The sequence below is a fragment of the Heterocephalus glaber genome, unplaced genomic scaffold (genome assembly GCF_053883595.1).
Source record: "Heterocephalus glaber isolate CG9 unplaced genomic scaffold, H.glaber_assembly_v1.0 deba00000122, whole genome shotgun sequence".
Classification (NCBI taxonomy): domain Eukaryota; kingdom Metazoa; phylum Chordata; class Mammalia; order Rodentia; family Bathyergidae; genus Heterocephalus; species Heterocephalus glaber.
The window spans coordinates 49,325,284-49,397,372 of record NW_028258138.1 but is presented as its reverse complement, the minus strand read 5'-3'; the positions used below and the strand labels follow the sequence as shown (position 1 = coordinate 49,397,372).

The window sequence follows — 72,089 nt, the reverse complement described above, 5'->3', positions numbered from 1 at the left end:
TAGAGAGGAACTGCTGCCACTACTGTTTAAACTCTTCAATGAAATTGAAAAGAAGGCAATACTCCCAAATTCATTCCTGGAAGCAAGCATCACCTTGATCCCCAAAGCAGAGAAAGACCCAACTGAAAAAGAGAACTCTAGGTCAATCTCACTAATGAACATAGATACAAAAATCCTTAATAAGATACTGGAAAACAGAATGCAGAAGATCATCAAGAGCATCATACACCTGGATCAAGTGGGATTCATCCCAGGGATGCAGGGATGGTTCAATAAATGAAAATCAATTAATGTAATACACTGTATCAATAGAGCCAAGGACAAAAACCATATGATTATCTCCATAGACGCAGAAAAAGCATTTGACAAAATCCAACATGCATTTATGATAAAAACCCTACAAAAAATTGGAATAGATGGTCTCTACCTCAAACTGATAAAACTAATCTGTGAAAAACCAACAGCCAACATTATACTAAATGGTCAAAAACTGAAATCCTTCACACTCAAATCAGGAACAAGACAAGGATGTCCACTATCACCACTCTTGTTCAATATAGTTCTGCAAATATTAGCCACGGGAATTAAACAACAGAAAAAAATAAAAGGAATAAAGATAGGTAATGGAGAAGTCAAATTGTCATTATTTGCAGATGACATGATACTCTATATAGAAGACCCCAAGAACTCCACCAAAAGTCTTCTAGACTTAATAACCAAATTCAGTCAAGTAGCTGGTTACAAGGTCAACACACAAAAATCAATAGCTTTCCTCTACACCAATGACAGACTCACTGAGAGAGAAATAGGGCAAATAATTCCTTTCACAATAGCATCCAAAAAACTGAAATACCTAGGAATCATCGTAATGAAAGAAATCAAAGACCTCTTCTCTGAAAACTATGGCATTCTAAAAAGAGAGATTGAAGATGATATCAGAAAATGGACAGACATCCTCTGCTCCTGGGTAGGAAGGATTAATATAGTGAAAATGGCCATACTTCCAAAACTGCTATATAGCTTTAATGCAATTCCAATTGAGATCCTGTCCCGGCCCGCGGGTAAGTCAACGGAGACCCTAGAGGGGGGGTGAGAATGACAAAGGACAGGGGACACGAGAGATGGAGACAAGACAGGTTTCTGATCAAGTCGCGTTTATTGCGGAAGCTGCTACAACATATATACCGTAGGGCTAGAGGGGAGGAGCAAGAGGAGGGTACTGGGGCTACTTCCTTGTTGCCGGGTAGATTTGCAGCAGGCCTGGATATGTCCGTAAAAGGCACTCAAGAGTTCTAGCGGGGGGGCAAGGCCCCCCACAAGATCCCAGCAGCATACTTCATGGACCTTGAGAAAACAATCCAAAAATTCATTTGGAACAAGAAGAGACCCAGAATAGCAAAAGCAATTCTAGGTAACAGAGACATGGCAGGGGGTATCACAATCCCCAACCTGCAACTCTACTACAAAGCTACTGTGATAAAAACAGCATGGTACTGGCAAAGAAACAGGCTTGAGGACCAGTGGAACAGATTAGAAGATGCAGAAACAATTCCAGACACACTCAGTCATCTCATCTTTGACAAAGGAGCCAAACACCCTCACTGGAGGAAAGATAGCCTCTTTAATAAATGGTGCTGGAAAAATTGGGTTTCAACTTGCCAAAGATTAAAACTAGACCTGTATCTCTCACCATGCACTAATCTAAAATCAAAATGTATTAAAGATCTAAACATTAAAATAGAAACTCTGAACCAGTTGGAACAGAGGTTAGGTAGAACCCTTGAAGACATCAGTGTAGGAAAAGATTTTATGAACAAAACCTCAGTTGCCCATGAACTAGCACAAACAATCAACAAGTGGGATCTCTTCTTATTAAAAGGCTTCTGCACATCAAGAGAAACCACCAGCAGTGTGAAGAGACAATCCACAATGTGGGAAAAAATCTTCACCTGCTCTTCCTCAGACAAAGGTCTACTATCTCGAATCTATAAAGAACTGAAAAAAATCAGACCTCCCAAATTTAAAGACCCAATCCAAAAATGGGCATCTGAAATGAACAGACTTTCTTGGACAAAGAAGGAGAAATAGCAAATAAATACATGAAAAAATGTTCAACATCACTGGTCATTCGAGAGATGCAAATGAAAACAACGCTGAAATTCCACATCACTCCAGAAAGAATGGCTGCTATCATGAAATCAACCAATAACAAATCCTGGCAGGGCTGTGAGGAAAGAGGTACCCTGCTCTACTGCTGGTGGGAGTGTAGACGGGTGCAAGCACTGTGGAAATCAGTATGGAGATACCTCAAAGAACTAGGACTGCAAGTCCCATTTGACCCTGCTATTCCACTGCTGGGGATCTTCCCCAAATAATTTAAAGAATCGTACCACAGTGGTATATGTGTGCCCATGTTCATAGCAGTACAGTTTGTGCTAGCTAAAACTTGGAAACAGCCCAAATGCCCTTCAACTGGAGACTGGATAAAAAAAATGTGGTTTTTTTATAAAATGGAGTACTACTCAGCCATAAAAATGAGAAATTAGAGACATTTATAGCTAAGTGGATGCACATTGAGGCCATACTTTTAAGTGAAATAAATAGGACACACATGAATAAATACCGAATAGTTTCTCTGGTGTGAGAAACTGAAAGCGTAAATAAGGACTAAATGTATAATATAGGTAATGTGAAATAGGAAGAAAAGGGGCAAAGTGGAAGGAAGTGGGAGGGCTAGGGGAAAGGATAGAAGGGAATGGGATTAATATAAGAAAATGGAAAAATAGGAACAAAATCTTTGTAAATAGGGAGGACTGGAGGGGTTGAAGGGAGGGCTGGGCAAGGGTGAAAAATAAGAACCAAGAGAGACTATGTAAAGGTGCAAATTTCCAATGATGAATGTCATTATATTGTATACCTAAAATGTACCAATGATTAGAATGAATAATTGATAATGTAAAATAGGAAGAAAAAGTCCAAAGGGGTAGGGGTTGTGGGAGAGGCAGGGGAAAGGAAAGAAGGGAAAGGAAAAGGGATGAGAAATGGAAATAAAGTCTTTGTAAATAGGGAAGGGTTGATGGGGTGAAGGGAGGGCTAGGAATGGGGAAAAAATAAGAACCAAGATGCATTATGTAAAGGTACAATTCCCAATGAGAAATGTAATAGTGTTGTATACCTAAAATGTACCAATAAAAGAATTTAATAAAGTGAAAGAAAGAAAAGAATGAGAAATGAGAGACATTTATAGCTAAATGGATGCATATTTAGGCCATACTCTTAAGTGAAATAAATAGGACACATATGTGTAAATACCGAATAGTTTCTGTAGTGTGAGAAATTGAAAGTGTAAATAAGGATGAAAATGATTAAAATGAATAATTGATAATTTGAAATAAGAAAAGGTCCAAGGGTTTGGGGATGGTGAAAGGGAAATGGGAAAGGGAAGAAGGAAAAGAAAAAATTATGAGAAAATAAATGGAATCAAACTCTGTGTAAATAGGGAAGGGTGGAGGGGGTGAAGGGTGCCCAGATAATGGGAGAAAAATAAAAACTAAGATACATCATGTTCTGGTACAAACACCCAATGATAAATGTAAATGTATTTTATACCTAAAATGTACCAATAAATATATATATATTAAAACAAAAGACTTCATGAACAAAACCTCAGTTCCACATGAACTACCACAAGGAATCAACAACTGGGATCTGATCTTATTAAAAGGCTTCTGCAAAGCAAGAGAAACCACCAAGTGTGAAGAGACCACTTACAATGTGGGAAAAAATTTTTACCAGCTATTTTTCAGACAAAGGCCTAGTATCTAGATTATATAAAGAACTTTAAAAAATAAAACCTCCTAAATTTAAAGACCCAATAAAAATGGGCATCTGAAATGAACAGACGTTTCTCAGACAAAGAAGTAGAAATAGCAAATAAACATATGAAAAATGTTCAACATCACTGGTCGTTTGAGAGATGCAATGAAAACAATGCTGAGATTTTACCTCACTCCAGAAAGAATGGCTGCTATCAAGAATCAAGGAATAACAAATGCTGAAGGGATTGTGGGGGAAAAGGAACCCTTCTCCACTGTTAGTGACAGTGTAGACTGGTGCAACCACTGTGGAAATCAGTATGGAGATACCTCAAAGAATGAGGATTAGAGGTTCCATTTGATCCAACTATTCCCCTGCTTGGTATCTTCACAAAAGAATTAAAAGACATGCCACAGGGATATATGTGCACCCATGTTCATAGCAGCACAATTTGTAATAGCTAAAACTTGGAAACAGCCCAATTGCCCATCAACTGGAGACTACATAAAGGAAATGTGGTTTTTTCTATGAAATGGAGTACTACTAAGTACCATAATGAATGAGAAACTAGAAACATTTATGGCTAAATGAATGTACATTGAGGCCATACTCTTAAGTGAAATAAATAGGACCCACATGTGTAAATACTAAATAGTTTCTCTGGTGTGAGAAACTGAAAGTGTAAATAAGGATCAAAATGTATAATAGATAATGTGAAATAGGAAGAAAAGGGACAAAGGCAAAGGGGAAGTTGAAAGGACAGGGGAAAGGAAAGAAGGGAAAATAAATATGAGAAAAGAAAAAAATGCAAACAAAGTCTTTGTAAATGTGGAGGGGTGGAGAGGTTAAAGGGAGGGGTGGAAAATGGGAAAAAAATAAGAACCAAGAGAGATTATGTAAAGGTACAAATTCCTAATGATGAATGTCATCATATTGTATACCTAAAATGTACTAATAAAATTAATGAATTTTAAAAAAGAAAAATGAATTATCTAGGAATTAACATAACCAAGTTGAAAGACCTCTTCAATGAAAGCTACAGTACTCTGAAAAAGGAGATGGAAGAAGACATCCAAATATGGAAAGAAGTCCCTTGCTTCTTAATAGGTAGAACTAATACTGTCAAAATGGCCATACTTCCAAACTTTTATACAGATTCAATGCAGCCTGATCAAAATACCAGCAGCATACTTTATAGATCTAGAGAAAACAATTCTAAAATTCATGTGGAACCAGAAGAGACCTCATATGGTAAACATATTTTGGGGTATAAGAGCAAAGCAGGTGCCATAGCAATACCAGACTTCAAGCTACACTATAAAGCAATTGTGATAAAAGACTATGGTACCGGGACAAAAAAAGACACAATGATCAGTGGAACAGAACAGAGAATACAGAAACCTCCCCAGACATATTCAACTATTTGACCTTTGACAAAGGATTCAAAAGCATATGTTGGACGAATGATAGCCTATTCAACAAATGGTGTTGGGAAAGCCAGTCAAGAAATGAGAAAGAGAAATGAACAGACACTTCACAGAGAAAGAAATACAAATGGTTAACAAACATATGAAAAAATGCTAAATATCTCTGGCCATTAGAGAAATGCAAATTAAAGCAATGCTAAGATTCCACCTTCTCCTGAAAGAATGGCAATCTTTAGGAAATCAAACAATAACAAATGCAGGCATGGCTGTGCCAAAAAAAAGGAACCCTCCTGCACTGTTGGGGGGAATACAGACTAGTACAACCATTGTAGAAATCAGGAGGGAGATTTCTCAAAGAACTGAAATTAGAAATTCCATACAATCCAGGTATTCCTCTCCTAGGTATGTTCCCCAAAAAGCATAAGTCATCATACTACAGTGAGACATGCATACCAATGTTTAGAGCAGCACAATTCATAATACCTAAATCCTGGAAGCAGCCTGCATACCCATCAACAAATGATTGGATAAACAAAATGTGGCATCTATGTATAATGGAATACTCTTCGGCTATAAAGAATGGCAAATTTGAGCTATTTGTAGGACAATGGGTGCACCTGGAAAATATAATACTGAGTGAAATATTAATCACACACAATCTTAAATACTGTATGGCATCTCTTATTTGAATGAGGTAAAGTACCAAGAAAATGACAAAAATAAACAAGGGGACAGAAGTGGTCCAAGGAAATGAGGACAAGTGGTGAGGAAGAGGGGAAGGGGAAATGAGAGGAACGAAGATTTGCCATGTACAATATCTAATTAACTCCAATCAATGTAAACATTATCTGCCATAATATGAGCTAAGACAAATAATATCAACAAGTATGTAAAGATATTAGGGGAACCAGAGGAGGAGGGAAGGAAAGGGGATTAGGAGAAAAAAAAAGCTGTAATATATACATATAACCACTCCCCAAGATGATTATAAACTGCATAAATTGCAAATATGTACTAGTAAAACAAAGCAAAAGTTTAAAAGATTTTAAAAAGAAAACAATAGACCAATATCCTTAATAAATATAATGCAAAAATCCTGAGTAAAATACAACATGAATTTGACATTACAATAAAAAGATATTATACCTTGATCAAGTTTGTTTCTTTCCAGAGATACAAAAATGGTCCAACATACACAAATCTATAAATATAATATACCTAAAGTGGATACACCTTTATACCTACAAACATAGCTATAATCCAGAATAAAAATGGCATATTTTGTTTGACATAATTTTCTTTAACAAAACTCAACATCCATTTTGATAAAAATGCTAAAGAAACTAGATGTTGAAGTACCATTCTTCAATATAACAAGAACCATATATGAAAAAACCCCAGCTAACAACTGAAATCATCTCCTCTCAAATCAAGAATAAAGGAAAGAGGTTATTCTTGCCATTGTTATACAATATCATTCTTGAAATTACAGCTAGAGCAATTAGGCAAGAGGAAAAAAAACAAACAGAATACAAATCCAGAAGAAATATTCCTTCTCACCCTGCATCCCTAAAAATCACTTCATTTGTTCAACTCTATTGTTTCTTACTTTTCTGAATCAAAAACAGTTTCCAACTTAGAATCTTGGCACCAAATTCCTACTCTGTTAAGCAGCTTTCCATCATGGTGAAAAGAATCACTATGAGGAATAATCAGCACAGATACTAACAATCCAAGTTATTGGAAAGTTTCATGGTTTTTTCAGTCATTCAATTTAAATTGATTAGAATTCTGAAGTCTACACAATAATCTGACTTTAAAAAATGAATTTACTTCATCTCAGCAAATCACCAGAGTGCTATAGCTGGGAACTCTCTGAAGAGGGAAACTATTGTCTGAATTTGAACTTGTGTAGAGATCAGAAATTCTGGCATATTCCTATCTCTAGGAACACACAGAATTGTACTGCAATGGCTCAGTGAATAGGCTGCCTCCAAAGTTGGACTTGGCTCAGTGGAGTGACTCTGACACAAGCCTGCTAAGTGCCACATAGAACAGAATAAATGTTGTAATGCTGCAAATAATGGAGGGTACCATCCAAAGAAAACCACATATTTAGGGAACCTGTGGAGAGGAGAGCTCTGTTTGGTTTCAGTATGTGGTCAACTGGCCAATTTACTTCCAGGCTTATTCTGGTTTATGGTTTCAGAGATTTTACCCTGTGGTAGGTAACACAGTTTTTAAGGCCTGTGATGAGACAGTATATCATGGCAGTGAGTATGTAGTAACCAAAGGTGCTCATCTATTGGCAGCTGGAAGCATACAGGAAAAAAAGGGGCTCTGGATCCCAACATACCCTCAAAGAGCACACCCAGATGCCCTACTTCCTCCAACTATACATATACATGCACGCACACACACACCCACACACACACACACATAACTCCAACAAAACCTACACTCATCTGGACACAGTGCCACACATCTGTCAATCCCAGTACTGAGGAAGGCTGAGGTAGGAAGATTGCAAATTCCAGTGCCATCTGAACACCTTAGTGAGATCCTGTCTCAAAAATAAAAAAGAAGGGGTGGAAATGTTGCTCAGTAGTACAGTCTGGGTCATGGACCAGGAAAAGGGCATCCTGTAAACACAAAAACTTTTACACTGTAAAATATCTACCCTGCCCAAATACCACAGAACAAACAGTGGCCCCATTCACATCCACACCCACACCTACATCAACAGACAGCAACTAGGAATCCTATCTCCCACCCTTTATTAGCTATAAGGTAAAGTGCAAAATGTCCCTTAAACAATAACAAGTAGAATACTACAATGTATAAAAATAATTATACACTATGATCAAGAGCTTATTCAATATTCAAAAAGCAATCAATACAAGCATATTACTTTATAGAATATCTCTCAATTGAGATTTGCATGATGTTTGCTTGTAACTTATGCATTTTTTGAAGCACTACTACAAAAGTGATACAGTGCTTTTCTCAGTGCATCGTGTCAGGAAGAACATAACATTAAATTGTCCCATTAATAGTGGTGGTAACTTTTATCTCTTGAAAGAAGATGTATCTGTATAATTATACAGATTAACTGATAACATTTTACTTCTTATTTACATAACTGCTTTGTTGGAAACTACTTTGAAATTATGTCTACATTTGTAAATTGGTATTCTACTATGACAAGATTTTCTACACCCCCCCTTTTAATTACTTATATTTATTTAATCTTTATAAATCCCTGGATTCCTATTTTATAATGAGCAGTATTGTAAAATTATATTTTTGATTGTAAAATTGTCCACACTTGGCAAGTAGGAGTTCCTTCAATTTGGTTCATGTGTCCTTTTAACATGTACCCATCATACTCTGTGTAGTACCTTCCTTTCTGCCACAAGAAGATACTCCAAGCTCAACTGGAAATTCCCTGCCCTATATACAAACATTTCTATATATATCCTTATTTCTTGTTAGTGTACATGCTGTTTAGACATCAAGATCAGGGAGCTAGATACCCTAATTGCTTTTAAAATACCATTGATTCTAATCCTTTGAAATAAACTGTGTGTGTGTGTGTGTGTGTAAAATATTTTAATCTTATTTATTACCTAGCTTTAATAGTTATACAATGGTTATGTATAAAAAGAATCACAATTTTTATTACATAATGAAATATTAATTATTGGGCATCTTGTCTCCAATTTAGTATAAAATGACTAAAAATATCATTAAGTAGATTACATAGAAATAAGAGGGTCATATTATAAATGTATGCACACAGATACATTTAGGTATATATATATTTATATATACATTAAAATTTCTACTTTCCATCCAACAATGAAGTATATATCGAACATACTTTTACACAAACACCCTTGCCCACTTTTCTTATATATAATTTTTTGTCAATCACCAGTAACCTTGCTCAAATTAACCTCAGTATATTTAATTATATAAATATATTATTAGATTATAAATGGATTATACCAGGAAGATGATGGAGTGGTAAGCAACAGCAAGACAGTCTCTCCAAGATTTTGAATCCAAAGACTGGAAAATAACAACTTGGGGAAGAAATGAAGGAGAGAGGTGGATCCCTAGGACCCAGGAAGGATCTGATGAGATAATTACAGGCTACAGAGAAGTTGAAGACCCAGACCACAACACAGAAAAAGGAAGGAGCAATCTGCACTTTGCCCCTGGTTCCTGGTTTGTGGCTTTTGAGAAAAGAGGATTGGATCTACAGAGATACAGTGAAAGCAGGTAATTCCAAAGGCCTTCAGGGAGAAATATGCCAGTCGAACAGACCAGTGGAGCCTGTGTGCTACAACAGCTGGTGAGTAACTTCCATCCAAGTGTCTGCCATATCCCTGGAGAGAGTGCTTGGTTGAACATCACTGAAGGGAGGGGCCAATTGAACATGGAATTCAGAGCAATAACAAGTTGGCTTCATTTCAGAACTTCCAGTGTTATACCCCCACAGTGACTGGGTGAGGGAAAACTGTGGGAAATGTTGAGGGTCAGGGACCATTGTCAGACCAGCAAGATAGGCAGACTGTTAAAAGTTAAATGACTCGGGCCCCACCCCTACAACCAGAGGCCAGGTTCAGCCTGAATTTCTGTGGATTTGAAAGTCCCAGAACCAAAAACCTGATCTAATCTTATTGACAACTTCCTGGTGATTATCTAGCATGGGTCTGGGCTCTGACTGTTTCCTTTGTCTACCAGTGAGACCAGAGTCACGCCTTGAACTGGACACTGCCAAAACACTGTAGACTCGAATCTACAGGCTTAAAATCACAGAGAAATTTCTTTTCCTTTTTCTTTCTGTCCCTTTTTTTTTCTGCTTTTAAAAAACTTTGTTCATTTGGTTTTTATTGTTTTCATTTTTTCTGAGTATGAACATTGTTTTTTAGGATTGTTTTGTTTTCTTGTTTCCTTTCCTCCTATTTTCTTCACCAGTTTTATGGGGCTTGGGTAATCTCTCTTTGTTTTTCAGCCTTTCTTTTAATCTCTTTTTCTTCTTTTATTTCTCTGGGTTTTTTTTTATTTTCCCTTTTAAATTTTCTTCCTTTAATTACTTCTCTCTTATTTTTATTCTTTATATAATTTCTTTCTTTATGAAAAGAAGCATTTGTGAACCAAGCTATTACTGTATAAACCACACAGCTGAATTACTCAAAAACATAGAGAGGAGGTTAGAAAACACCTCAAGGAGATACTCACTGGAATTAAAAGAGATATAACTACACATATTATGAAAGTAATAACCAAAAAGATACAGGAGCTCAAAGAAGATGCTAATAGAAAGCTAGATGACCTAAACAAAACAATACCAAACATGAATGACCAGTTTACAAAAGAATTAGTGTCCATGAAAAGGTTTTAATCAGAAATCCAAAAGATTAAAAATCATATTGAAAGCAGTGTGAGGCAGAGTTTCAGAACTAGAAAACAGTGATGCCTTCAAAGACCAACTACTTAAAGACACCTTAAAAACAAAAGAAAATGAAAAACTGATCCAACAACTGCTAAATGATGAAAAGAAGACTAATCTTAGAATAATTGGAATAACTAAAAAATCAGAAGACAACACAAATGGCCCAAAAACCTGTTCACAGAAATAATGGCAAAAACTTCCCAAATGTAAGGAAGCAAATAAACATACAGATAAGTGAGGCATATAGAACCCCAAATAGCTATGATCAAAAAAGAACCTCTAGATGCCACATTATACTCAAAGTGACAGAAATGCATCACAGGGACAGAATCCTAAAAGCTGTTAGAGAAAAGCAATGAAGCATATACAAAGGCAAACCCATGAAAATCACAGCAGACTTCTCTACACAAATCTTAGAGGCCAGGAAGGATTGGAGTGAAATCTTTCTAGCCCTAAAAGATAACAATTTTCATCTCCAACTTACGTATCCTGCAAAGCTTTCCTTTAAAATTGATGGAGAAATAGGTATTTCCATGACAATCTCTTTAATGAACATAGAGGTAAAAATCCTCAAAAAGATACTGAAGAACAGAATGCAGCAAATCATGAAAAAATAATACCAAGTAGGCTTCATTCCAAGGGGGCAAGGATTTTTCAACATAAGCAAATCAGTAAATGTAATACACCACATGAACAGAAGCAAGGACAAAAATCACATGTTGTCTCAATAGATGCGTAAAAAGCATTTGACAAAATTCAACACCCACTTATGACAAAAACGCTGAAGACAATACCAATAGAAAGTCTTTATCTCAGCCTGATAAAAGCCAACTATGATAAATAAACAGCCAATGCCAAACGAAATGCAGAGAAGCTGAAAGATTTCCCTCTAAAATCCAGAACCAAACAGGAATGCTCACTATCACCACTTCTGTTCATTATAGTTCGTGAAACATCAGCTAGAGTAATAAATAAGAGAAAGAGCTAAAAGAAATATGGATAGGGAAGGAAGAAGTTAGATTATAATTATTCACTGTTGATATGATCCTTTACATAAAAAACTCCACCAAAGACTCCTGGAACTAATATTCAAATTCAGCAGCATAACAGGATACAAAGTCAACACTCAAAAACCAATAAGGTTCCTATACACCAATAACAAAATCAATGAGAGGAAAATTAGGACAACAATACCCTTCACAATAGTATCAAGAAAAATGAAATACTTAGGAATTAACCCAACCAACAAAGTGAAAGACTTCTACAATGAAAAATATAGTACTCTACTCTGAAAAAAGAGATTGAAGAGGAGATCAGAAAATTAAAGATATTTCCTGTTCCTGGATAGACAGAAGAAATACAGTCAAAATGACCATACTTCCAAAACTGTTATATAGATTTAATGCAATCCCAATTAAAATACCAATAGCATTCCTTATAGAACTGGGGAAAGCTATCCTAAAATTCATATGGAAACAGAAGAGCTCTAGAATAATAAAAGTGATTGTGGGCAACAAGGACAAGGCAGGGAATATCACAATCCTGGACTTCAAGTAATACTGCAAAGCTAAAATGATAAAAATAGCATGGTATTGGCAAAAAACACAGACTCATGGATCACTGGAACAGAATCAAAGATACAGAAACAACTCCAGGCATACTCATCTATGTTATCTTTGACAAAGGAGACAAATTCCTTTCCTAGAGGAAAGATAGCCTTTTTAACAAACCGTGCTTGAAAAACTGGCTGTCCACATGCCAAAGGTTGAAACTAGACCCATGTCTCTCACCATGCCCTAAAGTAAAAATGAATCAAAGGTTTAAACATTAGAACAGAAACACTTAATCTGCTGGAAGACAAAATAGGTAAAACTCTTGAAGACATACGTGTAGGCAAAGACTTTCTGAACAAAAATCCCAGTTGCTCAAGAAATAATATCAAGAATCAACAAATGGGATCACAAGAAAGTAAAACTGTTCTGCACAGCAAAGGAAACCCCAAATAGCCTGAAAAGACAACTGAAAATGGGGGGAAATTTGCCAAGTACTCCTCAGACAAAGGATTAATATTTAGAATATGTAAAGAATTTTAAAAATTACATCCCCAAATTTAAAGACCCAATTTAAAAATGGACATCTAAAATGAATAGATACTTTTCAGATAAAGAAATACAACCAATAAATATATGAAAAAAATTTTCAACATCACTGACCATTAACAAGTGCAAATTAAAACAAAACTGGTATTTCATCTCACCCCAAAAAGAATGGCTACCATCAAAAAAATCAACCAATGACAAATGCTGGTAGGGCCGGGGATTTAGCTTAGTGGCACCATGCCTGCCTCACAAGTGCAAGGTTGTGAGTTTGATCCCCGGTACAAAAAGCAAAAAGCAAATGCTGGTGAGGCTGTTGGGAGAAAGAAATTCTTCCCCTTGTTGGGGGCAATGTAAACTGATACAATTACTATGAAAATCAGTAAAGAGATTACTCCAAAAACTAAAAATAGAAATTCTACTTGACCTAGCTATTCCTCTTCAAGCTATCTTCCCAAAAGAGTTAAAGACATCATACCATAGTGAGGTATGCATACCCATGCATCACAATTCATAATAGCTAAATCTGGGAAACAGCCTTATCTATATGTCCATCAACAGATGAATGGATATTGAAAGGTAGTGTTCATACACAATAGAGTACTACTGTGGAATAAAGAAGGATAAACTTGAGTCATTTGTGGGAAATTGGATGCACCTTGAAACCATGTTACATGAAGTAACTCAAACACAAAAGCTTAAATATCACATAGTTTCTCTTATATGACAAATTAAATATATAAAAGTACAAAATAAAAGACAAATAGGAAAAAAAGATATTGTAATCCAATGGGGACAATGAATCTAAATGTGTACCTGGACTTAGTAAATTTGTTTTATATATTCTTTGGCCTATTAGTCTGATTTTCAATCTGTATATTTAATAATTAACTTTATATAGCTTTATAGGAAAAATAAATGAATCTGATGCTGGAAAAATAAAAAGGGTGGAAGAAAGGGGGAGAAAAAAAGAATTGAAATGTGTTATATCATGTACCAGTTCCCTACAGTAAATATAATCATTATGTCCTGCAAACATGTACTAACAAAAGTTATATGCATATACATATATATATATATTCAATATCCCTGAATGTACCCATTCTTCCAACTTCACCCAGCTAAATCCTTACCTTGAGACATGCAGGCCTGTACACACACTCACACACACACACACCACTTATGCATATAAACCACCTCTGTTTGGTCTGACACAGCCCTGAAAATGGAAGGAAAAAGAAAGAGAAAAAGAAAGGAAAGAAGGAAAAAGGAGGGGAGAGGAGAGAAAAAGATTACCTAATGAGGTTTTTTATGTAATTATTAACCTGTCAGGGAGGGATAGAAGGAAAGGAAATGTGATAGATTATTTACAATTTTTGTTTTTTTGGAATTTAAGTCTACTTCCAAAACAAGATTTAAAAAAATGACTGGAAAATATTGCTAAAATATTTTTTATTAATTATATTGGTACATTTAAGGTATACAATATAATGACATTCCTCATTGGAAATTTGCACGTTTACGTAATTCATCTTGGTTCTTATTTTTCCCCCCTTCCCCTGCCCTCCCTTCAACCCCTCCATCCCTCCCTATCTACAAAGACTTTGTTTCCTTTTTTTCATTTTCTCATATTAATTCCATTCCCTTCTTTCTTTACCCCTCCCCCTCCCACTTCCCCTTCCCCTTTGCCCCTTTTCTTCCTATTTCACATTATCTATTATACCTTTTAGTCCTTATTTACACTTTCAGTTTCTCACACTAGAAAAACAATTTGGTATGTACACGTGTGTCTTATTTATTTTACTTAAGAGTATTGCCTCAATGTGCATCCATTTAGCTATAAATATCTCTAGTTTCTCATTCTTTATGGCAGAGTAATACTCCATTTTATTTTTTTTTAAACCCACATTTTCTTTATCCCATCTCTAGTTGATGGACAATTGGGTTGTTTCCAAGATCTACTATGTAGAATATATAAAGAACTTTAAAAAATCAGACCTGCCAAATTTAAAGACTCAATCCAAAAATGGGCATCTGAAATGAACAGAAATTTCTCAGACAAAGAAATAGAAATAGCAAATAAATGTATGAAAAAATGTTCAACATCACTGGTCATTTGAGAGATGCAAATGAAAACAACACTGAGATTCCACCTCACCCCAGAAAGAATGGCTGCCATCATGAAATCAAGCAATAACAAATGCTGGTGGGGCTGTGGGGAAAGAGGAAGCCTGCTCCACTTCTGGTGGGAGTGTAGACTATTGCCAAAATATTAATGACATCTACATATGAGTAGTTGAGTTTAGGTAATTTTTGTATACTCCTTGATTACCTTTTTAATTGTTTAGCAATCAAAATCTACTATATCACACTTTTGAAAAATATTCTGTTTTCAAATAAAATAGTGTAATAAATCAATTGAACAGAATAGAAAGTCCAGAAATAGATTTATAATGTTTGTTTTTCTTTAACAAAGATGCAAAGAAAATTCAACTGATAGTTTTCAACAAATTTTTGGAACAAGTGGATATCCATGTCCAAAAAAAGTGTTTTAATCTTCACCTCAGTCCATATTTTGACACATATACAAAAAATTAATTCAAAATTGATTATAACATAAATGTAAAACAAAACTATAAATGTTCTAGAATATGAAAAAAAATATTTGTGATCTTGGGTTGGGAAAAATTTCTTAAATACACCAAAATTATATCTATAAAATCACCGTAATAAAAAACAAAATTATTGAGCCAGGTATTTAGCTCAGTGGTTCTGCCACCTGCCTCACAAGCACAAGGACCTGAGTTCAATCCCCGGTACCAAAAAAAAAAAAAAAAAGCAAACAAAATTATTAATCAGACTATAAATATGAAATGTGTCATGTATGCGTTAATAAACTGTTTTGCCATTATTTTTAAAATAAATAAGGCCGCAAAAAGCATTACTATATAATAATCTTTGATCTCACAATTATTAGTTCTTTTTTGGGGGGTTTTTTTTTGTACCAGGGATAGAACTTGGGACCTTGCACTTGCACAGCAGGTGCCGGAACCGCTGAGCTAAATCCCCAGCCCCACAATTATTAGTTCTTAAAGATAAATTCCTATAAGAAAATGTAGTGGATGAAATCATAATAATATTTTAATGCTCTTGATATACAAATTGCTTTCAAGAAGGGTAGAATGAATGTGTACTGTTAATATTTCAACTCACCCTTCCAAGCTCTGATAATTATTTTTAAACATTCACTTATTTAATTGTTTTAAGTCAGCTCTGTTTTATTTACATATATATTACTAGGGATGTCATATTTTTAAAGGGAAAACTGCTAAGAGATTCAGGGGAAGCCGTTTAGGGTGATGTGATTGTTGAACTCAGGTTTTGTGAGGACTGATGGATAACATGGGAACATCCACCTGAGAAGACCTGTGGGACCAGTGAGGCAGAGAAAGGCATGACCCGGCTCCTCAAAACACTACATTGCATCAGTTAGGAGAAGAACTAGATCTTTGCTGTGGAGTTTCAGAAGGAAAAATAAAGGAACAAGTATTTTTAAATGAGAAAGAGAAGAGAATGAGAATGAACCTTTTTTCTGGGATGGGGCAGGGTAGTTAACATGTCAGCTACTAGGATTTTAATATAAGCGATAAAAAAACCAAAAACCTAGAACACACCTAATAGACACATTGCAAAGGGTGTCCCTGCCTCGGGTAACATCTGTATTAGACAGTCTCACATCAAATGACCTTCAAATGTCCTGTGACTTTATTTCACTCATGCCCCTTCCTCCACATTGTTTTTTCTAGTTTCTGTTCTTCTCTGGGAATAGAAACTTATCACTCTACTATGTTTACAAATCCAAGGACAAGAAGAAAAGACATTTGTTTATAACAACATACCAAGCAGTAAATACATATAAACTAATCATAGGTGATAAAAGCATTTCAGAGATGACAGGAGAGATTTCTGGAATACTACTTGGTCAGTCTGTTCATCATGTTAAAAGTTTCAGGACCAGAATGCAATTATTATAACCCATTTAAGGAATGGCTCATTAATGACCATCCTAATTGGAGAGTCAAGACACATAGACACAACACTTACGTTGAAGATTTCATTTGTTTGCACCTATCACTCCACCAAAACACTTGAAAGCAGTTTACACAACAGCAATGAAAACATGTGCTATGAAGATATACTGTATACTTCAAAGAACAGTGAGAAGGAGGAAATGGTGAAGAGGAGGTGAGCTGCTTGAAACAACCTATGTATGTAATATTTAATTAAACATCTTAATTAAAGGTTTGAAAACCAGCAAGGTGGAGTATTGATGCTATGATAAAAGGTTTTTATTTCACTGTGTAAGTAGTAGGAAGCATGCCAAGGTCACAAACCTTGTCAGTGACAATCTATCTTGTGATGAGTTGTCTTCAGGGAGGTGATGTGTAGAGTGAAATGGAATGGAAAAAACTAATTATTGTAAAATGAATAAAGAGGCCTTTGATATAGTTGACATGAAAAATATTAACCCATATGGCGCTTGCAACATTCACCAGAATGCTTTGAAACTACAAGCTTAAACCATTTCACAATTGTTAGTATAGGTTCTTGAAGTCCCTAAATTTCCCATGAAATCTATCCCTCTCACATCACCTGGTCCATACTCCTCCTTTTTCATTTAAGTTTATGTTTTTAAAAAACTGAACAAAGTACATTTATCAAGACTTCTCTTGTGGAATAAAATTTGTTGAACTAGAAAAAAATGTTTTAGTAAGGCACTTAATGCAGAGAATAAGATCTAAAAGGGCATAAGAATTGAAAATTGCCAAATTTCTCTTGCCTTTCCTTCATTCCATAACTAGAGATTAATTCACTGCTAGCTGTGAAGAATTTTATGGGGGTGGCCTCAAAAATTAAAAACAAAACTGCCAAATGACAAAAAATCTTATTCCTGAGTGTATATCTGAAGGAAATTTAATAAGCATGTTGAAAAACTACATATGTCCCAATGCTCATTGCAACATTTTTTGCAATAGACAAGAAGTTCATGAACTGATGGTTAAAAAATATATGAAACATCTACAAAATGGAATACTATTCAATAACACAGAATGAAATCTTGTCATTTGCAACCACACGGGTGAAACTAAAGATCATTATGAAATAAACTAAGAACAGAAAGACAAATTTCACATGATCGCACTACTCTGTGAAATTTTAAAATATTGAATTCATAGAAGCAGAGAACAGAATGTTAGTTACCAAGGACTGAGGGTAGTGGCTAATGAAAGGATATAAAAGATAGGAAGAATAATTTCAAGAGATCTATTTTATGGTAACTGTAGTTAATAATAATGTATTGCCGTCTTGAAAATTACTGAGAGTAGATTTTAAGTTTTCTCAGCACAAAAAATGATAAGCATGTGAAGTAATACATATGTTAATTGGCTCAATTTAACTATTCCTCAAGGTATACATATTGTGAAATATCATGTTGTGTGTGAAAACACATATAATTATTATTTGCCTGTTTTTAAAAAAAAATTAAAGCAATATAAATTTCCTGTTGACATGGACCACACATTATAATCTTGTTAGCTTCAGAATCAGAATTTTAGCTTAAGAATTTTACTGAACATGACCATGAATGGAGTAGGCAAGAATAAGGATTTGTAGAAATTGCTTTAAACAATAGAATAAAAGGAAATTTAGATGGTAGGTTATGACATAGACAAAGGCTTTTAAAAAGAGTATGTGGTGTCAGTTTGTAATAGTGAAAACTTGGAAACAGCCCAATTGCCCATCAACTGGAGACTGGATTAAGAAAATGTGGGTTTTTTTATAAAATGGAGTACTACTCAGCCATAATTAATGACCAACTAGAGACATTTATAGATAAATGGATGCACATTGAGGCCATCCTCTTAAGTGAAAGAAATAGGACACACATGTGTAAATACTAAATAGTTTCTCTGGTATGAGAAACTGAAAGTGTAAATAAAGATCAAAATGTATAATAGACAATGTGAAATAGGAAGAAAAGGGGCAAAGGGGAAAGGGAAGTGGGAGGGGTAAGGGTAAAGAAAGAAGGGAATGGAATTAATATGAGAAAAAGAAAAAAATGAAAAAAAAGTCTTTGTAGATAAGGAAGGGTGGAGGAGTTGAAGGGAGGGCAGGGTAATGGGGAAAAAAATTAGAACCAAGATATATCATGTAAAGGTACAAATTTCCAATGATGAATGTCATCATATTGTATACCTAAAATGTACCAATAAAATTGATGACTAAAAAAAGAAACAAACATAAATTTTTCAACCAAAGCTTGCACAGATTGAAAAAAAGAGTATGTGGTGAATTGGGAACCTAAAGACCTAGGTTGGAAAACAGATATGGAAGGAAGGCATATCAAATGGGATTTTTTTTAAATGTAATTTGCTTAATGGGGCTCTGATAGAAATTCTCTTTAATGTCTTCTGCAAAAAATTCTTCAGGAAATCTCACTATTCACTAGTGCTTTGGGGCACAAATAAAATAGAAGAAATATTGAATTCTACACATAAATTAGAAATGAGGACAGTAAGACACTCCATACATAGGTGCAAGGGATGGAACTGTAGGCAGAGGATGTGTTAACATCTGATCTTAGGATTTTATGTCCATGACAGTGGTAATCTGCAGCTTTTATTTCACACCTGTTCTTTTTAATTCTTTTTTTTTTTTCAGTACCGGGGGTCAAACTCAGGTCCTTGAGCTTGAACAGCAGGCAGCAAAACCACTGAGCAAAATCCCAGACCCCTACCTGTTCATTTTTTATTACTGTAACAAAATATCTGAAGGCAATTACTTTGTAAAGAAAGGAGGTTTGAACAACAAATGCTTGCAGGGCTGTGGGGAAAGAGGAACACTGTTCCACTGCTGGTGGGAGTGTAGACTGGTGCAACCACTGTGGAAATCAGTATGGAGATACCTCAAAGAACTAGGACTGGAAGTCCCATTTGACCCAGCTATTCCCCTGCTGGTTATCTTCCCCAAAGAATGAAAAGAATCATACCACAGTGATATATGTGCATCCATGTTCATAGGAGCATGGTTTGTAATAGCTAAAACTTGGAAACAGCCCAAATGCCCAAGAACTGGAGACTGGATCAAGAAAATATGTTTTTTTATAAAATGGAGTACTACTCAGCCATCAAAAAAGAGAAATTAGAGACATTTATTGCTAAATGGATGCACATTGAGGTGATACTCTTAAATGAAACAAACAGGACACACATGTGTAAATACCAAATAGTTTCTCCAGTGTGAGAAACTGGAAGTGTAAATAAGGACTAAAAGGTATGATAGATAATGTGAAATAGAAAGAAAAGGGGCAAAGAGGAGGGGGCAGTGGGAGGGGTAGGGAAAAGGAAAGTAGGGAATGGAATTAATATGAGAAAATGAAAAACTGAAAACAAAGTCTTTGTAAACAGGGAGGGGTGGAGGGGTTGAAGGGAGGGCAGGGAAGGGGGAGAACCAAGAGAGTGTGTAAAGGTACATATCTCCAGTGATGAATGTCATTATATTGTACACCTAAATGTATCAATACAAGGATATGCAAAAAAAAAAAAAAAAGAAGAAGAAAGGAGGTTTGTTCAACTTAAAGTTTGAAGGCTGAAAGCCTGAAGGGCATGGCACTGGCTCTGCTAAGAGCCCCATAACACATGGCAGGAGCACAAGGGGGAGGGAGAGATCACATCACCAAACAAGAAGTCACAGAGCATTTCAGGAATTGGTTCATTTGTCTTTTTTAAGAATTTTTTTAAATTTTTATCTATTGGTACATTTTAGGAATACAATATAATGACATTCATCATTAGAAATTAGCACCTTTACATAATCTTTCTTGGTTCTTATTTTTCCCTTTTCCCTTGCCCTTCCTTCAACCCCTCCATCCCTCCCTATTTGCAATGAATTTGTTTCCATTTTTTCATTTTCTCATATTAATTCCATTCCCTTCTTTCCTTTCCCCTACCTCTCTCACTTCCCGTTCCCCTTTGCCCCTTTTCTTCCTGTGCCACATTATCTATTATACATTTTAGTCCTTATTTACACTTTCAATTTCTCACACTAGAGAAACTATTCAGTATTTACATGTATGTCCTATTTCTTTCACTTAAGAGGATGGCCTCAATGTGCATCCACTTAGCTATGAATGTCTCTAATTTCTCATTTTTTATGGCTGAGTAGTACTCCATTTTATTTTTTTTAAAAAACACATTTTCTTAATCCAGTCTCCAGTTGATGGACAATTGGGCCGTTTCCAAGTTTTAGCTATGACAAATTGTGCTGCTATGAACATGGGTGCACATATATCACTGTGGTATGATTCTTTTAATTCTTTGAGGAAGATGTCCAGCAGGGGAAGAGGGATTCAAATGGGACTTCCAGTCCTAGTTCTTTGAGGTATCTCCATACTGATTTCCACAGAGGTTGCACCAGCCTACACTCCCACCAGCAGTGGAGCAGAGTTCCTCTTTCCCCACAGCCCTGCCAGCATTTGTTATTGGTGGATTTCAAGATAGCAGCAACTCTTTCTGGAGAGGGGTGGAATCTCAGCATTCTTTTCATTTGCACCTCTTGAATGACCAGTGATCTTGAACATTTTTTCATATGTTTATTTGCTATTTCTAGTTCTTTGTCTGAGAAATATCTGTTCATTTTTTGGATTGAGTCTTTAAATTTTGGAGGCCTAATTTATTTAAGTTCTTTGTTTTCTATCTTATCAGCATATAGGTTCTCAAAGTAGGTATAGATGATCCTCTGGATTTCTGCTGGGTCTGTTCTCATTTCATCCTTTTCATTCCTAATTGCATGGATTTGGGCCTTTTCTTTCCTTTTTCTGATAAAGTTGGCTAAGGGTTTGTCAATTTTGTTGATTCCTTCAATGAACCAACTCTTGGCTTCATTGATTTTTTTTGTATTGTTCTCTTAGTCTCCATTGAATTGATTTCTGCTCTGACCTTTATAATTTCTTCCCTTGTATGAGCTTTGGGTTTGTCCTGCTCTTCTTTTTCTAGAAGCTTGAGGTTCAGGATAAGGTTGTTTAATTGGGCTCGCTCTGTTTTCCTAATATGAGTATTCACTGCTATGAATTTCCCTCATAAGACTGCTTTCATTGTGTCCCATAGATTCTGATATGTTGTATTGTCATTTCATTTAATTGAAGGAACTGTCTGATACTTCTTTAATTCCCTCTGTGACCCATTGGTTATTCTGAAGTGTGTTGTTCAATTTCCATGTGTTTATGAAATTTTTCCAGTTTCTTTTGTAATGGATCTCCAATTTCATTGCACTATGGTCTGATAATATACAGGGGATAACATCAATTCCTTTGCACTTACTTAAACATGTTCTATGTGTGAGTATGTGGTCTGTTTTGGAGAACAACCCATGTGCAGCTGAGAAGAATGTGTATTCTGATTTTGTGGGGTGGAACACTCTGTAAACATCTGTTAAGTTCATTTGTTCAAGAGTTATCAAACTCTCTACCTTAATCTGATAAAAGCCATCTATGAAAAACCAACAGCCAGTATCATACTAAATGGTCAAAAACTGAAATCCTTCACACTCAAATCAGGAACAAGACAAGAATGTCCACTATCACCACTCCTGTTCAGTATAGTTTTGGAAACATTAGCCATGGGAATTAGACAAGAGAAAGAAGTAAAAGGAATAAAGATAGGAAATGAAGAAGTCAAATTGTCATTATTTGCAGATGACATGATACTCTATATAGAAGACCCCAAGAACTCCACCAAAAGTCTTCTAGACTTAATAACCAAATTCAGTAAAGTAGCTGGATACAAGATCAACACCCCAAAATCAATAGCTTTTCTCTACATGAACAACAGACTCACTGAGACAGAAATAGTGCAAACAATTCCTTTCACAATAGTAAGAAACTGAAATACCTAGGAATCAACCTAACAAAAGAAATCAAAGACCTCTTCTCTGAAAACTATAGCACTCTGAAAAGAGAGGTTGAAGATGATATCAGAAAATGGACAGACATCCCCTGCTCCTGGGTAGGAAGGATTAACATAGTGAAAATGGCCATACTTCCCAAACTGTTATATAGATTCAATGCAATCCCAATTGAAATCCCAGCACCATACTTGATGGGCCTTGAGAAAACAATACGAAAATTCATTGGGAACAAGAATAGACCAGAATAGAAAAAGCAATTCTAGGTAGCAGAGACATGGCAGGGAGTTTCACAATCCCCAATTTGAAACTATACTACAAAGCTACTGTTATAAAACAGCATGGTACTGGCAAAGAAACAGAATTGAGGACTAGTGGAATAGATTAGAAGATGCTGAAAGAACTCTAGACACACTCAGTCATCTCATCTTTGATAAAGGAGCCAAACACTCTCACTGGAGGAAAAATAGCCTCTTTAAAAATGGTGCTTGAAAAATTCGGATTCAACTTGTCAAAGATTAAAACTAGACCTATATCTCTCACCATGCACTTAACTAAAATTTTTTGAGTTTCTTTTGCTATGGATCTCCAATTTCATTGCACTATGACCTGATAATATACAGGGGATAACTTCAATTCCTTTGCACTTACTTAAACATGTTCTATGTGTGAGTATGTGGTCTATTTTGGAGAGTGACCCAGTGCAGCTGAGAAGAATGTGTATTCTGATTTTGTGGGGCGGAAGACTCTGGAAACATCTGTTAAGTTCATTTGTTCAAGAGTTCAATTGAGTTCTAGTATTTCATTACTTATTTTTTGTCTAGTTGATCTATCTATTTGTGACAATGGTGTATTGAGGTCCCCCGCTACTATTGTTTTAGTGCATATATGACTTTTTATGTGCATTAGTATTTGTTTTATATAGTTGGGTGCACTAGTGTTTGGTGCATATATATTTATGAATTCATCTCTTCCTGTTGGATTGTTTCCTTTACAAGGATGTAGTGTCCTTCTTTGTCTCTCTTAATCAGTGTTGGTTTGAAATCCACTTGATCTGCAAAGAGGATAGCTAATCCTGCTTTTTTTCAGGTTCCCATTGCATAGCGTATTGTTTTCCACCCTTTATCTTTCAGTCTATGAGGGTTTTTTTAATTGTGTTTCTTGTATGTGGCATATTGTTGGATTTTTCTTCTTTTCTGCCAGTCCATTTCTTTTGATTGGTGAAATGAGACCATTAACATTGATGGTTATTACTGATACATATTGACTTATCATTGTCATGACTTTTTTTGTTGGATTCTCCCCCTTTACACTTAATTTCTTGTCGCTCCCAATGAATTCATTCTGCTGTGCTTCCTGGGGTTGTGATCCTCAGTGTCTTTTCCTAGGATATTGCCTAAAATTTTTTAGAGTGCTGGTTTGGTATTCATAAAGTTCCTAAGGTGCTCTTTGTCATGAAAGTATCTTATTTCTCCATCAATTTTGAAAGATAGTTTTGCAGGGAACATCAATCTGGGTTGGAGGCTGTTATTCTTTAGGATTTAGAATACAACACTCCAAGCTTTTCTTGGCTTGAGGGTTTTGTGGATAATTCTGCTGTGATTTTGTTGGGCTTTCTTTTGTATGTGATTTGTTTCTTTTCTCTAACTGCTTGTAGTACTTGGTTCTTCTGTTGGGTTTCTGGAATCTTAAAAATTACATGCCTATGTGTATTTTTTTTTTATCATGGCTATTTGGAGTCCTATATGCCTCACTTATCTGTGTGTCCAATTCTTTTCCCCTGCTTAGGAAGTTTTCTGCCATTACTTCTGTGAACAGTTTTTTTATATCATCTGCACTCTCTCCTGTTTCTTCCTTGACTCCAATTAGTCTTATGTTATTCTTCTTTGCATCATCTAGCAGTTGCTGGATTGATTTCTCACGGTCCCTTACACTTTTGAAGTGATTTTTCTTTCCCTGGTCACTAATTGCAATCTTTTCTTCTATATCTGAACTTCTGTCCTCACATTGGCTCATTCAGCTGTGTAGACCTTCAGTGGAGTGTTTTATCTCCTGGAAATCTGTTTGCATTGGTTTTATGGATTCCATTTGTTTCCTATGTTGGGATTCCATCATGTTCCTCAACTCTTCTCTAGATTTATTAATCATATCTTCCATTATGAGCACAGTCTCTGCTGTTATCTGAGAAATTATTTCTGATTTCATTTTTTGCAGATCCTCTTTTGTTGCCAATTTAGGGATTCCAAGTGGTTGAGTATCAGAGTGTTCCATCTTGTTTCCTTTTGGGGTTGCTGTAGGTGATCTGGAAGTCTGGTTTTGAGACTTATTTATGTGTCTTCTCATTTTGATGTGTGGGGGGGGGCTGCTGGTACCCACATAGCCCACCTCCTCTGCACTGGGAGCAGTCAAACAGCAGCCCAGAAGCTCCTTCCTCTGGGCTGGTAGTGGTGGTATGGCAGCCCAAAAGCCCCTTCCTCTGCACTGGGAGTGGTCAAATAGTGGCCCAGAAGCCCCTTCTGGGCTGGGAGTGGTGGAATGGCAGCCAGGAGGCCCCTTCCTCTGCGCTCAGAGTGGTGGAACCTAAGATTTTTTTCTGTACTAGTACATGTTTGCAGTACATGTTTACACTTCATTTATGGAGTGTTGGTACCTATATACAATACATCTTAATTCCTTTTTTTATTCTATTCCACTTAACTCCCTCCCCCTCCATCCAGCTCTTGATACCCATCCTGTTTTTGGTACATGTTTGCAGTATATAAAGTTCATAATACTTGTGTGGAGTTGGTACATGTACATAACACACCATAAGTTTTTTCATCCTCCTCCCCTCACCCTCTTACTCCAACTCTTTTTTAAATTAATTTTATTGATACATTTTAGGTATACATTATAATGACATTCATCATTGGAGATTTGTACCTTTACATAATATATCTTGGTTCTATAATAGTTAAAACTGTTATTTCATTATTTAGTGGCAACATCTGTTTCTGAGAAGAACCAGCTGGTTTGTGTGGAATCTCAGGTATCATTAAGGAGAAGTTAGAGTAGGGTAAGCAGACATCCCAACCCCCAGAGGCAGCTGTGACCCCACCCTGGTCTCCTAGCAGCATGACCCAGCACAGGCCCATCCACCACCATTTAGAGAAGCCTGGTACCTAGTGCGGGTCAGATGAGCTGCAGCCCAGAGCCACTGGGCACAGCAGGGTGGCAGATGGGCATGTAGAGAAGGAGCTGCACCACGGCTCACTGCACCCACTTGTGAACCTCTTTCCTTGTTAGGACTTTACTCATTCCTCAATACTAGAGCTGTCTGTGGAGGCTGTCTGGTAAGGAGGGCCCAACTTCCACAGTGCTGGGTACATCTCCTTTCCCAGAGGCCACCACCACACCAAATGAGCACTGCAGTTATGGGGAACACTGACTACCATCAATCAACTTTGACATCTCATGAAAACAAAATGACCTACCTTTTTTAAAATTTTATTTTATTGGAACATTTTAGGTATACAATATGATGATATTCATCATTGGAAATTTGCACGTTTACATAATCTCTCTTGGTTCTTATTTTCCCCCTTCCCCTGACCTCCCTTAAATCCCTCCATCACTACCTATTTACAAAGACTTTGTTTTCATTTTTCTTTTTCTCATATTAATTCCATTCCCTTCTTTCCTTTCCCCTACCCCTCTAACTTCCCCTTCCCCTTTTCCCTTTTTCTTCCTATTTCACTTTATCTATTATACATTTTAGCCCTTATTTACACTTCCAGGTTCTCACACCAGAGAAACTATTCAGTATTTACACATGTGTGTCCTATTTACTTCACTTAAGAGTATTGCCTCAATGTGCATCCATTTAGCGATAAATGTCTCTAATTTCTCATTTTTTATGGCTGAGTAGTACTCCATTTCATTGAAAAGAAAACACACACACACACATTTTCTTAAGCCAGTCTCCAGTTGATGGGCAATTGGGATGCTTCCAAGTTTTAGCTATTACAAATTGTGCTGCTATGAACATGGGTGCACATATATCACTCTGGTATGATTCTTTTAATTTTTTAGGGAAGATATCCACCAGGGGAATAGCTGGGTCAAATGGGACTTCCAGTCCTAGTCTTTGAAGTGTCTCCATACTGATTTCCACAGTGGTTGCACCAGTCTACACTCCCACCAGCAGTGGAGCAGGGTTCCTCTTTCCCCACAGCCCCACCAGCATTTGTTGTTTGATTTCATGATAGCAGCTATTCTTTCTGGGGTGAGGTGGAATCTCAGCATTGTTTTCATTTGCACCTCTTGAATGACCAGTGATGTTGAACATTTTTTCATGTTTATTTGCCATTTCTACTTCTTTGTCTCAGAAATGTCTGTTCATTTCAGATGCCCATTTTGGACTGGGTCTTTAAATTTGGGAGGTCTAATTTGTTTAAATTCTTTATAGATTCGAGATAGTAGACCTTTGTCTGAGGAACAGCAGGTGAAAATTTTTTCCCACATTCTGGGTTGTGTCTTCACACTACTGTTCATTTCTCTTGCTGTGCAGAAGCTTTTTAATAAGAAGAGATCCCACTTGTTGATTGTTTGTGCTAGTTCGTGGGCAACTGAGGTTTTGCTCATAAAATCTTTTCCTATACCAATGCCTTCAAGTGTTCTACCTAACCTCTGTTCCGGTTCAGTGTTTCTATTTTAATATTTAGATCTTTAATCCATTTTGATTTTAGTTTAGTGCATCATGAGACATATAGGTCTAGTTTTAATCTTTGGCAAGTTGAAGCCCAATTTTTCTAGCACCATTTATTAAAGAGGGTAACTTTCCTCCAGTGAGGGAGGAAAGTGTTTGGCTCCTTTGTCGAAGATGAAGTGGCTGAATGTGTCTGGACTTGTTTCTGCATCTTCTAACCTGTTCCACTGTTCCTCAGATCTATTGCTTTGCCAGTACCATGCTGTTGTTTTTTAATCACAGTAGCTTTGCAGTATAGTTTCAAGTTGGGGATTGTGATACCCCCTGCCATGTCTCTGTTGCCTAGAATTGCTTTCGGTATTATAGGTCTCTTCTGGCAACAAATGAATTTTTGGATTGTTTTCTCAAGATCCATGAAGTATGTTGCTGGAATTTCAATTGGGATCACATTGAATCTATATAGCAGTTTTGGAAGTATGGCCTTTTTCACTATGTTGATTCTTCCTATCCAGGAGCAAGTGATGTCTTTCCATTTTCTGATATCATCTTCAATCTCTTTTCAGAGTGCTATATTTTTCAAAGAAGAGGTCTTTGATTTCTTTGGTTAGGTTGATTTCTAGGTGTTGCAGTTTTTTGGATGCTATTGTGAAAGGAATTGTTTGCCCTATTTCTCTCTCAGTGAGTCTGTCATTGGTGTATAGAAAAGCTATTGATTTTTGTGTGTTGACCTTGTATCCAGCTACTTTACTGAATTTGGTTACTAAGTTTAGAAGACTTTTGGTGCAGTTCTTGGGGTCTTCTATATAGAGTATCATGTCTTCTGCAAATAATGATAATATGACTTCTTCATTTCCTACCTTTATTCCTTTTATTTTTTCCTCTTGTCTAATTGCCATGGCTAATGTTTCCAAAACTATATTGAACAGGAGTGGTGATAGTGGACATCCTTGTCTTGTTCCTGATTCTAGTGTGAAGGATTTCAGTTTTTGACCATTTAGTATGACATTGGCTGTTGGTTTTTCATAGATGGCTTTTATCAAATTGAGATAGAGACCATCTATTCCAATTTTTGGTAGGGTTTTTATCATGTGTGTTAGATTTAGTCAAATGCATTTTCTGTGTCTATTGAGATGATGTATGGTTTTTGTCCTTGGCTCTATTGATGTAGTTTATTACATTTATTCATTTGCACATGTTGAACTATCCGTGAATCACTGGGATGAATCCCACTTGGTCAGGGTGTATGATCTTCTTGATGATCTTCTGTATTCTATTTGCCAGTATCTTGTTAAAGATTTTTGCATCTATATTCATTAGTGAGATCAGTCTATAGTTCTCTTTTACAGTTGGGTCTTTGCTGTGGGGATCAAAGTGATGCTTGCTTCTAGCAATGAATTCGGGAGTATTGCTTCCATTTCAATTTCATTGAAGAGTTTAAACAGGAGTGGCAGTACTTCCTCTCTAAATGTCTTGTAGAATTCAGCAGTGAATACATCAGAGCCTGGGCTTTTCTTAGTTGGTAAGTTTTTAATTATGTTTTCAATTTCATTGACTGATATTGGGTTGTTTAGAATTTTAAGGTCACCTTTGTTCAACTTTGGTAATTCATACATATCTAGGAATCTGTCCATTTCTTCTGTATTTTCCACCTTATTGGCGTATAAGTTCTTAAAGTAGGTATTGATGATTCTCAGGATTTCTGCTGGGTCTGTTGTAATTTCACCCTTTTCATTCCTAATTGCATGGATTTGGGCCTTCTCTTTCCTTTTTTTTGATAAGGTCTGCCCTCAATTCTTTCAGGTGAGCCTCCTCACATGCTAGCTTAGTAAGTCCTTTCAGAGATGTATGGTAAGTGCAAATAATGTTTCTACACACATAGATTGCTGTTTTATTTTGCTAATTATTTACTTTCTTCTGCAAAAGCCTCTTAGGTCAATATAGTCCTATTTACTTATTTTTACTTCTGTAAACTGAGATTTTGGTGTAATAGCAAAAAACAAAACAAAACATTGCAAGGCCAATATGCATGACTTCTCTCCTTTTTCTTTTTCTTTCTTTCTCTCTTTTTGTTTTTTGCAGGAGTGGTATAATTTCTGATTTTTTTCATTTGTATCTCTTATGCATTTTGCCAAACTGTTAATTTTGGTATGTAGCAACTACTCAGTCAAAATGTCAAATTTTCATATATTTTCATCAAATTTAAATGTCAATTTAATTGTCTTTTCATCTGCATATTTTGCTAATTAAAATGGAAGTTTGAGCTCAAAGACTGTGTTTCACTTATCATAGTGTCTCCAACAGTGCCTATTATACTGCAGCATATGTAGCCATTTGTAAAAATCCATGAGTTAGTGAAGTGGAGAAGAAACTGTTTAAAGTCTCTTGTAATAGTTGAGAAATGGCTTTATTGACCATCAGTATCCACTGGGGAGGTCATATTAGCTTCATATAGGGTTAATGTGTATGATTTTCCAGCTTTTGATTCATTCATGCATTCTTTCATTGATTCTACAAGCCTACTTGTGCACCATGTTTGCCAAGAGTATATTTTCTCTTTCTTCTTTTTTCTTTTTTTTAGTTCTTTTGGTTTTTTTTTTTTGAGACAGGGTCTATGTACTTCAGGCTGGTCTTGAACTCACTATGTAGCCCAATCTGGCCTTGAACTTGTGATGATCCTCCTGCCTCAACCTCCTGAGTGCTAGGATTACAGGAGTGTGCCACCACACCTGGTCAAGAATATATTTTAATATATTTTCAACTTGGAGTGAGTTATGAACTTCATAGTTCAGTATTGCTATCCAGGCCCTCTGAATACTGATTATCTCCTTGGGACACAAAAGGACAAATAGAGTTTAAAATACTGTGCAGACAATTGATATGTGACACAATGGGAAATTTTAAACCAGCACAGTAAGGGGCTGTAACTTCTAATTTTCTGTCTTTGGGGTTTTTAAGATTCTATTCTAACTTTGCATTGTATGATTGTGTTTTGGCTAAATTTCTGCTGTAGCTTTGCAGCCAGTTATTACATTAATTGTCTAAACACAAATCTATCCCCTGTGTATGGATGGTGATATGAGGAAAAAACAGACTTGGTGGTGTATTTTAGTTACAGAGCACTTGCATATCATGCACAACTCTCTGAGTTCAATCCGCAGCATTGCCAAAAACAAAACAAAATAAAACAAAAACTAATGAACTTTGAAGCCCCTATGTTTCCCAGCTTGTGCATCTGTGTGTGCCCAGAAGCCCTCGAGTGGCTTAGACTTAGCATCTGGCCACAGCTTGCTAAAATAGAACCTGGCTTGGTTCATGATTTCTGAGTTTCCCCCCTGCTTACTAATCATCAGGATTCATTTGTTTATTCGCATTAAAGATAGATTTTTCTGAATGCTTGCAAAGTGCTGGGGATATGAAAATGTGCAAAATGGACAAAAGCCCCTGTGTTCAAGAAACACATAGCACAATGACATGAAGAATAAAAACTCGTAAGAGGATAGAGATGATTGGCATGATCTTTTACACAAGGTTTAAAAAAAAAATCCTCCCTCAAAAGATGAAATCTGAAATGAGGTGTGGACTAAATGACAGAATAGGGCCTCAGGAAAAAGTATAGCAAAGGCAGTGATGTGAGCTAGCATGTATTTACAAATACCAAGGTATTGCTGGGAAGGAGTGAATGACAGGGTTGTAGCACAGAATGAGATTGGAAAGTGCCCAGACCAGGTAATCACTGGTCTAGATGGATGTTCTTTTCATGTGCCATGGGACACTATAAGACAGTTTTGAGTAAGTCAATTACATTATCTGACTTACTTTCATGGGAAGATGCACAGAAGGCAACATTGCCATGCCATTTCAGAAATTTAATATGCTGCTTCTCCAAAGTTCCATCATTAGCTATTGTTAGCTCTTTCCTTGTGGACTAAAGAGTTTCCTGGGGCCAGGCATTTAGCTCAGTGGTTTCGTCGCCTGCTGCGCAAGCGCTAGGACCCAAGTTCAATCCCTGGTACCAAAACAACAACAACAACAAAAAAAAGAGTTTCCTGAAGTGTGAACAAAAATGATGGTTGCCATCTTCATTCATGTGTATCTTTAAATATATTGACAAGTCATAAAACATTTAATTTGCTTAATTCAACCTCTGAGGGCTTTGATAGGAAATGATACAATTCCTTTCTTTCTATTTGAAAGTAATGATAGTGATTTTGTTCTTGACTAAACACTGAGGCTCCTGTACAGTACTACCTATCAGTTCAAGTCTGCCCCCTAGAGTATCCAGAGTGCCTTGACAGCCATGCTGAACTATAAAGTTCATTAATTCTAACACTCAATTTTTCCAGGATGTTATCCTCATATTTTATATGTTTCTCCATTACTTTAAAGTGTGTCAAATGATTCTTTGATAAGAAAAATAGGCTTCTGTCATAGGAGGAAGTATTAACTAATAATGCAATTTTTCACTCTGAGAGACTAATATATATGTATGATGGTGTTTTGCCTAAAATTGGTAGAATTAATTCAAGTTTTAAGACTCTGGTTACTTCAATCACACCTTGTGAGTAAATATAGTAAGCCACTACTATCATCTAGGCAACTATTGGGTTTGAAGAATGCAAAGATGATTAAGATTTGGTTCTTGCCACTAAGAGTGGACAGTCTAGATGGAAAGATGGACATGTAAGGAAATCATGACATTAGATGATAAAACTTATATGAACTATACTGTAGCACAGGAAAGAAGTTGAATGTGCAAGACCATTTTATTTGGAGATGTTAAGACTGAAAAAAGGAAGAAAGAAAGAGAAGAAAAGAAAGGAAGAAAGAGGAAAAATGGGGAGAGGGCAGGAAGATACATTTAGGTACAACAAACCTTACTTAAAATGTAACTATATTAGAACAGTTAACCCACAACAAAACCTTGAATTAATTAAATGTCAATACATTTTAAACTAAAAACAAAAATTCAAGTAATAAAAAGATTTGAGAGTAAATAAGGGTGTAAATCAGTACTAATAGAAATATAATGTAAGATACATATGTAATTATTAATTTTAGCAAGGTGTAGTGGCACAAGCTTGTAATCCCAGCTCTGGAGGCTGAAACAGCAGGATTGCAAGTACCGTGCCACCCTGACAACTTAGCAAGATTCTTTCTCAAAATAAAAAATAAAAATAGCTTGAGGTGTAGTTCAGTGCTTTCTGGGATCAATCCCCAGTACAATAACAAATGTGTGTGTGTGTGTGTGTGTGTGTGTGTGTGCGCGCGCATGTGTGGCTCCACATGCTTTTTAAAAGATGAAAATAATTTTAATAATATATTTCATTTATCCAAATTTATCTGAAATAAATGTCATTGTTTCTTTTATCGGTATATCTTTGGAGATATACTAGGACTGAGTACAGGAAACGTCTATGAGAATGGAAGGAACTAGGTAAATCCAAGTGACCTTTAGAGGCAAAATAGGCAGAATGATTAACTGGATTCAGAATGAGAGGAGTACACATGGTTTCAAACTCAAACAAGTCCTTCCTTGGGCAAGTGATAGATGATGCTTCCCACCCACTGAGACAGAAGACATAGCATGGGGATAAATGGACAAAGAATAATACTTCACCCTTAAGACAGGCTGAGGAATAATATTTCACCCTTAAAAATGTCATGGAACATGCAACTGATCATATTTCCAAGGAACACTTAAATATATGACTGTGGTGTGCAGGAAAGAGACTGCACTACACGGGTAGATTGGGAGCCATCAGCACATAAGTCATGTGAATGTCTGAGATTTCCCAGAGAGAATAGAGTGATATGAGTGGTGAGGCAGAAACCAGAGGAAAAAAGATATTTAAGTTACAAGGATCCCTCACCAAAAATCTACCAGGAGTGATTAGAGAGGCACAAAGAAACCCAAGAGAATATATGGTTTAACAGCCCAAAAAAGAACTTCAAGGGGGACAGAGTTGCCAACCATGTCAGAAGCTTCCAGAAAGTCACACAAAGTAAGGACAGCAATACCTTTACAGAAGTTTACAGAAAGGAGCTCATGAGTGACTTTGAAAATAATAAATTCTACAGAGGGTAAGAGAGAAGTCGCATTTCTACAGGCTGAAAATTGAAGGAGTAATGTAAATAATTCCTCAGAAAGTTTTCTATGGAAAGGAAGACAGCAGATGTGGTATCTACTGAATATGCAGAATGGTACCTATTGGTATATTACAAAGATAGGTTTTTTTATGATGCCAGAGACTTAACCCATTGAAAGATTATTGGAAAGAAATCATTAAAAGTATGATTTTCAAAGATGCTAATCATATATTGTCAACTGAAAAGAGATCATGACTTTTTAAAGTGGTTTATGTGTAAGTATAGCCATGTGTACACATAGATAACATTCTACAAGGACATACGCCAAGGTATGTAACCATGTGTATCTCTGAATAGAGAGACTAACAGAATTTTAATGTTTATTCTTTTACTTAATTTACATTTTTAGTATAAAAGGTTTTGTAATACAACAAAAGCAATAAAAACTAGAGATTTCATTTTCAGGAAATCCCATATCCCCACATTCTATAGTTCTCAAAGTGTGTTGAAAACTACTTCATTCCAGTTTGATGAAACATAGCATAAAATTCTTACTCATAATTTTTCCACATACTGCCATCATGAGTCTAAAAATGGAAAGAATTCATAGATATCCTCGCTGGAGTAGGAGGGGGCTACTTATTCACCAACTTAGCCTAGGTGGTCCATCTATATTTCCCCTTTCCCAATGGATAAGCCACATTTCCCAGATCTCTCTATAGGAACCAATATAAATGAACAAACTGTCCCCAAATCTGAAAAATTTTGGCAAAACTAAAAAGTAGTCAAATCCAAATTTACCCATGCCTGCAACACAAAGCAGATTTGATGGCAGGTCAGATCCCATCCTCCCTTTCAGTGATGGCAACCAAGAAATAATCAAAAGTCACCATATAATAGCTTAACATCATTTTTCATTATTTGTATGAAAAAGTATAATATTGTTAAAAGACCACATGAAAGTATCAACCCAGAATGGATCAAAATACAAGTTTCATGAAAATTAAAATATACCAATCAAGAAAATTAAAATATACCAATCAAGAAAATAATTTACCTTTTTATCTTATTTTTCTGTAGTTTCCTTTTACTTCTTTCTACTACCTATGTAAAGTAAGTGTCTTGCATAAGCAATCAATTACACTATTAGTTATAAGTAGTAGATTTGGGAGATTTTATTTTTTACAAAATGGAGAATCTAATTGCCCTTAACATTTGAAGATCCAAGACAAAGATAAAGGATAAACATGGAAAATATTGGAGAGTTTCAGTATCTTCTCTCCAGGGGAAAAAATAGTTATGGAATATGAGCTCATCAAGTTAAAACCCAGAGCATAAAGCTGACATCAGAGAATCAGTCTACACCCATGTAATCATGGTGCAGCCTACCCTGCTCCTGGTTTTCTCACTTCCATACAATCATTCACATATACATCACACACTTCTAAACTGTGATTCACTTCTAAAGGGAAACATAGACCCTGGCCACATGAAAAGAATTAGCATTAGCATCAGAATGGGTCGGCTCTAGCCCTAACTGCCACCACACTAAAGTTACAGAACTTTTCTAGACTTTAGTTTCCTCAACCAGAAAGTACAGAATAATAGATCTGTGACAGCTAATATCTGTGGTCAACTTGGTTAGATTAAGGGATACCCAAATATCTTAGCTTCTTTTTTTCATTGCTGGGCCAAATACCCCATACTCAAAGTTTAAGGAGGAAAGGTTTATTTTTGTTTTGTTTGTTTTTGGTACCGGGGATCGAACTTGGGTCCTTGTGCTTGCACAGCAGGCAGTGAAACCACTGAGCTAAATCTCCGGCCCTATTTTTAGCTCACAGTTTGTAGAGGTTTCAGTCCATAGTTGGCTGTCTCCAAGGCAGGGCAGCATGGGAGAAGGGCATGGCAGTGTAGAAACAATCCATGGTAGGGTAGGCAGGAAGCAGCAAGAAGCATCAAACCTTCCTTTCTCTTTTACCTGATCCAGGCTACAAGCTTATTGGACAGTGCCACCCACACCCAGGGTGGACCTTCCCATTATCAACACCCAGAACTGTGCTAAGCCATTCAGTGGACTAATTTAGTTATCATACCCTTAATCCATATTCACACACCTTTAATTCACATGCATACACCCTAGATCTAGCCACCTCTGAAAAGCCTTACCTTCATGAGGCTTTGGGAAAACATCTAGATACAAGCCATAACAACAAATAACAGGTAAAGCAATATTTCTGTGTGTACTTATGCAGGTGTTTCTGGAAGAGATTGGTATTTGAGTCTCTGGGCTAAGTAGGGAGGATCTGCTCCCATTCAATGTGAGTGGGCACCATCTAATTGACTGAAGGCCCAGATAGAACAAAAAGCAGGGGGAAAGTGAATTCCCTCTCTCTTCTCTCTTCTCTTCCTCTTCTTCCTCTCTCTCTCTCCCCCTCCCTCTCTCCCTCTCTCTCTCCCTCTCTTTCTCTCTCTCCCTCTTTGTTTTCCTCCCTTCCTACCTCCCACTCCCTCTCCCTGTCTTTCTCTCTTTTTTGCTTCTGTCTCTTTTGCTTATGTCTCTCTGGAGAACCCTGACTACTATTTGGCATGTTAATTATAAGTTCACTTCAAAAGATGGCCATTAGACATACTTACATAATTACATCTAATAAGGAAGTAAAAAAGAGTTACATCAAAGACTTCTATTTAAGATTTGTAAAGTTCCTAGGGAAGAAGAGATGATAAAAAATAGGTGAGTGGCTCATTAAAAAGATTCTTTATAGGGCCAGGGATTTAGCTCAATGGTTCCCTCGCTTGCCTTGCAAGTGCAAGGACCCGAGTTCGATCCCTGGTACCAAAAAAAAAAAAAAAGATTCTTTATACATTTTCAGAAATTACTTTATTCTATTAAAATGCCTTTTATTCTTTTTAACCTCATAAAAAGGCAAAAAAGCAGATTACACTCTCAAGTAAAATGCCAGAAGTAGCTGGAATATGATGCAAGTCATCTTCAGAAGTAGTCATTCCAACCTCCCACTTGAGTCAGTCAGCATCTGCAGATGCCCCTATGCAGCTGTCATCCTGACATCCTGAAATGGTGAATGGGGGTGCAAATGAATAAGTGGTATCTGTCATCATTATGTAGAAACAAAATACTATCCAGGCCCTTTTTCACCCACAGGAGCCATGTATGTTTCTCAGTATTCTTCCCGCATAGAGCTCCTTTGTTCCCCCACTTTCTTGCACAATCTTATCTCCATCCTCAGGCATTCTCTCCCATTTTTGTCCTTTCTTCTTTCAGGTCCCTGAAAGAGACAGGTCACAAAAGAGTAGAAATCAGCCAGCTCCAAGTTTCTCTGAACAGTGCTACACAAGGAAAGCCCTGATCATACAGCAGACTTCTGCATAGTTTCCTGAAATAATTAGCATAAATTCAGTGTCTTAGTTAGTTTTCCCATTGCTAAGACAAAATATACAACACTTAAAGTTGGAGGAGGAAAGGTTTATTTTGGCTCACGGTTTGTAGAGGTTTCAATCCATAATTGGCTGAATGTGAGGCAGTGTGGCATGGCAGAGAGGCATCTCAGAGGAGAAAAAACAGTTCATGGCATGAAATGCAGAAGGCAGGAGCCATCAAAAGCAGGATACAGCCACCTGCCATGTATAATCGGACGCTCCGCTGGTTCCGAGTGGCCAAAGGTGGAAGCACCAAGGACCATGTCCCAAAGCAGAAGGTGGCAGATGGCTATGCACCATTTGTTTCTTTGACTGCCAGAGAAAGTACTTTTACTGTTGTCTCCACTATTGAAGAAGATGTCCCAGGTCCAAGACACTATAATGTTTCAGAAGCACAATGTAATATAAAAGGAGGCTATAGTCTACAAAACCAAGAGAAGCATTTTAAGAAGTTTATTTTGGATAACTCAGGACCTGCAAATTATGGACAGTCTTATTGTGGAACACTAGATATTCTGAAGAGAAAAATACTAGAATCTAAAGAGCATATTCAATCGAAAATTTCAAGAACACCTACTGTTACCAGAAATGTAGATGTTCCTTCAATTCCTTCTTGTGGACAGTCGTATGGTTGTCATATAATGAAGATGGCAGAATTATAAAGTGCTTTCCACCTGCAAGTGATAGCACCATAGGACCAGCATACTACAAACCTCAATTTGACGTTTCCATTGCAACTTTGAAATACAAAGGTATACATTTTGGCAATGCTTCAGGAAGAAAAGAGTTACCTAAAAAGTTAGGTCCTGGTCCTGGACAGTATGAAATAGTCAAGGAAAAGACATTACATTATGAAAATATTAATATCAAGAAAGATCAACAGCAAGATTATTGCTCAAATATCCCACGATTTTATGAAGTAATAGAAATGCAAGAGGAAAAAAAGGTAGGTTGAAAAGTGGCTACTTCATCTTTTTTCAAGATTTTAAACATTGAGTCCCTTTTCACAAGGTTGAAGTTCTCTTAGAATTAATATGTGTGCTAGCTGTACCACTCAATGAATACTCTAAATGGGACTGTATTAAATCAAATGGTCCCTGCCTCTGCTTGAACACTTCTTTTCATACGGAACTCACTATCTCTAAGTTTTCTTGTTTTAGTGTAACAATTTCCCCCCCTAAAAATGTTCTTAAACTGACCTAAACTTTTCTACTTCCTGCATCCTTGTATTGTCCATTTTTGTATGATTTTTTATCAGTCTCTTTTTTTTTTCTAGTGAAGATAAATGTTCCAGGTCCTTTTGACTTTTAATTAATTTTAAGATCACTTATTTTTCTTTGAAGTTATATAAAAGTCTTCAGTCAGAGAATCTCTCTCTTTTAGTATGGTACTTAAAACTAAGCATAATATTCTGGATACACCCTGATAGTACGTAGTTATGATTCTCATTTTCCTTCTTCTGGACAGTGTATATTTACAAAGATAAAATCCATTTTAATACATATTCCACTTTTTTTTTTTTGGTACCAGGGATTGAACTCGGGTCCTTGCGCTTGCGCAGCAGGCAACAAAACCACTGAGCTAAATCCCCGGCCCATATTCCACTTTTTTATAGCAACATTTCAGTTTACTTGTTTAGAACTTGTAGGAAACTGGATTTTTAAAATTGTACTTAAACTTAAAAATTATAGTACAAAAATTTAAGAATGGATGCATTTAGACTGAGGATATACGATTCTCTATTGAAAAATCAGTAACTTTCAGTGAGAAATTTTTCCAAGATTTCCTTGGTCTTCTGAATATTAATCATCAAGGAAAAATACTATTTATCAGAAATAAAACATGGTATAATATTAAAAGAGCATATTAAAATAGCAATACAATTGGTTTCTTAACAGAACATATATCTCAAAGCAGATAAAAGTGTTAATTTTAAATCAGAAGATTCCAATGACTATAATCATTTCAAAATATTCTCAGAAAAATGTGAAAAAAATTTGTTTTCATTAAGGTTTTATTTATCAATAGAATGAATTTACACATATTATCTCAGATGTCAGTAAAAATATAGAAAAATAACAGTGAGAAAATAATTTTCATCTTAAGTTGACTTTCAATAAAAAACCTTACTATTACATTTTTAGAAAGCCTTCTTTCATAGTATTACCCTACTTTTGTTGATAGAAGAAAGTATATATATTAGATGATTTTCAAATTAATATCAGGATACTTTTATTGCTGCATTGCTTACTGTGTTGTTGAGATAACTGTGATCTGAGATTTTTTTTTGAAATTGTGGAATAGCTAGTAAACAAGACGAACTATAATTCATAGCAAGAACATACATTTTCTTTATTTAAATTTAGTGTCTGTGCACTTTTTCTTATTAACTGTAAAATCTTCACTTGATTATATTTCCTGAGTGTGAGGACTATGTATTCTTTAGCATTGTGCCTTTACAGTTTCACACAGTGCCTAAAACCTGGTAAGGACTCAATCAATATTTATTTAATAAATGCATTCTTTTTTCTTAGATACTTACATCATTTTATATTTTAAAGGAACAAAAGTTTTTTTTCAAGTGTGAAATATTTTGTGTTTGTGCAAAGATTTTGATATGTTAACTTTTTAGTTCACTTTCAGGAAAATAATTTTTGAATGAGTTTTTCTTCAGATACTTCTGCTTGTAGTTTTGATTTCCACTTATATTCTTTTCCATTTAAAATTATTGTAAGTCATGTGCCAAAATATTATCTCATTATTATCCTACCAAATGTCACTAATATTTTCCTGGGAAACACTAGAAGAAAATGAATGGTAATACTAGAAATCTTGGTATGTTGAGGGAATAGGACAGAGGAAATGTGAATGTTCCAAAGACCTGAAGATTTTATTGCTTCTCTGTTGTTTATTAGACAGATGTGATACACAGCTTAAATTTGACCATATTAAAGGGTATTTACCCCTAACTATATATGTGATTTGAAATACATTTTTTTCAGTATACGACTTTTCCCAGGGGTTTGCTTGTTTTTCTGTCATAACTATATGAAATGTGACTGTTTTTCTTCAAAAATCATTTCTGAAAACAATTATGATAAAATAAGAATTTTGATGTACCAAAGAGTATTTATTAAAACAGTGTAAAAGTATTTGTATTTTCTGCATATTTAGTATATAACTAATAAATATTTTGCTCAAAATAAGTATTTTTCTACCAGTGCATCCCAACGCTATGGGAAAAAATTAAAAGTACCTTTTATTTCCTTACCCTAGAAATCATAAAAATAACAAGAAATTGAATGAGCTACTTGAAATACAGGGGCTTTAATGTACATGACATTTCTCAATGCTTTACTGTCATAACAAGTATTTGTTCCTAAGGTACATATAATTGTAATTTAAGTTTTTAGGTAAATGAGGGAAGATGGTTTCTTTCTGTTCCTAAACTGCATATTTCTTGGCCCATATAATGCTAAATGGTAATTGCCCAATAATTATGATGAATCACTAAATTTTCCATCATCGTGTACACAGCTAAGTGCTGAACGTGTGTGTTAAGCAAACAAGAAGGAGAAGGCGAGAGGACTTGTGAGTGTTGAGTTGGAAGAATGTTTCCTCGGAGATGGTTAAAACAGACTGGTCACTACAATGTGCAGAGCAGATGATAAGTTCAATTTGAGACTATTGAATTTGGAGAAAAATTACAGAAAGTAGAAATTGGAAAATGGGAAATTTCAAATTTATGGATGATGGAGATACAGATTTGGCAGTCATATTCAATATGCTTTTTGAATGAAGTTATTATATATCTGAAAATGATGCTTAGGATTTCTCTTTCCTGAGACTGGTACTATTGCTTAGTATCTAAATATGGAAACATTAAGATGATTTAAATAGTGCTGTCAACTCTTTGGATGAAGACATTTTCTGATTTCACAAAAAGTACAATGAGTATATTTTAATGAATATAAGTTTTTAAATTACCATAAGTATCCTTGAGATCTATTTAATTCTGCTACAGTGATTTTCAGTACATCTTAAGAATACATACGACATTATAATTTACTGAGAACTTATTAAAAATACAAATACTAACTTCTCTTCAACCTGAATCTTTCCCTCAGAAGTATGCTTTGCCTTTGGCAGTGAAAACTTGTTTTAGCACTGTCTCCTTAAATATTAATAAGGCTTTAAGAAAACTCTGTCATATGCAAAAGCACTTAACAATTGTTTCTATTGACGTTCTTTGATTTGGTAATTCAAAATGTGTGAAGTTGTCATATTAATTTTACTTCATTTCAAAAAAGTAAAACTTCATTACGTGGTGCCAATACTTTGGATCTTTACTGCAATAAGACTTCATTTCTCATATTTATTAAAACAAATGTTTAACATTATGTGTGGTAAGATATATGAAAATTTGCCTTGTTCACTTGAGTAAATGTAAATCATAAATTTTTAGTTCTTTTTTGTTGTTGCTGTTTTAAGGCAGGGTCTCCCGTTGTAGTTCAGGCTGTCCCTGAACTCACTATATTCCTTAGGCTGGCCTCGAACTTGCAGTGATCCTCCTGCCTCAGCCTCCCAAATGATGGGATTACAGGTGTGCACCATCACACCCAGCAAGAAATTTTTAGTTCTTTTGGATGTATTATGCAGTGGAAATAGCCTGGAACTATATATTTTAAATTTTTATTTATGCATCTATATACACTTATCAAAATTTTCAGATTTTTAAAAGCTATATTTTAATATATAATTTGAAAACTAGGGTTTTCTCTGGATTGGTAATCTTATCTAGATGTTTTAATAGAAACTTATAGCTTCAAATAATTATGATTGAGCTTTTAAAAAAATTAATAAAAAGAAGAGAAACATTTTACAGCCTATCATGATATATTTTGATTTTCTCTTATGGATGGATTATTCCATTATTCCTGATGCAACATTTTAATCTTTTCACTTATCACTGCTTGTCACTAATATTTATTGTTACCTGTTTACTTGACTTTATAACAGGCACTTGGCAATTTATTGCAGTTAGAAATATGTTGTTGCAACCTTGAAAGAACTTGGCTTTCAGGATGAACAAGAAGAATTGCATATAATTAAATATATTTTCTCCCAAACCAAATAGTTGTTTATTTTGAAGTTATTGTATCCAAAAGTCTGAGTACTTACTTTCTCACTTTCTTAAAAAAGCTTCCAGTTTTTCAGTGAAGTTCTTCAAGAGGAAAAAAAATGCTTCAAAAGAGATGAGAGGAAAGGATTAAATAAAAAGAAGTGGGCAAAATTATGTGTGGGGAAGAGTAAAGAAGAGGTTGAAAATACTTATTGCTTAAACAAGGATTCAGGATCCTTTGGAGCACATACTGTCTTCAAATGTAATTGTAAAGTGGTTTGTACTGTTGTAATTGAATTTTGTATTCTAAAGTTATATTCAAGGTAAATGTTAAGAACTATATAAAATAAATAAAACCTATTTGGATTTTTTTTTAAAAAGCAGCATGCAGGAGGCGACGGCAGCAGCCCTCTTTCTGTCTCTTGTAGTCTATCCAAGCTGCATACCCTTGCCCCAGATATCACTCAAGCCCATGGTAGGCTTCCCATTATCCACACCAAGCACTATCCCAAACGAATCAGTGCTAATTTAGTAGTCACACACCCTTAATCCCACCATCACATACTCTAGGATCCAGCGACCTCTGAAAAGCTCTATCTGTGACTTCATGAGGCTTTGGGGGAACATCTAAGCACAAGCTATAACACCCAATTTATTATATTGCTAAATTTTTACTCATAAAGAGAGGAACAGAGGGCCTTAATATCACAATGGGTCTAAGAGGGGAGTTCAACCTGTTTACAACTGTGACTGCTGGCCTCCGGTGTACCAGGGGATGTGATTTCACCTAACACTGAAAGTAGCAGTCTCCTGGAGCTTTTTGAAAAGGAAAATGGAATCACAAATGGAATGAATTCTAACCTACCCATATTTATTCCCTTAAATTATATCAATATTAGTGTTTGCACTAAGGTTTGATGTAAAGACTGTAAAAAATTAAGTGTTAAGGAATAGCATAAAACCAAATTTGCATTCCACAAGTTTTCCCAGGGTATTGAGAGGAGACTTGACATTTATTCATTGAATCACTGCACATACAATGTTACTCTAGGATCAGGAGATACTGCACCAAATACAGAGACTCTAACTTCTAGATAGTCTTTCTAGGTGGAGAAAGACAAACCATCAGTAAGTACAAGAGCCAATTAAAATGTAAAGTGAATGTTGAAATTTTTTTAAATATATTACCATAAAAGACAATGTTAATAATGCCTGCTCAAAAAAAATGCTTCCCCTCGTTCAGAATACATTTATTCCATTGTTCTTGCACTTTCTGAAACACTTCTGGAAGTCGTTGTCCATTTCTTTTCTTTACTTTTTTTTTATTAAATTCTTTTATTGGTACATTGTAGGTATACAACACAATTACATTTCTCACTGGGAATTGTACCTTTACATAATGCATCTTGGTTCTTATTTTTTCCCCATTCCTAGCCCTCCCTTCACGCCCTTCACCCTTCCCTACTTGCAAAGATGTTATTTCCATTTTTTCCATTTCTCATCATTTTTCCTTTCCCTTCTTTCCTTCCCCTGCCCCTCCCACTACCCCTACCCCTTTGGATCTTTTCTTCCTATTTTACATTATCGATTATTCATTCTAATCATTGGTACATTTTAGGTATACAATATAATGACATTCATCATTGGAAATTTGCACCTTTACATAGTCTCTCTTGCTTCTTATTTTTCACCCTTCCCCAGCCCTCCCTTCAATCCCTCCAGTCCTCCCTATTTACAAAGATTTTGTTCCTATCTTCCATTTTCTCATATTAATCCCATACCCTTTTATCCGTTCCTCTGCTCCTCCCACTTCCTTCCCCTTTGCCCCTTTTCTTCCTATTTCACATTACCTATTATACATTTAGTCCTTATTTACACTTTCACTTTCTCACACCAGAGAAACTATTTGGTATTTATACGTGTGTCCTATTTATTTCACGTAAGAGTAATGCCTCAATGTGCATCCACTTAGCTATAAATGTCTCTAATTTCTCATTTTTTATGGCTGAGTAGTACTCCATTTTATTAAAAAACCACATTTTCTTTATCCAGTCTCCAGTTGATGGGCATTTGGGCTGTTTCCAAGTTTTAGCTATTACAAACTGCACTGCTATGAACATAGGTGCACATATATCACCGAGATATGATTCTTTTAATTCTTTGGGGAAGATAACCAGCAGTGGAAAGGTGGGTTCAAATGGGACTTCCAGTCCTAGTTCTTTGAGATATCTCCATACTGATTTCCACAGTGCTTGCACAAGTCTACACTCCCACCAGCAGTGGAGCAGGGTTCCTCTTTCCCCACAGCCCCACCAGCATTTGTTGTTGGTCGATTTCATGATAGCTGCCATTCTTTCTGGAGTGAAGTGGAATCTCAGCGTTGTTTTCATTTGCATCTCTCCAACGACCAGTGATGTTGAACATTTTTTCATGTATTTATTTGCTATTTCTACTTCTTTGTTTGAGAAATGTCTGTTCATTTCAGATGCCCATTTTTGGATTGGATCTTTAAATTTGGGAGGTCTGATCTTTTTCAGTTCTTTATAGATTCGAGATAGTAGACCTTTGTCTGAGGAAGAGCAGGTGAAGATTTTTTCCCACATTGTGGGTTGTCTCTTCACACTGCTGGTGGTTTCTCTTGATGTGCAGAAGCCTTTTAATAAGAAGAGATCCCAGTTGTTGATTGTTTGTGCTAGTGCATGGGCAACTGAGGTTTTGTTCAGAAAATCTTTTCCTACACCGATGTCTTCAAGGGTTTTACCTAACCTCTGTTCCAACTGGTTCAGAGTTTCTATTTTAATACTTAGATCTTTAATCCATTTTGATTTTAGATTAGTGCATGGTGAGAGATACAGGTCTAGTTTTAATCTTTGGCAAGTTGAAGCCCAATTTTTCCAGCACCATTTATTAAAGAGGCTATCTTTCCTCCAGTGAGGGTGTTTGGCTCCTTTGTCAAAGATGAGATGACTGAGTGTGTCTGGCATTGTTTCTGCATCTTCTAATCTGTTCCACTGGTCCTCAAGTCTGTTTCTTTGCCAGTACCATGCTGTTTTAATCACAGTAGCTTTGTAGTAGAGTTGCAGGTTGGGGATTGTGATACCCCCTGTCATGTCTCTGTTACTTAGAATTGCTTTTGCTATTCTGGGTCTCTTCCTGTTCCAAATGAATTTTTGGATTGTTTTCTCGAGATCTATGAAGTACGCTGCTGGGATCTCAATTGGAATTGCATTAAAGCTATGTAGCAGTTTTGGAAGTATGGCCATTTTCACTATATTAATCCTTCCTACCCAGGAGCAGGGGATGTCTGTCCATTTTCTGATATCATCTTCAATCTCTCTTTTCAGAGTGCTATAGTTTTCAGAGAAGAGGTCTTTGATCTCTTTCATTAGGATGATTCCTAGCTATTTCAGTTTTTTGGACACTATTGTGAAAGGAATTATTTGCCCTATTTCTCTCTCAGTGAGTCTGTCATTGGTGTAGAGGAAAGCTATTGATTTTTGTGTGTTGACCTTGTGACCAGTTACTTGACTGAATTTGGTTATTAAGTCTAGAAGACTTTTGGTGTTCTTGGGGTCTTCTATATACAGTATCATGTCATCTGCAAATAATGACAATTTGACTTCTTCATTACCTATCTTTACTCCTTTTATTTCTTTCTCTTGTCTAATTGTAGTGGCTAATGTTTCCAGAACTACACTGAACAAGAGTGGTGATAGTGGATGTCCTGGTCTTGTTCCTGATTTTAGTGTGAAGGATTTCAGTTTGTGACCATTTAGTATGATATTGGCTGTTGGTTTTTCGTAGATGGCTTCTATCAGTTTGAGGCAGAGACCATCTATTCCAATTTTTTGTAGGGTTTTTATCATAAATGCATATTGGATTTTGTCAAATGCTTTTTCTGCATCTATGGAGATAATCATATGGTTTTTGTCCTTGGCTCTATTGATATAGTGTATTACATTGATTGATTTGCATATATTGAGCCATCCCTGCAACCCTGGGATGAATCCCACCCAGGGTGTATGACCTTCTTGATGATCTTCTGCATTCTGTTTGCCATTATCTTATTAAGGATTTTTGCATCTATGTTCATTAGTGAGATTGGCCTATAGTTCTCTTTTTCAGTTGGGTCATTCTCTGCTTTGGGGGTCAAGGTGATGCTTGCTTCCAGGAATGAATTTGAGAGTATTGCTTCCCTTTCAATTTCACTGAAGAGTTTGAACAGTAGTGGCAGCAGTTCCCCTCTAAATGTATTGTAGAATTCAGCAGTGAAGCCATCAGGGCCCGGGATTTTCTTAGTTGATAAGTTTTTAATTACCTTTTCAATTTCATTGGTTGACACTGGGTTGTTCAGAATTTTTAGGTCTTCTTCATTCAACTTTGGTAATTCATATGTATCTAGGAATCTGTCCATTTCTTCTGTGTTGTCCATCTTATTGGCGTATAGATCCTGGAAAGTAGGTATGGATGATCCTCTGTATTTCTGCTGGGTCTGTTGTCATTTCACCCTTTTCATTTCTAATTGCATGGATTTGGGCCTTTTCTTTCCTTTTTCAGACAAGGTTGGCTAAAGGTTTGTCAATTTTGTTGATTCTTTTGAAGAACCAACTCTTGGCTTCATTGATTTTTTGTATCATTCTCTTAGTCTCCATTGCATTGATTTCTCCTCTGATCTTTATAATTTCCTCCCTTGTATGAGCTTTGGGCTTGTCCTGCTCTTCTTTTTCTAGAAGCTTGAGGTTCAGCATCAGGCTGTTCAATTGGGCTCATTCTGTTTTCCTAATATGCGGATTCACTGCTATGAATTTCCCTCATAAGACTGCTTTCATTGTGTCCCATAGATTCCCATATGTTGTATTGTCATTGTCATTTAATTGAAGGAACTGTCTGATTTCTTCTTTAATTTCCTCTGTGACCCATTTGTTATTCAGAAGTGTGTTGTTCAATTTCCACGTGTTTATGAAATTTTTTGAGTTTCTTTTGCTATGGATCTCCAATTTCATCTCACTATGGTCTGATAATATACAGGGGATAACTTCAATTCCTTTGCACTCACTTAAACATGTTCTACATGCAAGTATGTGGTCTATTTTGGAGAATGACCCATGTGCAGCTGAGAAGAATGTGTATTTTGATTTTGTGGGGCGGAAGACTCTGGAAACATCTGTTAAGTTCATTTGTTCAAGAGTTCAATTGAGTTCTAGTATTTCATTACTTATTTTTAGTCTAGTTGATCTATCTATTTGTGACAGTGGGATGTTGAGGTCCCCCACTACAATTGTATTAGTGCATATATGACTTTTCATGTCCATTAGTTTTTGTTTTATATAGTTGGTTGCACTAGTGTTTGGTGCATACATATTTATGATTGTCATCTCTTCCTCTTGGATTGTTCCCTTTACAAGGATGTAGTGTCCTTCTTCGTCTCTCTTAATCAGTGTTGGTCTGAAATCTACTTGATCTGCCAAGAGGATAGCTACTCCTGCTTTTTTTCGGGTTCCTGTCGCATGCAGTATTGTTTTCCACCCTTTAACTTTCAGTCTATGAGTTTCCTTTTGAATTAAGTGTGTTTCTTGTATGCAGCATATTGTTGGATTTTGCTTCTTGACCCATTCTGCCAGTCTATTTCTTTTGATTGGTGAATTGAGACAATTAACATTGATGGTTATAACTGAAACGTATTGACTTGTCATTGCCATGACTTTTTCTTTTTGGTGGGTTCTCCCCCTTTACATTTAATTTCCTGTCGTGCCAGATGGGTTCATTCTGCTTTGCTTCCTGGGGTTGTGATCCTCAATGTCTGTTCCTAGGATATTGTGTAAAATTCTTTGGAGTGCTGGTTTGGTATTCACAAAGTTCCTAAGGTGCTCTTTGTCATGAAAGTATCTTATTTCTCCATCCATTTTGAAAGATAGTTTTGCAGGGTACATCAATCTGGGTTGGAGGCTGTTTTCTTTTAGGGCTTGGAATATGTCACTCCAAGCTCTTCTTGCCTTGATGGTTTGTGTTGAGAAGTCTGCTGTGATTCTGATGGGCTTTCCTTTGTACGTGATTTGTTTCTTTTCTCTGACTGCTTGTAGAACTTTGTTCTTCTGTTGTGTTTCTGGAATCTTAACAATTATATGTCTATGTGTAGATTTTTTTGATCAAGGCCATTTGGAGTCCTATATGCCTCACTTATCTGTATGTCAAGCTCTTTTCCCCTGCTTGGGAAGTTTTCTGCCATTATTTCTGTGAAGAGATTTTTGATGTCATCTCCACTCTCTCCTGTTTCTTCATTGAGCCCAATCAGTCTTATGTTATTTTTCTTTGCATCATCTAGCAGCTGCTGGATTGATTTCTCATGTTCCCTTATAGTTTTGAAGCAAGTTTTCTTTTCCTGGTCACTAATTGCAATCTTATCTTCTATATCTGAAATTCTTTCCTCACATTGGCTCATTCTGCTGTGTAGACTTTCAGTGGAGTTTTTCATGTCCTGGAAATCTATTTGCATCTGTTTTATGGATTCCATTTGTTTCCTATATTGGGATTCCATCATGTTCCTCAGCTCCTCTCTAGATTTATTAATCATGTCTTGCACTAAGGGCACAATTTCTCCTGTTATCTGAGAAATTATTTCTGATTTCATTTTTTCCAGATCCCCTTTTGTTGCCAGTCTAGTGGGTCCAGGTGGTTGAGTATCGAGGGTTTCATCTCATTTCCCTTTGGGGTTGCTGTATGTGATGTGGAAGTCTGGTTTTGAGATTTATTTATGTGTTTTCTCATTTCAACAGGGGCGAAGGGCTGTTAGCACCTGCACAGATTACCTCCTCTGAGCTGGGTGAGGTGGGACAGGGGCCGGGAGCAGCAGTAGGGATGGTGACCCAAAAGCCCTTTCCTGTGGGCTGGGAGCAGCTGGAGGGATGGTGGCCAGGAAGCCCCTTTCTCTGGACCAGGAGCAGTGGGATGGTGGCTCAGAAGCCCCTCCCTCTGGGCCGGGAGAGGTGGGAGGGATGGTGGCCTGGAAGCCCCTTCCTCTGGGCCAGGAGCAGTGGGACAGAAGGTGGTCCAAAAGCCCTTTCCTCTGGGCTGGGAGCAGCAGGAGTGATGGTGACCGGGAAGCCCCGTCCTCTGGACCAGGAGCAGTGGGACAACGGCTCAGAAGCCCCTACCTCTGGGCCTGGAACAGCGGGACTCAGTACCTTGGTCTGGTGGTCTGGTGTCCTCTGCATCTTTTTAATGTGGAACCAGGTGGCTGCCTGTCTGCAGCGGGGTGATTCGGTGTCTTCCACGCGACTCAGGACCTCAGTAGGGCGTGCACAGACCTTCCTGTGTGCAGTGGGCTTATTCAGCGTGTTCTGTGTGACTCAGGACCTTGGTAGGGTGTGCACAGACCTGCCTGTCTGCAGCAAACAGTCAACAAGTGGGATCTCTTCTTATTAAAAAGCTTCTGCACAGCAAGAGAAACCACCAGCGGTGTGAAGAGACAACCGACAATGTATGAAAAAATTTTCACCTGCTCTTCCTCAGACAAAGGTCTACTATCTAGAATCTATAAAGAACTTAAACAAATCAGACCTCCCAAATTTAAAGACCCTGTCCAAAATTGGGCATCTGAAATGAACAGGCATTTCTCAGATAAAGAAGTAGAAATGGCAAATAAACATATGAAAAAATGTTCAACATCACTGGGTCATTTGAGAAATGCAAATGAAAACAACTCTGAGATTCCACCTCATCCCAGAAATAAAGGCTGCTATCATGAAACCAACCAATAAGAAATGCTGGTGGGGCTGTGGAGAAAGAGGAACCCTGCTCCACTGCTGGTGGGAATGAAGACTGGTGCAACCACTGTGGAAATCAGTATGGAGATACCTCAAAAAACTAGGACTGGAAGTCCCATTTGACCCAGCTCTTCCCCTGCTGGGTATCTTCCCAAAAGAGTTAAAAGAATCATACCACCGTGATATATGTGTACCCATGTTTATAGCAGCACAATTTGTAATAGCTAAAACTTGGAAGCAGGCCATCAACTAGAGACTGGATAAAGAAAATGTGGGGGGTTTTTATAAAATGGAGTACTACTCAGCCATAAAAAATGAGAAATTAGAGGCATTTACAGCTAAATGGATGCACTTTGAGGCCATCCTCTTAAGTGAAATAAATAGGACACACATTTGTAAATACTGAATATTTTCTCTAGTGTGAAAAACTGAAAGTATAAATAAGGACTAAAAGGTATAATAGATAATTTGAAATAGAAAAAAAAGGAACAAAGGGGAAGGGGAAGTGGAAGGGGTAGGGGAAAGCAAAGAAGGGAATGGAATTAAAATGAGAAAATGAAAAAATGGAAACAAAGTCTTTGTAAATAGGGAGTGATGGAGGGGTTGAAGGGAGGGCAGGGAAATGGGGAAAAAATAAGAACCAAGATGGATTATGTAAAGGTGCAAATTTCCAATGATGAATGTCATTATATTGAATACCTAAAATGTATTAATAAAATTAATTTTTAAAAAAATAATCAGAAAGCCAAACAAACTATGATGTTAAGACACAAATTAAGACAAAGAAAAATTGCCCAGGGATTTAGCTCAGTGGTTTCTCTGCCTGCTGCGCAAGCACAAGGACCTGAGTTTGATCCCTGGTACCAAAAAAAAAAAAAAAGAAAGAAAGAAAAGAAAAATTTTGTCAGGTGTGGTAACATATATTGGCCATCCCAGCACTCTGGGTGGCTAAGGCAGGAGGACCTATAGTTTATGTCCAACCTGAGTAATACAGCAATTTAGATAGACCCTGTCTCAAAATAAAAGCTAACAGAAGGCAGGGGTAGGGATGTAAATCCCCAGTACCACCAAAAAAATTTAAAATTTAAAAATTTTACTAGCTCTGTAAATATGCTGCCAGATGATTTTTATTAGATACATCTTTGTATTCATTTGATCAAAAATTATACTTAGCAGGGCCAGGGATTTAGCTCAGTGGCACCACTCCTGCCTCACAAGCACAAGGTCCTGGGTTTGATCCCTGGTACCAAAAGAAAAAGGCATACTTAGCAATCATAACATCTCTAACACTTATTAAACTCTGTATAAAAAATAGTGTTATTATTTCCAATTTAGCTTTTCCTTTATTTAAGAAATATTCATAAAAATGATCTTAAATATGTTTTCTTATTTTATCAGTTGGAAACAAAATATGAAAATTTTCAACTCAAGCCAGTTGAATTTTTAATTATCAAAATGAAAAATTGCATGAGACTGTAATATTGATTATGCCCAAAGCAGGCTGTAAACAGTGTAGGCTGTGAAGAATTAACCCCACAACTGGCTTGTTTTCAGAAGCAAGTCTGGCCAAAGGCTATGTGCCAAGGTCAGAGTAATTTGAACCCAAATTCCATTCCCACAACTAAAACCTTCTTAACTAGAAGGACAATGTTCTAATTACAACTATATGTTTTATCTATTCTGTTCCTAATTTGAGAATGCTTCATCTTGCCCTTTAGGAGCCTTGCTTACATTAATTTCCACAGAAGCCACATGACTGTGCATCCTCACACACAGTTCCACCCTCACACATAGTTTGCCTTTGCCCCAATTGATTACTAATAAAAAATCAGTGGCTTGGACTGACCAGCACCTTTGTTGGTTGTACTGGCATTGGTTGTCCTGGTGCGCTACTTTCTGTCTCTCTTAGTTCTGTCTTGTAGGGTATCTTCTCAGGCTTGCGTTGTATACTGAGGAGGAGACTGCAGCCTACTACAGAGTTTTCTGGTAATGTTTCTGGGGTTTCTAGTAAAAAATTTAAATTTATTGGTCATGATCAGGCCATGAAAGGAATTTCTTGCTCCTTTTTATGCTTAAAAAAGTGAAATTTCAATCTACATGCTAGTGTACATATGGTCCCGAAGCAAAAATAATATAGTCAACTCTTCCTCCATGGGTTTTCATCTGTGGATTCAACCACCAGAAGATCAAAAAAAATTAATGCCTGTACTGAAAATACATGTACTTCTTGCCATTATTCTCTAAGTATAGAATATAGCAATTATTTATATTGTATTTATGTTGTATTAAGTATTAACACCATCCCACAGATGATGTAAAGCATATAGAAGAATCTATGTATGTTATATGCAAATCTAATGACATTTTACATAGGGATTGAAGCTTCCGGGGATTTGGGTATTCTAGGATGGGGGTATTAGAACTGATTCCTCAGGAATATCATATATACATTTTAATTTACCTGTCAAATTACAATCTTCTATATAATTAGCTTTATTTATATTGTATATTTATTTACATGTGTATAAATTATTAGCTAGTAAAAGATATAAAAGAATCTGTCTGCTGAGGGTCAGTGGAATAGATTAGAAGATGCAGAAACAACTACAGACATACTCAGCCACCTCATCTTTGACAAAGGAGCCAACCACTCTCATTGGAGGAAAGATAGCCTACTTAATAAATGGTGTTGGAAAAACTGGATTTCAACCTGTCAAAGATTAAAACTAGACCCAAATCTATCACCATACACTAAACTAAGATCAAAGTGGATTAAAGATCTAAATATTAAAACAGAAACACTAAACTTACAGGAAGATAAGTTAGGTAGAATTATTGAAGACATTGGCATAGGAAAAGACTTTATATAAACAAAACCTCAGTGGCATGGGAACTAGCATAAAGAATCAACAGCTGGGATCTCATCTTATTAAAAAGCTTCTGCACTCCAAGAGAAACCACCAACAGAGCTAAGAGACAACCTACAATGTGGGAAAAATTTTTTAGCAGCTGTACCTCAGACAAAGGTCTACTAACTAGAATATATAAAGAACTGAAAAAAATCAGACCCCCAAAATTCAAAAGCCCAATTTAAAAATTGGCACCTGAAATGAACAGACTTTTCTCAGTCAAAGAAGTAAAAGCAGCAAATAAATATATGAAAAAATGTTCAACATCACTGGTCATTTGAGAGATGCAAATGAAAACAACACTGAGATTCCACCTCACCCCAGAAAGAATGGCTGCTATCAAGAAATTAACCAATAACAAATGTTGGCAGGGGTGTGGGGAGAAAGGAACCCTTCTCCATTGTTGGTGGGTGTGCAGACTGGTGCATCCACTGTGGAAATCAGTATGGAGATACCTCAAAGAACTAGGACTAGAGGCCCCATTTGACCCAGCTATTCCCCTGCTGGGTGTCTTCCCCAAAGAATTAAAAGAATCATACCACAGTGATATATGTGCACCCATGTTCATAGCAGCACAATTTGTAATAGCTAAAACTTGGAAGCATCCCAATTGCCCATCAACTGCAGACTGGATAGAGAAAACATGGTTTTTTAATAAAATGGAGTACTACACAGCCATAAAGAACAAGAAACTAGAGACATAGCTAAATGGATGCATATTGAGGCCATACTCTTAAGTGAATTAAATAGGATACACATGTGTAAATACTGAATAGTTTCTTTAGTGTGAGAAACTGAAAGTGTAAATAAGGCTTAAAATGATTAAAATGAATAATTGATAATTTGAAATAGGAAAAAAAGGTACAAAGGGGTAGGGGTGGTAGGAGGGGAAGGGGAAAGTAAAGAAGAGAAAGGAAAATTTATGAGAAAAGGAAAAAAATGGAAATGAAGTCTATATAAATAGGGAAGGGTGGCAGGGTTGAAGGGAGGACAGGAAATGGGGAAAAAATATGAACCAAGATACATTATGTACAGGTATAAGCACCCAATGATAAATGTAAATGTATTGTATACCTAAAATGCACCAATAAAAGAATTTAAGAAAAAAAAGAGTCATTGCTTCTCGGCCTTTTGGCTAAGATCAAGTGAAGAAAAAAAAGAGTCTGTATATGTTCTAAATTTTTAATTTTAGAACAAGATAAATTTTATAATATGCACTTTAAGGCTGATTTAAAATATGTAATTTTAAATTAGTTATAATAAATTGAGTGTCATTTTCAAAAATCTCATCACTAAGCAATAAATGGAGAAGTTAGATTTGTGCTTATCAAGCTTGAGGAAGAAAAAACTTTTTAATTTCCCTCTGAAAGTGCCTTAAATATTAAATAGCTATGCTACATACCAAAGAGACAGAGCATTTGGTTCTAATGCACAGTTGCTGTTCAAAGGACTCTGAAAATTCCTGAATTTTAGGGTGAAATCATCTTGCTGGTTCCAGTGACTCCCTGAATGTCCCATTCACTGAGCATTTTCTGTAGTATGGCAGATGAGTTTGGCTTTGGAACTCTTAGTCCTGAGAATGCTTTCTGGGGTGGCAGTCAGATGATGTAGTTCTGGGAAGCACAGGAAACTGAAATATAAAATTTAAAATTTAACAATATACAGAGGCTAAACAATATTAGCACAGAGACAGAATGTCTACAAACTATTAACTAAACAAATCTCATGTTGAACAAATTTTATGTTCTTGATAAGTAAGAACTTTCTCCTACAATTAGGAAGCATAATCAATTGGTTAAAATATTAAGTAGATCATCCCAACCCTAGCTTTATTGCTTGCTATTTCACCAATAGGAAGGTAAATTCCAAAATGATTTTTCAAATTTTGATGAAGCCACAATTTTTAAAGAAATAATATAAAATTTAAATATCATTTTAATATTCATCTTATTTCCTTGGAAAAGGGCAATGAAGCAGATGTAAGGAAAAATTAATTTAACTATATACAAATAAAAGTAATGTATATCAAAAGCAACATAAAATTAAAAGTTAGACAAAAGCTTTTTAAAAATTTATGACATATTTTAACACTTAACAAATTTTTTTTTTTGGTACCAGAGATCAAACTCAGGACCTGGCGCTTTCACGGCTGGCGGAAGAACCACTGAGCTGAATCCCTGGCCCCTTAACAAATATTTTTAAGATACATAAGTATATCTTACACACATACAGACACAAAGATCAAACAATCCAATGATGTGCTCACTTCGCCAGCACATATACTAAAATTGGAATGAAATAATCCAATGACATCAGTGTCAAAGTGACAACTTGAAAATGAGCACAGCACAAGTAGTTCAAAGAAGCCAAAATTCTTGAAATAACAGTGACATTCTCTCAAGTTCTCTCACTCCCCAACCCTCTTCAATCCAGCTTTTACACCAGGATACTGATGTTTATGTTGCCAAATTCTGTGTACTCTGAGACCCTTGCCATTAGGGCCCTTCTGTAAACAATCTTTTCGTGCCCTCTATCACTGCACTCTCTTGCTTTCCCTTGATATTCCTCCCCTCTGTGATTTAGATGGCTTTTTACTTCTTCCTTCTATGAGCTCATAATTGTTAGAGTTCCCCTAAGGTTTCAGACTTGCCTTCCTTCTCTTCCCTTCATTTCTCACTTTACATGGTATCACTAAATATCTCACCCTGGGCTTCAATTGCTAGCTATGATCTAATTTCCTAATCTAGATTAGGAAATCTAATCAGATCTCTCCCCTGAATATCTGCTCATTCAATTTCTCTTGGTATTCCAAAAGCACCTAGCCTGACTTATCCAAACCTGAATTATTACATAAAACTTAGAGGAATCCTTGTTTTGGGCTAGGATTCTACACTGGGCCCAAACAAAACAGACCAACCATCAAAACAGAGTCATCCATTTTAAAGTTCCAAGTTAGTAAACTAAAACTAAGCTGTTTATCCAACCTCCTAAGATGCTAGAAGAAGAAAATGATAGTCAAATTTCTGAAACAAGCTAGTTTTAATTGGCATGATAATAAAGTTCCCTCTACTTTAATCCTGAAACAAAAGAAGTGATCTAAATTAATTTAATGTTAAACAATCAGTTATTTTCCTATTATTCTGTCTCCTTTTCCTTGCCTTATAAGGAAAGTAATTTGAAATGACCATTCCATTTTTTGTTCTTTGTGGTTTTTTCAGCTTCTCTCTGATTTTAAAACCACCCTCATGGGGCATGGCAGTACATGCACGTAATCCTAGCTCTCCAGAAGATGAGGCAGGAGAACTAACACAAGTTCGAGGCCAGCCTGGGCTACACAGTAAGTTCAAACCTTGCCTGAACTACATAGCAAGACATTGGCTCAAAAAATAAATTGTCCTTGTTCCCCACTTTGGGGAGAAAGCATTGTATCGTCTCCAATCATAGAAGGAGTTTTTGTTGGAAGTATGGAGTACATGTCTTTGATCTGTTGAGAAGGTTCTGTTCTACTTCTAGTCTCCTGATAGCTTTTACCATGAACAGCTGTAGAATTTAGTCCAATACTCTTTCTCCAACCAGTGACAGGATCATATGGCTTTCTCCTTTCCTCTGTCAAAATGATGACTTTTGGGGGTGGATCTTCCAATGCTGAACCAGCACTGCTGTCCCTATACCAAAACCACTTTCTACATCCTGCCAGATCTGACTTCTAAGAGTTTGTTTTGTTAAACAAATTTCTATCTATGTTCATACTTTTTTCTTTTATTATCTTTATCCAGTTTTAGGATTAGCACAATGTTGATTTCCTAAAATGAGGGGAGAAGTGTTCCTTCTTTTTTCTGCTTTAAATGTTTGATATAATTTATCAGTTAAAATGTTTATGAGGCTGCTGTTGTCATATAGGTAGGTTTTCAAGTTAGGAATATACTTTCTTTAATAGGTGCTATTCAAATTTTATATTTCCTCCAGAGTTAGTTTCATTAATTTGTCTTCTAAGTTACTTCTTAGAAGTTGTCAAATTTATTTCAAAAAAGATTTTTGTAATATGCTTTCTATATCCTTTTAAATTCTGTAAAATCTGTGGTAATGTCTCCTAGATCTTAATATTGTAATTTTTAAAATGTATAACTGATATTGTGTAACTGGAAGAAAAGGTCTAAAAGAGCAGGGGAATTGGGAGGGGTAAGGGAAGGGAAAAAAGGGAAAGGAAAAAATATGAGAAGAGGAAAAAAAGGGAAACAAAGTCTTTGCAAACAGGGAAGGGAGGGCAAGGGAAGGGGAAAAAAATAAGAAGCAAGAGACTCATGTAATGTACAAGATCCCAATGATGAATGTAACTGTATTGTATACCTAAAATGTACCAATAAAGTTGATGGGGAAAAAAATTAAAATATAAATAAATAAATATTAAATAACACTCTCTTCTGCTCAGCCTCCCTCCATCTGAATACTTGCTCTAGTTTAAGAATAGAGAGGTGGGTCATACGGTGACTAAAATCTTCCAGTGATCTTCTTTCCACAGTCACACCAATTTGAACAACTTTTCACTCACTAAACTAACTTCATAAGAGCTATAGAAGCCAGGTGAGAGACCCTGGTTTTAATACAATATGTAAAGATACACTGAAGAAGACAGAAAGAAAAGCATGTCCCCCAATTCCAAACAACATGCATCCTAGAGAGAGACATACCTCATGTACTTGGAAGAGGAAGAAGGAATTAAGTTCAAGCCCTAACCTTGAAAACTAATGCCAGGCCCACCACCATGAAACCCAGTAGCAGGCAGAACCACAGAACCCCCTACTGTAGGCCAGCCTCATGAATTAAACTTCTGGAATCATGTTAGCCAGGCAGCCAAGGGACTGCCTCCACCACTCCTCCTCCAACCTTGGGCAGCAGAGGGAAGAGCTAAACTGTGCCCACTAGGGAGCAAGGCATGAAAGTTAGCACAAGACTTTACCTCAAAGCTCACTACCAGGCCCTGCAACAGTAGGACTCAGTGCCAGGCAGAAACCAAGAGTCTCTATATTCAGAAATATACAGACTGAGCCTTTTCATCCATCCCAGCATGATATAGAGATCTGTACCCATACAGAACAATTGTATGCATCATTTCCAACTGCAATGTGGGCTTGGGTATATGCCTGAATTGTGCAGATCCTTGCAGCTGTGAGATTCAGGTGCAATTCAAGGCTTAGCCTTGGAAGACAAGGGACTGTCTCTACCAACAATACTACACTCAGATAGCACAGCATAGAGCAAGAACCTATTCACCAGAGGTGAAAAGGGTGGTAAGCATAGTACTTTGCTATAGAACTCTCTGCTAGGCTGGGCAGATTACAATAGCATTCTCACCCAGGCCAGTGCTCATAGATGAAGCCTCCAGAACATCCCCACTGCCAGAAAAGACACATGGCCCCAATCTATCAGACTTACATTTCAGCCAGCATCACTTCTTTCTGGTTGCAGCATTCTTGGGCTACGAGTCCACCTCAGAGCAACAGGCATCCAGGGAAGTGCAAGCCTTAGTCCTGCCCCAGTACTGCACTGGTCTCAAAGGGCTATGGGCTCAAGGTATGACCCAGCATTATACCATTAGTGGCCAAAGGACTGCCTACCTCATTTCTCCTCCAACTTGTTGCAGCACACATGGAAAGAAAAATTTTCTACTTCTGGGAAGAAAAAAAAAGGCAAGCACCAAGTTGTACCACAGGAGCCTGGGGCTGGTTTTTCCATAGTGATTCTGCTCAGAATCTCACTATCTAATCACAGGCTAGTAACCATGGATTGAGATGATGAACTATCCTTCTTAGGTGCTTCTCTGATTCATGCTGTATAACATATTCCCTGAAGATTTGGGACAAAGCTGAGCTTTGATTGCCCTCTATTGATGAAATGGTGACAACACACCAACACTGGGCTGGTGGCAAACCTGGATAACCCATTGCAGAAATAGTGGAAGTTACTAAAGGCTCAGAGAACACAATTAGCCTGCTTCAAATTTCAGGAAAGACAGGAACAAGCAAAACCAGATTATAAAAACTGGAATAACTACCTAATCCCTCTGTTATGGTTTAGATATAGATGTCTCCCCAAATCCTCATGCATTCATAGACAGGGCTTTGGGAATGATTAAATAATAGTGGCATTATTATACCTAACTTGCTTTTAGGTGGTTGGGTCTGATCCAAAGAGATGGGCTACTCCTGACGTGACCTGGTAGGGTGTGTCTCCCTCCCCAGCTCTTTCCTTCCTCTCTGCTTCCTAGCCAATGTGATGTTTGATCAGCTTTTTCTCTATTATGCCCCTCTACTATGCTGTCCTCCCTTACAGTCAGCTGAACAAGACTGAAACATGAGCCAAAATAAACCTCTTTTCCTTTAAGTTGTGGGTGTTGAGTATTGTGTCTCAGTAACAAGAAAGCCACTAAGACAGATTTTTTATTACTAGAGAAGTGGGGTTGTTGCTGTGACTGTACCTGACCATGGGGTTAATAACCTTTGGAACTAGAAAGGTTTGGAGATGCTTGCTGAAAAAGCAGCTCTAGAATGCTATAAACCAAGCTTGACAAGAGATTATAGTCATTTCTCAGAAGCACAGAATGCTGATAAAAAGGCAAACAATAAAGACTAGGCTTAGAGAACAAAGATTCTGTTGACAGTTGGGATAGAGACCATGTATGTTCTGCTCTGGCAAAAAAATTGTCTACATTTTGCTCATGTCCTGAGACTTTGTGGGAGAGTGAGATTGGGAGCAACAGACTAATTATTCTGATGGAGGAATTTCCAGGTAGCCTAACATTCAGGCTGTGGGATGGATACTGCTTGCAGCTTTTAGCCATGTTTATACTGAAAAATCAGAAGCATAAACTCCATTTGAAAAGTTTTTAATTTCCCCAGAAAGGAAGTACCTGTAAAGTTAGAAAAGGAGAAAGCTTGGTTGCTAAAAAGATAGGCACTAAAATGAAGCCAAGTAATTTACAACAGGACAATAGGAAAGATGCCTTGAGGAACCAGCAAGGCCCCATCCTTTGTGGGCTTAAAATTTCAAAAGTGAAAGACTGCTTTGAGAAGAGAGCCCCAGGGCACTGTGCTAGAGAACAGCTGCCTAGGGAATTTGTTCTCTGGGATTTGGTTCACAGTGCTTAGCCATCCAGGCACCTGAGGGCCTCTGCAGCCATGATACAAGAGGGTCTGGCTACTGTTTGATCTAGTGGAAGACCTTGATACCATCCACATGGTTAGGTTTGCAAACATAAAGAATATGAGAGTTGTGGGGTCAGGGAGGCTTCCACTCAGATTTCAGAAGAGTTTGCTCTGAGTCTCAGAACAGACTTCAGACTTTAGCCTTTCAGCAATGCTGGAACTATAAAAACTTTGGAAAGTCTTAGAGACAGACTAAATAAATGCATTTTGCATAAAGAGATAGGCATGAGTCTTGTGGGGGTCAGGAACAGAATACTGTGGTTTACAACTAGATTTCCTCCCAAAGCTTCATTCACCCATAGGTGGGGCTTTTGGAAAGTAACTGGATAATGCATACCCATAGGTGACTTGCTGTTAGGTGGTTGGGTAGGGTGGGAAGAGGTGGGCCACTAGGGGCATGACCTGGAAAGGTATATCTCCCTCCTGGCTCCTCCCTTCACTTTCTCTGCTTCCTGGCTGCCTTGATATGAGCAGTTCTCCTCCACCCAGGTCTTTCCACTATGCTAGCAAACATGCAAGAACTGAAACTTCTAAAACATAAAACAAAGTAAACCTCTCCTCCTTCAAGTTGCTATGTTGGTACTTTGACCCAGTGTTAAAGAAAGAGACTAAGACACTCTCAATTGTGCAGGCAATGTTGCACACCAACAAGCATAAAGAATTTTTAAGAAGTATGACCTCACCTAGCAAAATGAAAGAACAAAAATTGCTCAGATGGTATGGTGGTTAATTAATGGTCAACTTAAGTGGGAACACCCAGCTGAATTGAGTTATCATGGTTCTGGGGAACAGTATAAAAGGAGAACAGGAGGTGAGGATTTTATTCAAATTTCTCTCAGAGAAGCTATGGCTGTTTTCAGCTGAGCTCTGCCTTTTCCAAGGATAGCTGTTCTGCTCATGGGATGAGCTTCACCTTGAGTGTCTCTTTTGGCCTTTGGCACAGACACTTCAGCTGGAAGCTCTCGTCTTGGCCTTCACCTTGGGTATCAGCTCCTAGTTCTCAGCACAGATTCTTCAGCTTCCAGCATCTGCTTTTCAGCCTGCTGGTGCAGACTCTCTAGTCTCTGGCGCCAGCCCTTGGACTTTCTGGCGCAAACCCTTTGGTCTTCCCTCATAGAATCCTCGGTCTCCTGATATGGACTTGCACGGGACACTGCCATGGGCTCTAGGCCTTTAGCTGGACTTGTTCAGGACATTGCCATGGGATACAGGCCCTTGGCTGGATTCTTCAGATCTCTAGCATGCAGACTGATTTTGTACTCTTCTATATATGACTCCAGTAAGAACTGACTAATACAGATGGAAAATTTTAAGTACTTGTTTTAGTAAATCTCAATAAAAGAGTACAAAAATGATTCAATACTTTAACATAGAAAAAATTCAGAAATGGAAACAATTTTTGAAAATCAAACAGAAGTCCTTGGTCTGAAAATTACCCTAAACAAAATTAAATCTACAATAGAAAGTATCAATAACAGAATGGATCTAACAAAAGAATAAGTGAATTTGAAGACTATTTGAAAATACTCATTTGGAGAAATGGAAAAGAAAGAATGAAAAAAAAACTTATGAGAACTTTGGGGCAACGTTAGCAGAGCAAATATTCTAATCAAAATATTTCAAATCTCAGAGATTTTTGTGCTAAAGGAGCTACACTTTACCTGTTTGTGATTTCTATGGGAATTGAGTAAAAGAATGTTCAACCAATTGGTAACAAATATCTCTCAAAACCATCAATTTCTTTAATCCAAGTTACCATTATCTTTTACTCTGATTACAGCAGTAGCCTTTAATAGTGCACACCCTCCTGAGTGAATATCCTGCATCCAATCCCATTCCCTTTATTTTACTCTACTCCCAGAAGCCAGAATAGTGAAGGATGAGAAGGAGAAGGAGAAGGAGGAGAAGGAGAAGGAGAAGGAGGAGAAGGAGAAGGAGAAAGAGAAGAGGAGGAGGAGCAGAAAGAAAAGAAAGAAGAAAGAAGGGGGGGAAGGAAGGAAGGGAGGGAGGGAAAGAAAGATGCAGCAGCACCACCACCACCACATATCTGGCTACCTTTTCATTTTGCACCCCATCATGTACCACCTCACCCCTCCTGTAATACAGCCTCACTGGTATTTTGACATTACCTCCAGCTCACCTCCTCCTACACAGCACAGGCACTAATAAGACAGTCCTCCCCTCTGTAACTTCTTTCACAACCTCACCCCTTCATCTTCCCTAATGTCTGATGTGACTACAGTCCCTTTGCTGATACCAAGTCCCTCTTATTAGACTCACACAAAATTTAGAGCTAAAATAGCATAACAGGGCATTCATGTTCTGCCTACGAACTTTCTCAAAGACTTTCAAAAAAGACACCAAAAAAGTCCTTCATACACAATGTGCTCTGCACACCTCACACAAAGATACAAATTTCTGTACCAAAGCTTATCTTTAAGACTACAGAAATTCAGACCAGACTTTTCTAGAAACTACCTTCACAATGAGCAGAGATCAACTCTTGCCTTCAGCATCCGAGAACAATGGACTTTGTATCTAAACAGCTGCTGTGAATTTCTCCCTGTTTGCCAATAAAAGCTTTCCTTACCCTTTTCTCTTTTGGTCCATCACTGGCTTGCCCTCACATATGTCCAGATTATAATTTACTCATTTCTGAATGTATAATAAATTCTTTATACTTGGAGATAATTTTTTCCTTTCTTTACAACATTGACATAGCTAATCATCCTTCACTGTCAGGAGAAACTGCATTTCTCCAAAAGGGCTTTCCTGACCATTGTGATTCCTTCAGGTTGCTCTTAGATACTCTCCCAGGATATTATACTTCTATGATATTTATCACAGGTATAATCAATAATTTTGGTAATTTGGCTCAATATCTCTCTTTTATGTGCTTTATCACATCAAGGGCACTCTGCGTTGGCCATAGCATGAGTTTTTAAATGTATATTGAATGGATGGATATATAAACAATGAAAGAAAAATACCAAACTGAAAAAATACTTATGCTTATGAGTAATCAATGATTATGTGGAATAAAATAACAATTTCATCTTTCAGGTAAACCTAAAGAATGGGGATTTTAGGCTGGGGATTTAGCTTAGTGGCGCTGTGCCTGCCTCACAAGCACAAGGTCCTCAGTTTGATCCCCAGTACAAAGAAAAGAGGGAGGGGATTTTGTTTGGTTAGGTAGAGTCTTTCTTTTGTTTTCTTTTTTGGTTTTATTTTGTTTTCAGATAGTATCTCACCATGTTGACCAGAATGGCCTCAACCTCCTGAGCTCAAGCAATACTGCTTCAGCCTCCCAAGCAGCTGGAATTACAGGCATATACGACCATGCCCACCTAAAGTTTTTAATGATACCAACACTGGCAAGAGTATAAGGAGACAAGAAATTTCATGCACTGCTTGTGGGACTATAAAAGTATACTGCCTTCCTAGGAAGCCTTTGTCACTATGTGTCAACAAGCTTTAAATATTTATCTGTTTAGATAAGGCATTGGACATTGTTATGTGCTGTTATCTTCCCACTTCCCCAACAATTCATAATTTGAAGCCCCTAATGACTATATTTAGCAATATGGTCTTTAAAGAAGTAAGTTCAAATGAGCCCACAACAAGATATACAATCAACACACAAAAATAGATAGCATTCCTGTACACTAATAACTGAGAAACTGGGGAAAAAATATAATTCACAATAGCACTAAGAAAAATTAAATACTTAAGAATTAACCTAGCTAAGTGGAAGAACTCTACAATGAAAACTACAGTGCACTGAAAAAGGAAATTGAAGAAGACATCAGAGAAGGAAAATATAAATAGGCAGAACCAATATAGTCAAAATGGCCATGCTTACAAATATAGATTTAATGCAATCCGAATCAAAATTCCAACACCATTCTTCACAGAACTGTAGAAAAAAATCTCAAAATTTACGTGGAACCAGAAGAGACCAAGAATAGCAAAAGCAATCCTGGGTAAAAAGAGCAAATGGGGAGGCACCACAATCCCAGGTTAAAGTTATGTTACAAAGCTACTGTGATAAAAATAGCATAATGCTGGCGCGCACACACACACACACACACACACACAAACATAAGGATCAATGCAACAGAATAGAAGATGCATAAACAATGCCAATTACATTCAACAATTTGATCTTTGACAAAGGGGCCAATCATGTACATTGAAGGCAAGATAGCCTCTTTAATACATGGTGTTGGGAGAACTGACTATTCACCTACAGAAGATTGAATCTAGACCCATACTTTTCACCATGCACTAAACTAAAATCAAAATGGATCAAAGAACTACATGTTAAACAGAAACACTTGACCTGCTGGAAAACAAGATTGGTAAAACCTTGAAATCATAGGAACAGGCAAGGACTTTCTGAACAGAACCCTAGATGCACAGTAAAAAGTTCTCAGAATGGACACATGGGATCACAGTAAATTTTAAAACTTCGGCCCAGAAAAAGAAACAGATAACAAAGTGAAAAGAGAATCTATAGAATGGGAAAAAATTGTGCCAGTGATTCTTCTGACAGAGAACTAGTACCTAGAATATATGAAGAACTTAAAAATAATCAGATCCCCCCAAAATGCAAGACCCAATCAAAAATGGGCAAGCAAAATGAATAGATACTTCAGAGAAGTACAAATGGCCAATAAATACATGAAGAAATGCTCAATATCACTGACCACTAGAAAAATTCTATCTTACCCTCAGAAAAAATTGCCATCATCAAGAAATCAAGCAATGGCTTCTTCGAGTGGTGAAAAGGAGAAGGAACGGCTGGGAGGCAGCTCGGCATAGGCAGGCAGTAACAGTACGCGGGAGCGTCTGTTGTCTGTGCTTGAAGATCTGGAGGTCTTGTCGAGGAAACTTATAGAAATGCTGGCAATTTCAAGAAACCAAAAGTTGTCACAGGCTGGGGAGGAAAACCAGGTCCTTGAGTTGTTAATTCACCGAGATGGGGAATTTCAGGAACTAATGAAATTGGTACTTAATCAGGGAAAAATCCATCATGAAATGCAAGTTTTAGAAAAAGAAGTAGAGAAGAGAGACAGTGATATTCAGCAACTACAGAAACAGCTAAAGGAAGCAGAACAAATACTGGCAACAGCTGTTTACCAAGCAAAAAAGAAACTCAAGTCAATAGAAAAAACAAGAAAAGGTGTTATCTCCTCTGAAGAAATAATTAAGTATGCACATGGGATTAGTGCAAGTAATGCTGTGTGTGCCCCACTGACCTGGGTTCCAGGAGACCCACGAAGACTGTACCTAACTGATTTAGAGATGAGAAGTGGATTGCTGGGTCAGATGAACAATCCTTCCACGAATGGTGTGAATGGTCATTTGCCAGGGGATGCCCTTGCAGCCGGTAGACTAGCAGATGTCCTTGCTCCACAGTATCCATGGCAGTAAAATGATATGTGAATGAATATGTTACCACCAAACCACAGTACTGACTTTTTGTTGGAACCTCCTGGGCATAATAAAGAAAATGAAGATGATGTAGAGGTTATGTCAACGGATTCCTCAAGCAGTAGTAGTGACTCTGATTAAAAAACATGTGAGACAGCCTACAAAACTGAAGACCATAGAATTCTGTTTTTATACAGTAGCAAGGAGGCATAAACTGCAAAGGCATAAGGAATAGCCACAGAAATATTAGCTGTGATGGAATTGTGCAGCCCATTAAAAGTCAAATTGTGCAGCCCCCACCCCCCGCAAAAAAAGAAATCAAGCAATAACAAATGCTGGAGAGGTTGTGGGGATAAAGAAACCCTTATACATTGTTGGTGGGAATGTAAACCAGTACAACCACTATGGAAATGAGTATAGAGATTCCTCAAAAAATAAAAACTAGAAATTCCATTTGACCCAGGTATTCCCCTTCTAGGTATCTTCCTGAAAGAGTTAAAGACATCATAGTACAGTGATACATGAACACCCATGTTTATCACAGCACAATTCATAATAGCTAAATCTTGGAAGAGGCCCATATGTCAATCAACAGATGAATGCATAAAGAAAAGCCAGTATTTACACAGCATGGAGTACTACTCTGCCATAAAGGATAAACTTGAGTCATTTGTAGGAAAATGGATGCAGACGGAGACCATAATGTTAAATGAAATAAATCAGACACACAAGCTTAAATATCACATTGTTTTATTATATTAGAAATCCAGAAAAAAAATAAAGAGCAAGATAATGGATAATAGGAAGTAGGGAGATAAATTGTTCTCAAAGGGGAAGGGGATCAAGAGATGAAAGAAGGGAGGTAGAGGATAAGGAATGAATAAAAGGAATTGGGATGTGTTATGCACATGTACCAACTCCACACAAGGAATATAAACATGTGTACTTCAAATATATACAACAACAAAAAATAGGAAGGGAATCAGGAGATAGGTAGAGCAGGGGAGGGAGGAAAATGAAAGGGGATAAAAAAAGGAATTAAGATGTGTTATGTACAACTTCCCACAAAAAATGCAAACATTGTATACCACACATATGTGGTATATAAAATTAAAATAAATGAATAAAATGACACTAGAGTGAGTCATAATCCAATTTCACTGTTGTCTGAAAAGAAGAGGAAATCTGGATGCAGGGAAAGACACTAGGTGCTTGCTCACAAAGGAAAGATGTATGAAGACCCAGCCAGAAGGAAACCAACTGCAGTCAAACTAGAGAGGCCTCAGAAGGAACCTTGGACTTACCAGCCTCCAGAATTTGGAAAAAAAACAATTCTTATCTGTTGTTTCGGCCACCTATTCTATAGTATTTTGTTACAGCTTGCTAATTCACATAATAAGAATCTTACTCTCAATTAGAAATATGGCTAAGATTTGTAAAACTGCTAAATACATGAGGTGAATCATTGTGTTTGTTCATTTGTTTTAAGTCAGTCATGACAGTAAGTGCTGTGGATAATGTGGGGAGCAAAATGGGTTTGTGATCCTCTACCTGGAGCTGGCATTTACCTGGGACATAGACAGTGAACCAAAAGGCATGTGCCTATGTCCTTGGCTAAATGCTATAAAGGGAAAGCTCAAGATGTCAGGTGAGGGTAGAATAGGGCAAAACTGCATTTGGATAGGTGTTGGGGATGGCAGGGACAAGGAAGATTTCTGAGAATGTGTAATAACTGATTACAGTCTGAAGGATAATAGGGGGCTGCTTTTCTACCTGAAGGTGAGCACCATGTGGGCAGAAGCACTGTTGCAGAAGGAGCTTACTGGTATGGATAAAGCACTGATGAGGCCAGGGAAGGCAGAGGGTCAAGGAGCAAGAAGCAGGGCTAGAATGGGGAGATACTAAGTGACTTCAGTGACACAAGATTGGCAATATTAAAGCAGACCAAATCATTTATGGTTTCCTCTGTGATATGGGTAGCTTTCTCCTTTCTCCTTTTTAATATTTTCCTACTTTTCTACAGTGACTTTCTATTATATTATCAGAAAAAATAATAAAACTTCAAATATTAAAGACTGGGCATAAAATGTGAAAGTTTGGATGAGTATCCGCTTCCATTGAGAAGCGCCCCAACATACTGAGTTTTGATAACAGTATCAAGTATACACTTAATATACTCTTACATAAGATATACTCTTCAACCCGTCTCCTTGGTTTGGTATGTGACTTTGTAGGAAAAGTGGGCTTCAAAGAGAACTCTAGGGCCGCGGATTTAGCTCAGTGGTTTCACCACCTGCTACGCAAGTGCAAGGACCCGAGTTTGATCCCCAGTACAAAAAACAAAAAAAAAAGAGAACTCTAGGTGATGGGTAGAAGCTTCCTTTATTTTATTTATTTATCTTTTTTTTTGTACCGGGGATTGAACTCGGGACCTTGAGCTTGCAAGGCAGGCAGCAGAACCAGAGCAAAATCCCCAACCTTTCTCTTTTAAAATATGTTTACTTCCAAGCAACAAATATCTTTGGAATTTTTTATGCATTTCAAATATAACATCTCTCAAAAAGACATGAAACAGTATCCTAAATAGTTTAAAATAGGCTTATCTGGGGCTGCATATGTCTCAAGCGGTAGATGCTTAATTAGCATGCACCAAGCCCTGGGTTCAAATTCCAGTACCCCCTGACACACACATCTCACCCATCTTTCTCCCACACTTAAGCAGCCTCTGGTACTTGGATCAGGACCTTCTCACACTCTGAGCTTGCCCTGGACTCCCAGGCTGCAGTATTGCCTGTAGGTGCAATGACTTCCCAGAGTACCAACTGCCATAATAGAAGAGTGCTCTAAACAGCACTGCTGTTCCCACTTTGCTCACAGAACAACAATCTCTGTCAAAGAAAAATTCTATGCCATCCCTGACTCCAAATCACCAGTTCTCATTTAAACAGAAATGGTTTCAATTCGTTTCAACAGCAGAGAAATTGTTCTGAATGCTTACTATAATATTGGATATATGTCATTATTATTTGTCCAGACCCATAGAACATATAAATCCAACAATGAATCCCAATGTAAAATATGGACTCTGAATGATTATGATGTGGGGATATAGGTTCATCAATGGTAACAACTGTACCACTCTGGTAGAGGATGTTAATAATGGGGCATGCATGTGAAGGTGGAGAGTAAATGGGAAGTCTGCCTGCTCAGTATTTCAATAAAACTAAAACTGCTATTAAAAAGTCATTTTAAAAAGGATTAGAGAAATTTTGGTTATACACTGTCTTCACCACAAGAACCTAATTTCATGATATACATTATTCTAGCTTCAATTGCAATCATCCTTCAGTTCCATCCTTCCTGACCTTGACTAAACACTTACCAGCATGAGACACAATTAAGGGAAGATTCAGTGTTGGGATCCTGGACAAGAAGACCTCTATTGAGTCTGCATGTGCTCGTGTACAAGACATTCTGGGGATAAGGTCCTTGACCTTTAACCTCAGAACAAATACTTCAAGGGAGTCATTCTTCCCAATTAAAGATGAGAATAGACCCTACCGAGGTCCCCAGTCGCACGGAACATGCCGAATCACCCCGCTGCAGACAGGCAGGTCTGCACACGCCCGCCCTACCACGGTCCCGAATTGTGCAGAACACACCGAATCAGCCCGCTGCAGACAGGCAGGTCTGTGGACACCCTACCGAGGTCCCAAGCCGTGCAGAACACCTGGAATCAGCCGGCGCCCTGGCAACAATCAACTGGACCCACCCCCGCTCCTCTGTACAGCCACCTGGTTCCACACTACAAAAACACAGAGGACACCGGAACACCAGACCACAGTAGTGAGTCCCACTGCTCCCGGCCCATAGGTAGGGGATTCTGAGCCACCATCCCACTGCTCCTGGTCCAGAGAAAGGGGCTTCCCGGCCACCATCCCTCCCACTGCTCCCAGCCCACAGGAAAGGGCTTTTGGGCCACAATCCTTACCGCTGCTCCTGGCCCCTGTCTCACCTCTCCCAGCTCAGAGGAGGTAACCCATACAGGCGCCAACAGCCACCCCCCCCAGTAGAAATGAGAAAACATGTAAATAAGTCTCAAAACCAGACTTCCAGATCACCTACAGCAACCCCAAAGGGAAATGAGATGGAACACTCTGATACTCAACCACCTAGACCCACTGAACTGGCAACAAAAGGGGATCTGGAAAAAATGAAATCAGAAATAATTTCTCAGATAACAGGAGAAATCGTGCCCCTAGTGCAAGACTGATTAATAAATCTAGAGAGGACCTGAGGAACACGATGGAATCCCAACATAAGAAACAAATGGAATCCATAAAACAGATGCAAATAGATTTCCAGGACATGAAAAACTCCACTGAAAGTCTACACAGCAGAATGAGCCAATGTGAGGACAGAATTTCAGATATAGAAGATAAGATTGCAATTAGTGACCAGGAAAAGAAAACTTGCTTCAAAATTATAAGGGAACATGAAAAATCAATCCAGCAGCTGCTAAATGATGCAAAAAAGAATAACATAAGACTGATCAGAGTCAGTGAAGAAACAGGAGAGAGTTCAGATGACATAAAAAAATCTCTTCACATAAATCATGGCAGAAAACTTCCCAAGCAGGGGAAAAGAGCTTGACATACAGATAAGTGAGGCATATAGGACTCCAAATAGCCTTGATCAAAAAAAGCTACACATAGGCATATAATTGTTAAGATTCCAGAAACACAACAGAAGAACAAAGATCTACAAGCAGTCAGAGAAAAGAAACAAATCACATACAAAGGAAAGATCATCAGAATCACAGCAGATTTCTCAACACAAACCATCAAGGCAAGAAGAGCTTGGAGTGACATATTCCAAGCCCTAAAAGAAAACAGCCTCCAACCCAGATTGATGTACCCTGCAAAACTATCTTTCAAAATGGATGGAGAAATAAGATACTTTCATGACAAAGAGCACCTTAGGAACTTTGTGAATACCAAACCAGCACTCCAAAGAATTTTACACAATATCCTAGGAACAGACATTGAGGATCACAACCCCAGGAAGCAAAGCAAAATGACCCCATCTAGCATGACAAGAAATTAAATGTAAAGGGGGAGAACCCAACAAAAAGAAAAAGTCATGGCAATGACAAGTCAATACGTTTCAGTTATAACCATTAATGTTAATGGTCTCAATTCACCAATCAAAAGAAATAGACTGGCCAGAATGGGTCAGGAAGCAAAATCCAACAATATGGTGCATACAAGAAACACACTTAATTCAAAAGGAAACTCATAGACTGAAAGTTAAAGGGTGGAAAACAATACTCCATGTGACAGGAACCCGAAAAAAAAGCAGGGGTAGCTATCCTCTTTGCAGATCAAGTAGATTTCAAACCAACATTGATTAAGAGAGATAAAGAAGGACACTACATTCTTGTAAAGGGAAGAATCCAAGAGGAAGAGATGACAATCATAAATATGTATGCATCAAACACTAGTGCACCCAACTATATAAAACAAATACTAACGGACATGAAAAGCCATATATGCACTAATAGAATTGTAGTGGGGGACCTCAACACCCCACTGGCACAAATAGATAGATCAACTAGACTAAAAATAAGTAATGAAATACTAGAACTCAATTGAACTCTTGAACAAATGAACTTAACAGATGTTTACAGAGTCTTCCACCCCACAAAATCAGAATACACATTCTTCTCAGCTGCACATGGGTCATTCTCAAAAATAGACCACATACTTGCATGTAGAACATGTTTAAGTGAGTGCAAAGGAATTGAAGTTATCCCCTGTATATTATCAGACCATAGTGCGATGAAATTAGAGATCTATAGCAAAAGAAACTCAAAAAATTTCATAAACACGTGGAAATTGAACAACACACTTCTGAATAACAAATGGGTCACAGAGGAAATTAAAGAAGAAATCAGACAGTTCCTTCAATTAAATGACAATGACAATACAACATATGGGAATCTATGGGACACAATGAAAGCAGTCTTACGAGGGAAATTCATAGCAGTGAATCCGCATATTAGGAAAACAGAATGAGCCCAATTAAACAACCTGATGCTGAACCTCAAGCTTCTAGAAAAAGAAGAGCAGGACAACCCCAAAGCTCATACAAGGGAGGAAATTATAAACATCAGAGGAGAAATCAATGCAATGGAGACTAAGAGAATGATACAAAAAGTCAATGAAGCCAAGAGTTGGTTCTTCGAAAGGATCAACAAAATTGACAAACTTTTAGCTAACCTTGTCAGAAAAAGGAAAGAAAAGCCCCAAATCCATGCAAATAGGAATGAAAAGGGTGAAATTACAACAGACCCAGCAGAAATCCAGAGGATCATCAATACCTACTTCCAGAACCTATACGCCAATAAAATGGACAACACAGAAGAAATGGACAGATTCCTAGATACATATGAATTGCCAAAGTTGAACGAAGAAGACCTAAAAATTCTGAACAACCCAATATCAGCCAATGAAATTGAAAATGTAATTAAAAACTTATCAACTAAGAAAAGCCCGGGCCCTGATGGCTTCACTGCTGAATTCTACAAGACATTTAGAGAGGAACTACTGCCACTACTGTTTAAACTCTTCAATGAAATTGAAAGGGAAGCAATGCTCTCAGATTCATTCCTGGAAGCAAG

The 72,089-nt window shown here is 37.1% G+C and overlaps 1 protein-coding gene and 1 pseudogene across 1 annotated transcript; one reads left to right on the top strand and one right to left on the bottom strand.

Moving 5' to 3' along the window:
* Positions 1 to 36,585: 36,585 nt before the first annotated feature.
* Positions 36,586 to 55,707, bottom strand: Lnp1 (leukemia NUP98 fusion partner 1). The gene is given in 3 exon segments (XM_087207598.1): positions 36,586 to 36,824; positions 54,172 to 54,399; positions 55,687 to 55,707. Coding segments are annotated over 3 exon segments (399 nt in total). The 3' UTR covers positions 36,586 to 36,674.
* A 9,039-nt stretch (positions 55,708 to 64,746) lies between these two features.
* Positions 64,747 to 65,615, top strand: LOC101715144 (mediator of RNA polymerase II transcription subunit 4 pseudogene; annotated as a pseudogene).
* Positions 65,616 to 72,089: the final 6,474 nt, after the last annotated feature.